Here is a 72,089-nt window from a genome sequence, read left to right on the forward strand (position 1 = left end):
TCGTGTGTTTGGAGTTTTTTTTAGGAGTGTACAAAACTTTAACAGACAATAGGCGTAAGCCCATGCTTCATTGTAACCACATATGACTTATTTGCATGTCTCTTTTGCACACTAAGGCCATCTCCAACCGAAGGCTGACCAGAGGGCTCGTTTTAGCCCTCTGGACCTCCAAGATATTAATATTTTAATGAACAATACAAGGTCATATTTTGCCTCCATCTCCAACCGAGGGCCAAAGGGCCATAAGGCTCGTTTTAGCCATGTCACAAAAAGTTGTCTCCAACCGATGGTCAAAGGGTCAAACATAATTTAATTTAATGTTGTATAATGGCTTAGGAAGTTATAGGAAAAAAATATAAAACAAATTTTGTAAAATAGAAGTTATTCGAAACAAAATAGAATTTAAAAAAAAAAAATATGAAACAAATTTTGTAAAATAAAAGTTATAGGAAGTTATCGAAAAAAATAAAATTTAAAAATAGAAGTTATAGAAATAAAATAAAACTGTAAAAAAAATTAAAAAAAAAAATTAAAATAACGGCTAGCTGACGTCAGCTTGCCGTTGCATTTGAAAATTTGGCCTAGCATTCCTATCAGATATAACCAACAGCAATATAATATATTGTTGTCGGTTATATCCGACATGAATACTCAAATTTCTGGTCCAGCCCGGGGTTGGGTGGCTAGCTGGATTGGGCCAGCTGGTTGGCCCTTTGGCCCTTTCAGATTTCATGGGGCTCATGAACTCTCTGACCTAAACCTCGATTGGAGACGGTTTTCAAGCTGTTTTCGGCCCTCTGGACCCTTCAGTTAGAGATGATCTAATTGTATGGGCTAATAAAATTTGAAAGATATCATATTTATACTTGGCTTGAAGCAAGTTTTCATCATCTACGTATTCGTACCCACATGCTTCAGAAATTTTCTCCTAACAAATTTCTCAATATATTTTTTGTACGAAAGTTGGAAACAAAGAAAAACTTTTGGCAAATCGCACTAGCAGATAGAATACATGATGATCACCATGTTGCCACAATCACTTCTTCTGACGATCCTTTTGAACGTTAATTTTGCAGCAACGTCCAATGAAATCACTTCTTATCTATATCGCATCTACTTTGTAACACGCATAAATTAATAATATTTTATGGTTTACTTTAGCTCACAAAGTCTCTTTCTCTCTCTCTAATGTCCAATGAAACCACTTCTGATCTAAGTCTCATCTATAACACACATAAATTAATAAATTTTTTTGGTTATACTTAGGCTCACAAAATCTCTCTCTCTCTCATGATCGCAAAGGTTTCACCTATTATTCTACTAGTAACTTCAACACATGCTTAGAATGAAGTATTAGCTTGTCTTAAGAAATATTACGGTTAGATCAATGATTCGAAGATTAGTATAATTAAGCAAATAATGGTTTATCCAAGTCACCTCGTGTTATTGAAGTTTTATGAAAACCACCTTCTTTACATTGGGTCAAAGTGAATACCGATGGTGCAACTCATGGATCACCAGGATTGGCTGGTACTGGCGGTATCTTTCGTGATCATTTTGGTTCATGTTGTAATTCATGCGGTAAACTTAGTTTGGGAGAAGGGTTGGCGTTCCCTTTGGATTGAGTGTGATTCATCCTTGGCTGTTCTTTTCACTTCTGCTTCTCATAATCGTGTTCCCTGGCATTTGAGGGTTCGTTGGTTGAATTGTAGAGCATTGCTCTCTTCTATGTGCATATGAGTTACACATATTTTTGCGAAGGGAATCAGGTGGCTGACTGTTTAGCAAATTTTGGAGTGGACCATCCTGGGGTTTATTGGTGGGACTCTTGTCCTTCTTGTGCTATTGTTGCGTATCATCATAATCTTTCTCTTCACCCCAATTATTGATTTTGTTCGGATGGGTTTTACCTTTTTTTTTTTTTTTTTGTTTTTCTGTAATTGGGTTTTCATGTCTCAAGCAGTTTTCTACTTCTTGTTAGGGTTTGGCTTCAAAAGTTGTTTTTAGCGGGTATTGATCTAGTTCCCCCGCTTGTATTACTTTTCGTTTTTTCTTCTTAATAAAATCTAGTAGAAAGGGGACGGGCGGGGGGTTTCTAGGTGCAACGGTCCTTTCTCCTTTAGGAGAGGGTTGATGCCTCACACACGACTATTGACGAATAGCTAATCTCGCCTAATTCGTCTCTACAAATTATTTAAAAAAAAATGGTGTGGAAGCAAAAAGTTAATCAATTTAGCATGAGAGAGAAACGGGTCGAGGGGATCCAGCTTTGTTGCTGGGTTCCTATTTTCTCTTCTTCTAATTGGTAGGGGTGGGCACTTAGAATCGAAAACCGAAACCGAAACACGAACCAAATCGAACCGAAAACGAAACCAAACCGCAACATAGAAAACGATTTGGTTTCGGTTTTGGCTTTTGAAAACCGCACCGAAGCCGAACCGCACCGCAAATATTAATAAATATTTAATTAAATGTCCATATTAGATTTCATGTTTTAATTGGTTGTTTGTTAGAATCTATACACTTAGTATGGACTCAACCACACTAGAATATCATCATTCATCACTTTCTTTCCTTCTTTAACTTGAAGGACCTTTGTTATTTTATACCATCACACACACATATATGTACAAGGGTGGACTAATCTTGCTATCAAGGGTCGAACAATGATCTAATGAAATCCACTCATTTGAAGCATGATATCACATATTCTAGTATGAAAGTTTCGCTCACGTTTAATGAATTCAAAGTTATTCAACTTGTTTTATGATAATCATTGTAAAGGACACCCCTTCACAACTGCATGCAACATGCTAATTGTTTACATAACAAATGTCTTTTTCCTATTGCTATTGGGAAATGCTTATTAATATGTTAAATTGCAAATTGTACATTTTTTCTTAAAAACCAAACCAAAACCGTTTGAAACTGCACCGAACTGAACCAAACGGTTTGGTTTCATTTCGGTTTTGGCTTCAAAACTGCACCGAACCGAACCGCAAAAAATTTCGGTTTCGGTTTCGATTTCACTCTAAACCGTATCAAACCAAACTGTGCCCACTCCTACTACTTGGGCAGCTGCCCACTTTCTCCACTCCTAATTGGTCCCTTCCCCCACTTTAATGGAAACTTTTATATATATTAAAACCATATTTTACTATTTAAACGAAGTTCTAACGTTCTTAACTTCTTCATTGTCGCTATGATTCATGAACGATTTTCGCTTATATGCTCAGGGAAATCTATTCAGAAACATTAATTGTGACCTCGAAAGGTGTACGGTTTTTAAGTGATTATTTTTTACTCAAACTTTGTAACTAAGTACACAAATTATAAAATTTAACCAAATTAAATTAAATTAAATCAAATTCACGAGAATAATATAAAATCTCGCAAATACGAAATACGTAAATTACAATTGTAAAATTCAGAAATGAGATTTCACTCTTTCACTCTATAAAAATTTCGTCCTCGAAATTTTCAGTAATCAATTACATATTGGCATATACACAGCTTTAAAGACAATTAAGTAAATTTAACGGAATTCTCTTAACTACAATACTAGCCACCGGCCTCTTGCATCGGCTTGAGGTCGGCGGTAGCCACTCCTCACCCTCCTCCTAGTCTCTCTTTCCTCTCTTTAGCCTCTGCCAACCTTTCCGCCTTTGTTCTCTTCCCGTTCCGCTCCCTCCCTCTCCCTCTGCCGGCCCCTACCCCGCGCCTCTTTCCACCCTCCATTAGCTTCCCCCACCCCCTTTTCTTCTTCCCCACCTTTTTATGCACGGTTGTTTCCATGATCTCAGGTCCCCTTTCCAGATCCGGGTCATACCATCTCAAGGTCTTCTCTTTGTTTGGGTTCGATTTGGGGTTTAGGTTTGGATTGGGGCTGCTTGGTGGGTCGGAGCCACTTCCGGTGTCTTTTCCCTGTGTTGTGAAACCCCCATCTCTGTGGGTGCACCGCCTTTTGTGCCGTCTAGGCCGCCTGTTTTGGCGGTCCCGCCGCCTTCTATCATGCTCGATGTAGTTGCACTGCCTTGGATGGTTAATCTGGCGTTGCCCTGTCTGGGCCGCCTGTTTTGGTTGTCCCGCCGCTTGCGGCTTTCCAGATCTGTAATCTCCATCGCTGTGGCTCAACGTGCAGCTCTGCTACCTTGCTTTTGACTTGCTGATAGGACTGTCCATGTGCAGTGGTTTTCTCTAAATTGTCCAATCCTTCCATCGGAATGTGCTAATTTGTGGTTCCTTTCACGGAGTTATTTTGCTTAGTTTGGTTTAGTTTATTTTAAGTTAGTTTAGATTAGTTTAGTCATATTGTTCTCACCTAGCGAGTCTTGTGGTCACACTATAACGTTGGCCGAATATGGTTTTCGCTCTGAGCGATGGGTTATGTTGTCACATCTGACTTTACGTGGTCTCACTTCCGTGATGATTTTATATGGTCTCGCCATTCGGCGGTGACCCTTTGTAGTTGGTATAAGTTGTTATATCTATCATTTTGTGATAGCTTTGTATAGTGACATGTGAAGTCTGGTACATGTGGTAGGTGTCTAGGGGTTTACTATTATTGTCTTGCTTGAGCAAATTCACCTTAAGATCATTTCTTGATCACTGAAGTATTGTACCCAATTGACATTTATGTATTGTTTCTAAAATGATTAATGAAATGCCAATCTATCTTTGCTTGTCAAAAACAAAAATTTAAATTTAACGGATATGAAACGAATTTAATAGAAATAAGGCAATGTGAAGCGAATTTTGAATATCAAGAAATAATGTGACGGCTTTTAATTTTTAAAAAAAAAAGTATGATCAAAATAGAGTTTCAAGAAACATAGCTAAGAAAAAGCTTTTTAAGTTCTACATTTTTTAACATTAACTTCTCAAGGCTGGTTACACGTATTCGCAAAGCCAGTGGCTTGGGCTAATCGGTTGTTGATGACCATTAATTGGGACCGATAACAGTTCAATTTTGTGACATGTTTTGATGGCTACACAAATGCGTGGTCCTTGTAAAACTTTGATTATGCCGTGCGTTATGCTGATCAGGTAACATACAATTGGACTTTTAGGGGGCGTTTGTTGCGCCGGACTATCTCGAACTGGATTAGCTTCAAGGACTAAGCTGGACTGGCTTAGACTAGACTAAACTGGACTAACTTAGTGAAGCGTTTGATGCAGTATTGGACTAAGAAGCTGGATAATAACAATTTCTAATATTATTTTATTTAATATATAAATTATTAATATTTTATTATGATCTTATCTTTTTCTCCATCTTTTCCTACCATTTCCATCCCACTCTTTTCCTCTTCTCTCATCGTCCCACCCTCTTCTTCTTTTTTTCCTCTCAGACCTTTCAATTCATGTCTCTTTCTCATTCCTGGTCAAACTCCTTATTGATTCCAGTCTCTATTTCTCTGTCCTCCCTCCCTCTCTAGCTATGCGTTGTTCGAACAGAACCTCACGGCTCCAATTTTCCCGACGAGTTGCAGGTTTCCCGATGCGTTTTTTGGCCAACCCTCATTAAATTGGATGAAGTTAGCACCACCAAAAAATTCATCACCATCCCTGGACCGAGATCTTAGCTTTGCATGCTCGAATTTGTCATGGATTTGAAGAAGCCCAAACAGGCCGGGACTTCCAGGCCATTTTCTGGCCACATTCGACCACATTTTGGCCTCGATTCAAGTAAAATCGTAATCTTGTCACTCCCAGCTTCAATTTGGTATATTTTATATGAAAGTTGGTTGTGAAATGGATCTGAAAGAGAGTCGGGAAGTTAATGATTGATCTATGTGGCCGGCGATGACGAGGAGTCTGTCGGGAGTGGTCGTTGAGCATGACAAGGACGAGAAATAGAGGATAGTCTTAGCTAGTCCCATGGTTATTGGGGGATCTCACTAAGACCTCTTAGTGAAGGGTTTTGCCCATGCTAGTCCCCTTTAGTCTCATTAATGTTAGTCCCAGCATGGAACAAACACAGTATTGGACTAATAGCTAGTCCAGTCCAGTCCAGTCCGAGTTAGTGAGAGCAAACAAACGCCCCCTTAGAGGACAGAGGACAACTGGACCTATAGAGGGTCATCTTATCTGATTATCACGTGGTTCCAACTAATGTTCTGTCAAATACGCAAAATGACCTTAAACAATTAAATAAATTACACATTAACCAACTGGAAAGACATCGACGTCGTCGCTGACTCCCCCAGGTCTCTCTTTCGTCCTCTCTCACTCCAATGTCGACAAAACCACGTCGAGAAACACCAACATATTTTCCGGCGAGACCAGATTAGGATTCAGATTCAATGACGTCGACATCCTTCCAATCTTCTCTCACTCCCACGCTGACAAAACCACGCCGAGAAACACCACCATATTTTCCGACGAGACCAGATTAGGATTTGGATTTGGATTCGGTTTCGGTTTTTTGCCCCCAAATTCGAAGCTTCGGCCATTTGGATCCTCATAAAATGCTATGCTTCTTCATATTTTCGCAAATTAGGAGAGCCCAGGTGACTAATCTGATCCTTGTCTTCTTATTCTTGTTGAACTAGTCTTCCAGAATCCCAACCTTTCAAATTGCAGGTTCGCTTCTTTCTCTCCCCCTCTCCCTGAGAAAGAAGAGAGGTTAGACGGAGAAAACGAGAGGGAATTACTAGCATATGGGCACACACAAAGTGTGTGAGAAATTTTTTTATTTTTGTTTTTGAAATAGAAAGAGAGAGGAAGAGAGTGATAGAGAATGTGGGAGTGGCAAATTTTATTTTTTTATTTATTTTCTTTTTATTTTTATAATTAGAGATATGTTAAGATCACATGTAGGTGAAATTTTAAAAAGAAAAAAAATAAAATTTGGTTGTGTAAAATTGCATTTATGCCCCATATTTCTTATTCATGTTTTGTTTTAATTAGAGAATTAAACTAGTAATTTCATAGAATTTTGATTAACAAAGAGTGTTTTATTAATTAGTAGAGATAAAAAAAAATGTTACAAATAAAAGATTATATTAGATTATCCGCCTTTTAAGGAAAACAAAAGATTATATTGGATTATTGTACATTTTTACTCGTTTAACATTATTTTTTTTTGTTGAAAACACTTCTACAAAAAAAATTTCAACAAAAAAAAATTTACCAAACACTCACTTGTTTTATTTTACACCAGTTTATTCACAGCACAACAAAATCAAATTTTTTAAAAAACACAACAATCCCAAATTAAACCTTATTATGTGCAACGGCAAACAGATAATGACATCCTATATATGTATGATGAAATGAGACTAGCAGCAAATAAAACATCGTCATCATCACCTAATATTATAAAACTAGCAATAATTGAGAGCTCGTTTGGATGTATTTTTAAAATAACCGAAAGCGTTTTTTATGAAAATGTTTTTAGAACTAATCCTTAGTGAAAATGCAATTAAATTCTAGAAAAGCACTTAAAGTGCTTTATGCAAGAAGCACCATTTATGTGCTTCTTTCAGGAAACACTTTAAGTGATTTTGAAACCTAAAAACATTTTCTTTAAAAACGCTTTCAATTATTTTAAAAGCATGTTCAAACTAACCCGAATCAAAGAGGCTCTCTCTCTCTCTCATGATCACAAAGGTTCCACCTAATCTTGTATGTAAGTCCATCTAAATGTGTTAAACAATACAGAGAAAGTACATGCCATCGTGTATATATGATTAAACTAGCGGCAAGTAAAGCGTCGTCACCATGTTGCCACAAGCACTTCTTCTGGTGGTTCTTTTGAGCACCAATGTTGCTTCAACGTCAAATATCATCACCACCCTACCCGGCTTTCCCGGTAACCTCCCCTTCAAACTTGAAACTGGGTAGGTACTTCTTGTTTCTTTTCAAAACTATTTTAATACGGAAGATGACTATGAAATTACATGAATTTGAATTTATTATACAAAAGGTACGTGGGAGTAGGCGACATGGAAGATGTGCAGCTATTTTATTACTTCTTTGAGTCTGAAGGGAGTCCGGAATATGACCCTCTTGTGCTTTGGCTCGCCGGAGGTCCTGGTTGTTCTGCGTTTTCTGCACTCGTATATGAAATAGGTACTTATGCAGTCCACCTTGTGCTTCTTTACAGATGATTTTGGTACTTGCTAATTTATTCACTGTCTGCATCATTTCTGAGGATATAATTCACTATTAGAGGAAATGAGAGAAATGGTTCCTGAACTATGATCGAATTGTAACTTTGGTCCCTAAACTAAAAATTCATTATTTGGTCCTTGAACTTAATAAAAGTCCTTCGTTACCAATTCCGTTAAATTTTAGTTAAACGTGGTTACATGTTAGTGAAAATTGTTAAACAAAAATTGCAGGCCTACCTCACCCAACCAACTCTCGCAGCCCACCCTTCAACTTTAATCTTTGATACACTCCCCACTAACTTCCCACTTCCAACCCCCAATCGCTAATCCCCACTCCCCAGCCGACCCCAACCTGTAGCCCACGGACTACCGCCTTCACCCGAACCCGCATCCCACAAATTCTTGAATCTTACCTGTCTAGACAGCGTGGATGGATGTCATTGTGAATTCGTTTGCAAAGGGAGATGTGTTCCAAATTTGGATTAGAAACTTTCTTTTGTTTTGGTTGTTGGGAGAGTGCTACAATGGTGTGGATGGGGTTTGGAGTAGGTGAGGCGGAAGGGAAGATGGGAGAGAGAGAGAGAGAGTTAACAGAAAATATGGAGCCCACAAAGACCAAGTCATCAAATTAACAGAAAATCTCATGGTGTTAGTATGAAGGGATTAATGCTCCACGTTCTGTTAAGTTCAAGGACTAATCTAATGAACTTTTAGTTTAAGGATCAAAGCTACAGTTTGATCATAACTCAAGGACCATTTCTCCAATTTTTTCTCACTATTATTTATATTATAATACATTGGTGAAATGAAACTAAAGTTGTATATGACGTTAATTTTTTTCTGCTTACATTTTGGTAATGGATCCCACAATCACGAAGAAACATGAACATGCGTGTTAATTTTAATCCAAGACTGAATTATAGTTTCAGGAGGGGTTGAGGGGGCATTAAATGCAGGAGGGGTTGAGGGGGCATTAAATGCAATACATCTCAATTGCAAGCAATAGTGGAGAAAGAAAATCAAACATGAGATCTCTAGTGTAAGGTTCAATGTTGTTGTTGTTGTTGTTTTTTTTTTTTTTTTTGAACAAACGATATTATCTACACTAAAGGAGTGAGTTATGCCTTACAATTGGTTAGTAATAATGTGGTTCAAATTCGCATTTGGTGAGAATCGAAGCTAAGACCTCTCACTTATAAAAGAAGAGGAATACCACTAGATCGTAGTACTGAGTTATATTTACAAGCCTCTTATGAGCCCCATATAGTTTGGGAAAATTGACATGAATGAGAATTTTACAAATTCTAAATGTCAAACTGATCAAAATCAAATAAAAATGGCATGCTGATCAAACATTGATGAAATTATGGATCAAATATCAACAACTTACCAACAAAAATTCTAAAAACAGACCATCTCAACAATTGAAATGTGTAATTTCATTATTTAATCCAATTCTTTAGAGTTTGATGGATGAATTTTATTTTCTTGTACTGTGTAGTAGACGTCTATAAGTACGAGTTTATAATTCAAAAGTTTTTACGAGGTGTCTAGTGAACATATATTACTCCCAAATTTCCAATTGAAACAATTTTGAACAATTTATGAACATTCGTAGTCTGCTGCAAGTCATTTTATTCAAAACTTAATTATTGTAACCATCTTTATTATATAACCCTTACTTTGTTGTAGGTCCACTATCCTTTGACTATGCAGATTCCATTGGCAACAAGCCAAAGTTAAAGTTGAATCCATACTCATGGACAAAGGTGCGTAACACTAATTCAATTGCCTTCGAAGTGTTTGTGTTTTCGTATGTGAGATCAATTGCTGCAGCTTTGAGTTATTCTGGATTTCATACAAATATTGTCAATAACCCAAGAATTTCAGGTTGCCAACATAATATTTGTGGATGCGCCTGTCGGCACCGGATTCTCATACGCAAAAACTTGGAGAGGATACGCTAATATGAGTGACACTTTATCAGCAGCACAAACATATGAATTTCTAAGAAAGGTGAGGATATATTTAGCTACCAACATGGTAAATGTATTCATTAATCTGTCTGAGCACATACAAGGTTTTTGGCTACATTCGTGTATTGGTGCAGTGGCTTATGGACCACCCTAAGTTCTTCAACAATCCACTCTATATTGGTGGCGATTCTTACTCGGGGATAGTTATTCCTCTTATCGTTCAAGAAATATCCGATGGTAAGCTATTTTCATCACCCCATTGGGCATAGTTCTTCCTCTTACATTCAACCTTTACTTAATTCAGTGTCGCAAGTATATATTAGCATTTCATTCATCAAGTCTTCATGCTCAATATGTGGCAGATGAACACATTGGGTATTGATCCGCAGTTGTTTTGTTTGTTTCTTATATGTAGGTAATCATGATGACAATATGCCGCCAATGAATATCAAAGTACATCTTCTTCAATTAGAATATGAATGATTGCTGTTATGTTTTAGTTAATTAATTCCTGACCATATGTTGGATGCAGGGATATGTGCTTGGCAATCCAACGACAGATCCGAAAAAAGATGAAAATTCCAGAATTTTATTTGCTTACCTAAAAGCACTTATATCAGATGAACTGTACCAGGTGAAATAGCCTCCTGTTGTTTTCAAGTTGAGATTGGACTGTGGCTACTCAGATTAATCTGAACTATATTTTAATCAAACTGTTGGATCTTAGCTCTTAAGTTATATGTATAGTTCTCAATAAAACAACAACGTCTCTCAAGTTACAAATTTTCACATTTTTGCTAGTCACTTCAAACAAATTGCAACGGAGATTATATCAATGTGGATCCATACAACACATTATGTGTGGTTGATCTTGAAATTTACAACGAGGTGGGTGGAAACACAATAAGGTTCTTGGTTTCTGCAAGTACTTCTCATTTTTATGTAATCTGGAATCATTATACTGACTTTACATTTGAATTCACAGTGCACGGAAGACATATACCTTGGACACATACTGGAATCTACGTGTACTACAGTAACTTTGCCAAAATCAAGAGGATCAATATGGAATCCGAACCATCTCAGTGATAAGGACTCTCTAAATATCCTCTTAACTTCTTCTAAACTTCTGAGGCCATGGTGTCGGGTATATATCTCTCCGTACGCACACACAAACAAACACAAGTGAACTCTAATCATATCTTCCTTGTTTTAATGTAGGACTACAATTATATCTTCTCTGAAATTTGGGCAAATGAAAGAACTGTTCAAGATGCTCTTCATGTTCAGGAGGTAATCAAAGGTTAAATTTTAAAAAATCCATTTCAGGTTCTCATGACATTTCAGGGGACTTTAATTTTCCGATTTTAAATGACAATTAGGGAAGCCTTGAAGAATGGGTGAGATGCAATAAAAGCTTAGAAGATTCAAATATAAATGATGTTTCCTCTAGTCTTGTATATCATGAGAACCTCATAAAACAAGGCTATAGAGTTCTTATTTACAGGTAATATATCTGTCCAATTTTCTTTCGTTAGGGAAGTTTTCTAACAGAATCTGACACAATGTGTTTCCGTATATATCGCATGATCGTTGCTTCGGCACTCAAAATTTCTGTTAACAGTGGTGATCATGATATGGTAGTTCCATATGTGGGTACTCTTGCTTGGATAGAGTCGCTTAACTTGACTGTTGACAGTCGTTGGAGGCCATGGTTCGTCAGTGGGCAGATTGCAGGGTTGGTGCTACATTTTCGCTTAAGACATAATCTTTGTTCCCCCGTTCATACTGAGTTTAATTATAAATTTAGATTACAATTATCGCATGCTTACCTCATATAATGTTTTTACTTTTAGATACAGTGTGCAGTACTCACACATAACTAATTACAAGTTGACATTTACGACTATAAAGGCAAGAAGCCAAGAACCTTTATGAACTTAATTTTTCATAGATACTAGAGTTTGCTAGAGCAAAAGCCGACTAAAATTTTCTCTTCATGCAGGGAGCCGGTCACACAGCTCCAGAGTACAAACCTGAAGAGTGTCTTGCTATGATTAGTAGGTGGTTTGCATATTACCCTTTGTAGTCAGTAATTCTGATGCAGTACCCGTCGATTTATAGGTCCTCATTTATTTGGAGTAGATTTATAACAATGTGTGGAATAAACAATATGTTGTAAGCTTAGTCATGAAGTGTTTAATTTGCTTTTGCACATTACCAAAGACATCTTTGCTTCACCGTTTCACATTGAATTTAAATCTTTCAGCGTACGCTCTAAACATATCATTTGGGTGCCTAGAGATATTACATTGCCAATTGTCTATAACAAATTGATTGAATTCAGAGTGATTAAGCCACATTACCTCAAACTTTAAAGAGTTCTTCCTTTTATGGCCAATATTATTACATTGAAATATGGTAGGACTAAGGTCCGAGCCAAATATTGGCAAGTTGTGTACATGAACATGTTCAAACATATTTAGCCACTCGAAATTAGCAAACGCACGGTATAACCTTTCAAAGACTACCGATTTATCTTTATGTCCATTTGTCCAACTGAAAGGAACTCCGGAAGCAGGTATAGAGACCAGATTACCACCATTGTAAAATTATTGAAATCAATCATGCACTTAGTTATTGCTCTATTCCCTCCCAAATTTTCTTCGGCGTTTAGGATATTGTTAAAATCTCCCAAGAGTAACAAAGGATTGTTATTTGGGTTCAGTGTAAGAATTTTACTCCATAACTCATATTGTAATTCTTTTTTAGGGTAAGCATACACTAAAGTAATTAGATAACTTGTATCACAAACAAGATCATGCACAATAGCCTGTATAAAACGATCAAAAGAGTAGATTATATTGATATTCAAGGCATTCGATTTCCAGAAAAAACGAAGGCCACCAGCCTTTCCAACACCTACTCCGTTAAAACTACAATAAATAAATAAAAAGCATTATAACAAGTAGAAGAGACCTTATCAAGAGTAGTCTGCGCTTCAACAATACAAAAAAGGTTTAGTTTGTTAATCCTACGCGAAAATCTAAATTATGACACGAAATCAAGTCTAAATAGACCCATGCAATTCCATAACATGCTTCTTATCAGTTAATGTCTTCAACACAAAGACTACCTGCTTCTGCAACAAACTCCTCCCTGGTCGTCTTCGTGAAGAAAGTCTACTCCTTCAGCGTCCTGCTCAGTGAAACCAATGATCGGTCCAGGTACAGCATCTATGGCTTGAACTTGGATGACCGATCTCACCTGCTAGATCTTCCTCTTCTTGAAATTGTTGGTGGCCCCCAGATATTTAGATTCAACGAAGATGCTGTTGATTTAGATTGTCTTGGTCAGGAGTTCGGCATCGATATTTATGCCTTTCCTTGGCTATATTGCTAGCTTGTTGACATACTTATCACATCTACCTTCCTTCACCAACCTCTCAAGATACCTTTTCCAAGTGAGGCAATCCTTGGTTGTGCGTCTGGAACCCCCCATGAAATGCGTAATACTTCGACTGGTCCAGCTTAGAAGTATCTCCCTTCATAGGTTGTGGCATCTTGAACCATGGCTCGCCCTTGAGTTCATAGAGGGTCTAGTTGATCGGGATTGAGAACTTGGTGAACACCTTAGGTGTTGAGCTTATTTTCGCCGAGGATCGGTCCCTACGCTTGCTTTTTGGCTTGCTTTTGTCATTGAGCTACTTCTCGCTCATCTTTTTCTAGAACTGGCTTTGAGTCTTTTCGTGGCTGTTCAGGTGGCTTCTGGGCGCGCTTGGCTTCATCCCAGAGTTCTTTTCTGCTAAAGCATAAAAGTTTGCCAAAGTAAAGTCATTGCCCATGATTAGCTCTCCAAAAAATGGGTAATCTACTGGGAGCCCTTTCCTAAAAGCTGAGCTTGCATGGTATTGTCACATCTGACGATCTTTGCCTTCTCCGCCTTAAACTTCTTAACATACGTGCAAATCGACTCTTTCGGAACCTTCTTCATGTTGAATAAGTGGTGAAACTTCTTCTTGATCGGGCGATAAGACGAATATTCTCTAGTGAAAACCAACAAAAGTTTGTGGAAGTTCCAGATTGAGCACGACAGTAGGATATGAAACCATTCTTGTGCCTCGCCCCGCAACTTTGTGGTGAAAATCTTGCACATGAGAGCGTCTTCGTTGCCGTAAAGAATCATGGTATTGCGTTAATGCTTCAAGTGCCTATATGAATCTTCATCTCATTTGAAAAGGGTGAAATGTGGTAGGCCAAACTTCTGTGGTGGCTCTGTATGCTCAATCTCATCTGTGAATGGTGACCTGCTCTTCGAATCGCATCGTCAATGGTTTCAAAACACTGGAATCTGTGCAGCTGCTATACTATGAGCCTTTGTAATTCCTCTTGGATTTGCCTTTGCTGACCTACTAGCTTGTGCTACTTTTTTGCTTGTTCTGTTCATCTGTGCCACGGTCGCAATGCATGTGGTTCGTCTCTAGCTGGTGAAGAGCTGCTCGATGTTACACTTGGCGTAGGTTGCTAGTTGAACTCGAGCTGAACTACTTTCGTGTTTCTTTCTGTCTTTTGTGCTACTACTTACTCTGGTGTTTCATAGGATGATCCCCTTAAAGGCCTAGTTGCGAATGGACGCTTCACTGAAAATGTCTGGAATGCTTGTCAAAATGCGGACTCAACCTCGAATGTACACTGACTCATAGGACAAACGGGGAATGAACGCTTCATTATACACTAAGGCAGAATAAGACGCTTTCCCGAGGGCTATGCTGAGATAGTACACTACCCGAACACTCGGTTCGTGGCGGGTTGAAAGACTGCTTGCTGGGACGCTGATGGAAAGAGTAAGGACCTTTCGACCTTGTCCTGTTTCTAGACACCTCGTGTGGGGTGCGTTGTGTCTCGATACGCTCAATGAGTTGATTCACCAAGGTCGTCTACTACACGAAGGCGCTGGTTAAGTCAACAACCTGCCGGGATAAGTGTTGTTAGCCATTTGGGATGGAATAGCTCAGATGATGGTCTAGTCGTTAGAATCCAAATCGTTTGAAATGGTCTTCGACCGGTTTAGGTCGCGAGGTAAATCGTTGAAGTGGGTCATGAGGCAGGCCAACTTGCTTAGCTGGCTAGGCCGTGAGCTGGGACTTGCTAGGCTTACGCGTGAGCCGCTGCCCATTGGCATGTGCTACGTGTTCAGCTGTCGCATGCCCCTTCTAGACTTGGGCTGCTTTTGCAGCAAGTGGGATGAGCTTCTTGCCCTGGGCCTATTAAGGCATCTGCTCTAGTTTGGGCCTCCTACCCTTGATGCTCCGCTATTGCACCATACGCATAAGCCTCGACTTGGGCTGCTGCTACTACTGCAATCGTCATTGTCGTGGGCTGCTCAGTAGTGGCTGTGGGACTATGATTTTCCAGGGTCGTAATAAGGTTATCCAAATACAATTACTTTAGAAGTCTGATCATGGACTCACCAGCTTCGGGCAGAGCTATATTAGACAAAATAGCGGTGCCATCATCACTTAACTCAAGGGCACTAGGCGAAGTCCTAGCGACTTTGCTGGATAACCATGCTTGCTCTGCAAGGCACGGGATCTTATCCAGATATAGACACAATCAAATTATATAAGTCTTGGAGTTCCTACAATCTAGGAATTGGCATGCGCCGTAAGTAATCACAACTCCTAACAGGATGCAATATTTACTTCTAGATATCTTCTAGGATTCTCCCGACTTAGAACGAGGACTCTATCCTGAAAGATTTCTCTCCCTACAATATAAATACACCCATTTAGAGTTCATCTATGGTAACACATTAAAATTCTCTTACACACTGCTTAAGTCTAAAATCATTCACTAACTTGACCGTCGGAGAGCTTTTGCCAGCACATACCCCCTCCTTCATGGCCCTAGGCTTGCTAACGGTAGTTTTACTATTTTCCAGGCTGGTCAGATTGGTACTCGATTGCCCTCACAGAGGAGCGCAAAATTGGTTCTATTAGTGGCCACAACAATGATGGTGTTCTGGAGCGGTTAGGCTTCTTATGTCGTCGTGTTAAGCCTCGATGACTGTCGTCGTGGGGCCACATCCTTATCTCCATACTTTGGTCCAAATCCTTGAACGTATAGGGTTCTGCTCATCGTGGTTTCGGAATTTTCTACCATTGTATCTTTTCTCTCGGGACTGATCAAGAAAATTTTCTAAGAAAAATTAAATGATGTTGCATATGAGAAATTCAATGTAGAAATTTCCAAAAACCAATTGAGAGATTCTTTTTCAAGTATTTCAATCAAGCTCTCAATAGAAATACCAATTTGTGGTAGCAAATTCCGCCGTCGTCGATCTTGACGAAAATGTACCTACAAAATAATCAACACATTTGATAAAAAAAATAAAAATATCTAAGCCTCATGCGTCCACAAGATGGGGAGGTTAGGCCAATGAATATCTGATGCCTAAGTTAGTTTCTTTTAAAAGAGTGAGTGTAAAGCTTACTGAAATTTGGTAGAGATAGAGGTATTTATAAATAAGAAGGGGCCGGCCATAATGTTAAGGTTTTGCCCTACACATGGTGGCATCCTATTGGCCAAAGCGTATGGAAATAATATTCCCAAGATATTAATTAAGAAATAATATCTTGGGATAATGATGGAAGTCTCCCTAATTGATTGAGATAGCGATTACTTACTTGATGGAGTCAATTTTCAATTGGGAATGCATTAAATATGCGATTTGGTGATTAATCTCTATCTTTAATGTTTTTTACTTTTCATTGCCATGAACAGGGGAGCTATGGGTAGTTGCAATCAGTTGCTTAGACTTCCAGGGATACTGAGCTGCATGTGGGGATATTTAAGAGCCCTACCCATTTAATAAGGGCAGTCTTGTCTTTCTTAAATAAAAGTCCACGCGTTGCCTCTAGGAAGCATTTTTTGTTTAAATTAATATACTCAAAGCAAATATAGGCACTCATCCAAATTTAATTCCCGTGTGCAATTTTGCAGGGAGGGGGACAAATAGCAGACAGCAGACTTCAGTTCTACACAATGTTTTGATATGATTAGTACGTGGTTACATTATTCTCTTGACAACTAGCTATTTCCTCCCTACAAATACTGACAGCAGAGTTCGCTCTCATTTCCTTGCTTCTATTAATTCCGTCCAACACTGACTAACATGGATTAAGGGGTTTTTGAATATTAGTCCTTGCAAAAGAATAGAATTTAAATAAATAAATTATAATAAAAAAAAATAATAAAAAAAACCTAACTTTAGATTATATATTCAATTTAATCCCTTAAAGTGTACTTTTATGAAAATTTATTATATGCACATGATTAGTGCTTTCAATAATAAATGACCATAAATAAGAAAATATTAAAAGAAATTAGTGACACATAAATATGTAAATACATAACTGTACAAAAATGGTTGTACCAAAATGTTTGCACCAACATATATTATAATGAATCTAAATGTATGTACCAAAATGTCAATACCGAAATGTATGTACTAAAATATATGTACCGAAATGTACGTACTAAAATGTTTGTACTAAAATGTATTATATTGAATTAATGTACTTACATATTTGTATCAATGGATATACTGAAATGCATCAAATGAATTAATGTACCTAAATGAACATTATACTAATGGTATATTCCTATTATATATATATATATATATATATATATTAGTTTACCTAATTGTAGACATCAAAATATATTTTGATAAATGAAATGTAATTAATACATTAAAAAGAGGGAAAAAAAAAAGAAGAAAGAAATAAAGCATCAATATATAATTACACAACGTTGTAATCCAAAACTCATCTTTTTTTTTAGGATTAAAATGAAGTTTTCGAATTAAAAAGTGCATCTATGGCATCCACATCACCCTTGTTTTCTCCTTTCCCATGCTCTCTTATCCCAATAGACTACCCTAAATCCGTTGGCATGGAAATCCCCGTCAGCAAATAGAAAATCTCATAAAGCGACTCCGAGCTCATTGATTCAATCAAGTTCTCCACCAAGCTTAAAAACCCGAATATGAGATTTATTAAACATTACCTCGACTAAAATCGATTGTACTTTCTGTTATGTGGCTGAACAGGAAGCACTACTTCAACTAATATTTTTTTTTTAGCCAAAAGAAACAATAATTAATCTGTTCCCTACTTCAACTCATCTTTCTCCTTCCCTTCTCTACAAATGTTATTTTAATTTCTGATTAATATTGAGGGTGTTTGAAAAAAAATTATGAGTTCTTGTTTCTAGGGCTTTATCTTCAAAGAGACTTTGTTGAGTTTGAATTTATACCAGTTTTCTAAAAGTCTCCGCCTAAGCTAGGCAGCTGATCATCACCTCAATTAATCTCTAGACATTTAAAAAAATAAGAAAGGACACCTAGACATTCCCAGGCACCACCTTGCCCGCCTAGACCTACCTAGCACTCGTCGATTGCCTAAGGCGCGACTCTCACTTAGACATAAAATAGATTTATAGCTCATTTTGTCATTTTATATTTTCAATAAGTTTTAAAAGACTTATTGGATACTTGGATGAACATTTCCTTAGGATGAAGGGAGGTTGTACAAACTTCAAATCCTTATCCTTAACCTGGTGGTAGGGATACAACTCTAAAATGGGCTTGGTCTGGGAGGAACATGAGGCTGTATAATCACCCCAAAAAAGGTGAAAATGGGAGAGAGTAGCTCTAAGGGCAAGAAGAAGGCAGTGGCAAGACTCCAGAATATGAGCTTGAGGGAGAGGTGCGTGGAGGCTAAAAGGCCAATATATGCTAAGGAAAAGATGCATGAAGTTCCTATTGCCTATCAGGAGTTCTGGGACTACATGGAAGAGATCTTTGAGGCGGAGAAAAAAGCAATGATTGTGAAAACAGAGGAAGGTTCTTAGTGCGATTGTGGATAACATTCAACAGCTGCAATGTCACCATGATACACCTACTGTGGAACTGCCGTGGTCTTGGTTTGCTCAGAGTAATTAGGGCCTTACATGGGCCAATTCAAAAGTATAGACCATCTATGATATTTCTCACTGAAACAAAAATGAACGATCATAGAATTGAAGATGTTAGATGACGTATGGTTTACTCGAGGCATTTAATGTTTCCCTAATCGAGAGAGCTGGTGGTTTAAGCATGTGGTGGGATGACTCTCTAGAGGTGGAAGTTGGTTTCTCCTCAAAACACATCATTGACGCATGAATTAGAATTGTGGGCTTGCAAAATTGTGTGTGGGTCACCTGGGTATATGGCACTTCTTATTGGGCTGATTAGAGAATGATTGTATTGTATTGTAGTTGTAACTAAATAGGTTCTCCAACCACTTCTACTTAGCTTGGGTAGCCATGACATATTGCTAGGTGTCACTCATGGTTTGTGGAAACCCTGAAGATTAACAATCACTAATCTTCATCATAGGGAGCACTGAAAGTAAGTTTCAATTCACAATCAATTAGTAAGAGTACGATCACCTACTGCCTCGCTAATTAGAACCTAATAGATCATACACAGTGTAAGGATAAGTGTGAATAAATATCAATGAGATGGATAAGCTGATGCGAGAATTAAACGCACACAAATTAAACCCTATTTGTGACAATTGTAGTAATGATGTAAGTAGGGATCGTTCTAACCGGGGATTAACTAGGGGTGCTAATCTAATTTGAATTGACTAAAAAACATAAAAACTAAACGTAAAGACTCTTAACAAGACTACTATGACTCAGAACAGCATTGAAACACTCAAACTGCCTAAAACAATCAAATTGACTCAAACAGAAACTAGAACTTGATTTGGACGAATTTGAAAGTGTTTATGACTCCAAATGCTTAAAGACACAAAATAAACAGATTTGAATGACTAAGACTCAACAAAATATGGGGGGATTGTGTTTGGACGAGATTAAATTAAATGGACAGATTATAATTAAAACAGATTGTGATGAATCAATGGATGATGGAATAGCTAAGGGGTTCTTCTCCACACATGTTACACTTGCATACAAGATGATTTTCAGTTGGTCTTTCGATAAATTATGAAACTCAACACCCCGGGTTAATTAGGTCCGCTTAAATTAACCGTCAAGTTCTCCTTTAAGTTAATGAATTGGATGGGTTTGCGCAACGCAATTCACAACATTCTCCAAAAGTCCTTTACGTGAAAAGCACAATAAAGATACAATCAAAGATCATTAAGCATCATGAAAACTATAAGTGTTGACGAGGCCTTCGTTACTATGATGAGCATGAAACTAGTGCCAAGAATTCATTTAACGCGATTGTTTATAAGCAACCTCCACTACTTGTGAATATAAGTTCATAACTATTAGGTGAAACTCACTTATATTCTAGCGTCGTATTCATGCATGAAAATTAAGCGTGCACTCTTAATAAACATAGATAAATAAGTTATCAATCAAACAGTTAAACAAATTGAATCCACAACTTATGAAATTCCAACCAAAGGTAATCAATTCATATTGCAAGCATAAACATGGTTTCGAATCACCCTCTAGCTAAAGGGGGTTTAGTTCCTCATACATACAAGACAAAGAGAATTGAAATTAAACATTGAAATCAAAGGAAAAGAAACACCTAAACATTCCAACATCTCAAACTTGAATTGTATGAACGTTTAGGCCCTCTTCTCTTCCTCTTTGTTGCGGCACAAGGTCTAAGGATAGTGTTTTGGAGGGTATTTGTATGTGGAATAGAGTGGGGAGTGGTGGAAATGGAAGCAATGGAGGAGAAAAGGTGCAGAAAATGGAAGGGGATGCACGGCAAGAATGGGCTGTTTTGTGTTGGTGTGTTGTGTGATTGTTTTGTGTTGAATGGGAATGGTGTGTATGAATACATTGCATGGTTTTATAGGGAGAGAATGGATGGGAGAGCATGTTAATGGCAGCTATGAGGGAATGATTAAAGAGGGAATGCATGTGGAATGACAACTAGGTTGGTTGGTGGAAAGCTGAAAATGCAAAGGGGAATGCTGGAAATGGGATGGAAGGCACGGCAAAGGCTTGTTTGGGTGATTATGGGTGCATGTGGCTGAAATATAGAATGGGAATGCATGTGGCTGCAAGCTAGGGTGAATGATTAAGAATGCATGTGGATTAAAGAGGGAATATGGAAGTGAATGTGCAGAAAATGATAGAATGGGAAAACATGTGGCTGCAAGGTTAAAGGGCTAGGGTTTAAGTGCATAAAATGGACCCAAAATGCTCCCCCTTGCACGGCAAAGGAAGGGAAATAGGGTTAAGCCCACAGCAAGGTTGTGTAATTGGGTTAGGGCCATTGTTTTGTGTTCTCAAGTGCCTACAAGGCCTTCAATTTCGTCCAACACTTTGGCTCCAAGCATAAGTTATCCATCCTTAGCCCAAAAGTGCTCCAAAAGGCTCCAAAATGCACTTCTTTGCTCCTTTAGCCCTTAGAAACTGAAAACATACGAAAATAACTTAAAAGACTTAAAGAACTAAGAAATAACAACGTAAATGCACAAGAACAAGCCAACTAAGTTGCCTAAATATGCTCCTATCATAAGCAATTAAATAGTTTAATTGATAACAGTCGAATATTAATTAATTATACAAAAGGTTCATATTGGGCTTTGAGTTAGTTTCAGGGTTCGAGGCCCAAAAAAATTTTGATCCATATAGCCTATTAAGCTTAAGATTGTGTAACAACTTAAACTAAATGGGGCAAACAGCCCATTGACTTTAGATGGCCCGGCAAACAAGGGAAAAGTTTTTAATTTCCATCATGCCACTCAAATTTGAGTGGGTCTAAAAGGGTATTTATAACTCAAACCTTATTAGGGTTGTAAGAAAGGAATCTTAGAGGAACAACAATCACACATTCCTCTCCTTATAGCCGGCCATGTTAGAGAGATTTCACTAGCATCAAATCTCTCCTAGGTCATTCATCTCACCTTCACATCTCCATCATTGGTGTGGTGAGTTTGGAACTTGGAGAATCTTTTAACAAGAAGCAAATGAGCCAAATACATGGAGCATATGAAGAGGAATGAAGGTCCTCACATGGGTAATAACCTTGTGAAAACAAGGAAGAGCTTCAAGGGTATGAATGCTTAAACTTTCATCTTACCTTTTATGAAAAGAGTCTTGGTTCACCACTCACTAGGCCATGAATGTCATGGGATTTAGATTTGTTTTTGAGTTCATGCTTTACTTTTAATTGTTAATATATGCATGCATTGCTCAAATGATCTCTACATAGTCAATATTTTTCCTTTAGGGCTTTGAATCGAGCTATGGCAAACCATGGATGATCTCTTTAAGCGGCGGTGTTCTCCCTCTCTGTTGTGCCCTCTTTGAAATGCCCATGATGGATCCATGGAGCATCTTTTCCTCTTGTGCTCGTGGGTGGAGACCATTTGGTTTGGTGGTCCTCTAAATTACAAAATTAATCGGGCTGGTATCTCCACCTTGGCAAATTGGTTGTCCTTCCTCATAAGCTCTAATATTGGCTCGAATGTGGAAATTAGAAGGATACTATCACATGCTACTTTACATGTTGGCATATCTGAAAGGCCAGATGTAATTACATCTTCAATCAGAAGGTCATAACACTTCAACAAGTTCTTATATCTATCTTTTCTACGGCTAGAGCATTTTTGGAGGTCTCTTGTGGACCTAGTGTGAACCCTCGGATGGAACAAATAGTGCACTCTACGTTGGTACGTTGGTCTCCTCCTTGCTCCCTTTTTACAAAATTAAACGTGGATACAAGTTGGACTACTACCATTGGTATTGGGCATGCTCGCAAGAAACAATGATGGCCTATTTGTTGCAGCAAGAAAGTTGAAGATTAAGGAGCCGAGTGTTGTAACGGCGGAGGTGTAGCAATTTTATATGGCTTGAGTTTGCCATTTCTCTAGGCATGGATATGATTACTGCTGAGTCCGACTTAAAGGAAAATATTTCTTGCTTGTTGGACTCTTCAATGATAGGCAGTTGGGAGGCCTTTCCTACCTTAGTGAAAATCATGCTGCTTGGGAAGTCTTTTCATGCTTATCGCTGGTCTTGGGTTTTAAGATCGGCCAACATGGCGGCGGACCGTTTAGTGTCGAAAAGAAATTCAGAGATGTGCAACTTCACTTGGGTTAATCGATCCCCATCTTCATTCGTTCATGCTCTAAACAATGATGGTTTATCTTGCCCTCCTCAATTCCTTGAAATCGGTAGTGAAGGAGGCAACGTTATAGCATTTGTTGCGACGTCTTATCCCTTTGTACCCCCTTCATTACCTTATTTATGTCCTTAGTTTATTTGTTGCTTACTTTCTTTGTGGGTTTCCTTTGTACTCTTGGCTTTTGTCTTGGTTATAAGAATAAAAAAAAAATTTACCCTAATATTCTATTACTAACTTCTACACATGCTTACAAGGATTCACCAACTACTAGACCAATGCTCTAATACCACTTGAAGAAATAATTTGTGAAAAACAAGTTCATTTGAGCAACATCTATGCATGCAATTAACAATTAAAAGTGGAATCATGCTTGTAGGCACTCAAATATAAAACTTTACCCATGAAATTCAAGGCCTAGTAGTTGTGGTGAACCAAGACTCAACTCAAGAACAAAGTGAGTTGAGAAATTTTATACCTTTGTTGAATCCTCTTTGCATAAGCAAAGGCTAATCACCTAAGAGAGAGGGCCTTCATTCTTTACTTCTTAGCTCCATAGATTTCTTGGAGGATGATGGTTGAATGGATTCTCCAAGTTCCCAAGAAGGGGAACCTTTAAGTTTCCACACCAATGAGGGACTTGAAGAAGAGATGAGTGACCTTGGAGGATGATTTGACACACCTGAACCGAAATGTCCACTGGGACTCCAAGTCGACCTGTGCTGGCTGACACCTGGAAGGTGACGAAGCTATAAAGTATAATGATGTGGAAAATGTGAATAAATTTGAACCTAAAAGTACGTAAAGACCAGAGTGCGTTGTGAGAAGGAATGAACCCATTTCACACGCGACTTCAGAGCTAAGTAAAGTACAGTAGTGTGGGTAAGGATCATACCCTCAGAGGTAGCCACCCATACTGAGATTCGCCAAGAATCCTTGTTGATACGAACTTTCAGTAGCTAAAACCTGGAGGGGCAAAAAAATAAAAAATGTGAGTGGGCAAAAACAAAGCTTTTTAGAACCATTTCTCTTTCCAAAAATAATAACCCCTCACCGTAAAACCTGTATAATTTTCCAGAAAATAATAATACATACGTAAATAAAAATCAGGCTTGAGAGCAATGAAAACCAAAGTGAGTGCCATGTCAAGTATCTCAGTAATAAATATGTAAGCCAAGTGATGCAAATCAATATAAAAGATATATCAGCCGGAGTCACCTAACATGACATGTACGGCTGAATCTATAACTCATAAACAATTCCTGCACACGAGTCAGAACCACATAATGTGGTCTGTACGACAGGCTATGTGTAAATAAATACGCTCAAGTGCTACAATCACATGAAGGTTGTGCAAAGTATCGCAAGTCACCTATGAGTCGATACCACCTAATATGGTTTATACGACAGGTTGGCACCTGCCTTGGATCCAAGGTGAGCATGTGGTGCGGGAGGTGAACGATCACGTGAAGGCTAAGCCCTGAACTCGGGCGGAGCACTAACACCAGGGTGTAGGATAATGAGTACCAAATGCATCCAGGCATAACCATATACATCATAATGTATTCATCTGTAACTAACCTCGGCTTCATAGCATCATGCAACATTATGCATGACAACATTAATGCATATACTAAAATATAACGCAAGTATGACATGGCATTTCAATCACATTTCATTTAAAACAATTTTTAGGAAAAACGTTACATACATATATATAGAAAATCAAAAGCCCACTCACCTGGAGTCCGCGCTACAACTCCTTAACGTAAATATCGAGATGTCTCGAACGACAGTCGCCTAAAACAAATATCAAATCACATCTTAGAATCCTTACTGATAGAACATGTAATTTACATAAAACACATCCCCCAAGGACGATCTAGAATGATTTGAGACCTATTGACCAAAAGTCAACCATGGGTCAAAGATCGATGGTAGGGTCCACAAACCTACGTAGCTCAATCTGGAAGATCCGCTCCTCAGATTTCCGATCAATAACTTTCAAAGATCCACATTATGTTTCTAAAACATCATCCTAAAATTTCATTATGATCCAACGGTTGGATCTCCGCCAATTGCAAATTTAAGTGGCGGTTAACGTTTTATTTTACAAATTTACAAATCCAGTTCGGGAAGATCTGTGCATCGGATTCTCGATCCATAAGTTCCTACGATCCTCAAATATTACGTACTAAAACATATTAAATTTTGGTGACAATCCAACAGTCAGATCGTCAATTCATATTTCTACCAAGCAACGTACCTTAATCAAACTAGATTCACAATAATCAAATCACATCATATGGATATCAAATCTAAGATCAATGTATAGATTTAACATAAAATAGCATCGGTGATCCACTGGCCACGCGCCGTTGCCGGTGGCGGTTGGCCGCCCTGACTCGTCGAAAAGTTCAACTATTTCTAAAAATTCTCAAATTTTACAGGAATGAAGATCTCAATGAGTAGAGCAACTTTCATACCTGTCACTAAGGCCAATTTGACCGGGAAAAGCTCCAATTTAGCTCGAACCATACGGAACCCTAAACTTGGGTGTGTTCGATTCAACCACCAAATTCACTCCAACGCCTCAAACATTGCTTGGGCTTTGTTCCTGAGGTTGAGGGGAGCCTAGTGGTGGTGGTAATTTGCTGGGTCAACTTCACGATCGTCGAATTTCGCCAGGGCACCCATGGGTTTCATTCTACTTGAATTCAAGCTCAAACCCAATAAAATTTAGTTGGAAATGGAAGAGGGGAAGATAAGGATTAGTTTTTGGGTGGTGGTGAGGGTTAGATCGGCGAAAAACCAACGGAAAAATGTCAAGAAGGCGGTGGTGGGGGTGATGCCCGACGGGTTACACGGGCCAACTCGTGTCTCCCCTCATTTTCTTCTCTCCTTTCCCCTCCTTGCTCATGTTTCTGATTGGTCACCTTCCTCCCTCCTTTCCTTCTTTCTCTTCTCTCCTTCTCATCCCAGCAGTCGATTTCTTTCATTCCTTCCATCCCAGCCACACACGTGGCCTCACAGATCTTTGCTCCAGAAATCTGGAGCCTTCCAAGTTAAATAAAATTACCAAAATATCCCTAACTTTAAACATTAATAACTCTTCTGTTAAAACTCCAAATCACGCCCTGTTTGCGCCCTGTGCGTCTGTAGCGATGCGTACTACAAGAATATGCCAAGAAAACGAACCTTAAGTAACATGACACGATAGTCAACAAAAGTCAACACTTTGCCTCGAAGGGCATTTTCGTAACTTCACTTATTAAAATTATAAAAATCATAATTTTTAGGAACAGGCTGTTAGAAACAAAATCATGAGGGCATGATCGGGGCCCAAAGCGAACAATATCGTGCTACGGTGGAGTCGAGCTCGGGATGTGATGGGGGCCCGGGCCAGGATGTGACATGATTGATGTATAGTCACTTCAATTTCCTTAAGAGATAACCCTTATGAATTTTGGCTATATAGTCACTTCACTTAAGTGACAAAAAGTACCAAAAAACCTTTCATTCATGATATAGCCAACCTTCTAAAGGATTTGGGATGTTTGGGCCCTTTTGAGTCTTTATTCATTAAGTTGTCATACAACTTAAGTTAATGGGCTTGACGGTTCTAAGCCCAATGGGCCTTAAGGTCCAATAATTACTCAAACGAACTTATTCGTTTGATTAATTAACATATTAATTAATCCTAGCCATAAATAATTAAATAATTAAACAAGTTAATTATCCTTACTCATCTCCATTATTTCTTCAATCTCTACCTTACACGGTGTACGATCCATTAGGTTCTTTTTAGCAAGGCAGTGGACGATTAGAACTCTTCAAATCGAATGTGAATTGAAACTTATTTTTCAATTCTCCCATTAGTGATTATACACCTTTAGGGCTTCCACAAACCATAAGTGACACCTAGTAGTATGTCATGGCTACCCAAGCTAATCACAAGAGGTGGAGAACCTATTCAATTTGGGATTACAATGCAATATGGTCTTTCTCTAATACAATACTCTTAACCACATTGCTTGGTTTGATAGTTTATTTATGTCTACTATCCAATTTGATTCTCTTACTTATATGATTACCTTGAATGTGATTTGGAATGACTTATTAAATCTCATTCATACTCTGGCCAGAGATTCTTAATCATATCATAGAGAATTCTCCCTCAAACGGTTTGAAGGTTAGAGATCCATTGTTGCACATTAACTTGCCTTGCCTCCATGACTAAGTGGCTTAACCCCAACTATGTTATGGACACCTTCTGATAGAGTGACTTTGAGATAGTCTAAGATCAAGGACCTAACCATAAGACAACTATGATGCCTCAGGTCAAATGACTACTTTGCATTATCCCAACCTTGAGTTCTCATGTGACATGAGTATAAGAACTCCTTGTTGATCGCGTTCAGTGGACTCATTCTCTATTGAGCACCTACATGTTTGTCTTGGTTTCAGTCACACTAATGACTCGAGGCCTGTCACTCTCTCTAAGAGAAGACATAGTACGTACTGATCTTAAAGGACTGTCAATGGCCAATTGGCAATCCTATGATCAGGAACGTTTAGGATATGTATACGAAAAAGAATGGTCTCATGAATCTAACTTCTTTAGATCGCATTCTCTCCAATTACATATTCCTTGGACTTATCACTTAAGCATATAACATTTATATGAGACAGTTTTAAACAATAATCTTTGCCCTTTATATTAAACTAGATTAGTTTAACATGTGAAATGTCCGTAAAGTATCATCATATGATTGGCTTTAGGGCACATTTCCAACATCAGCTTTATTAGTAGAACTTGTATTTTGGCAATTATGGCCTGAACATATGATTATGCATGTATTAGAGAGTCGTAGACCCATGAAGTGTGGTCCTTCGGGGATGAGTTGAAATAAATGTGATTCTTACCAGGGATTTTAATTTGGATTTATCCCTATTTTAGGGGAAGTTTTGCCAAATTTTCAATAGATTTTAATAGTTGATAGGTTTAGTTATGACTTCGTCACCCATCCGGGTGATGGCTAGCACGCCTCGACTTAGGTGCTACTAGATTTTCGATTCGGGGTGTCATGATTGGGGTTATGGATTCATTTAGGGTTTTGGTTGTTTTGGGATTTGTTAGCTCATAAGTGGGTTACGCTACATTTTGGTGTTATGGTTTTTTTAGTTGTTAGTTTAGTCATTTGGATTTGTCGCATTTACAGTTATGTAATCTTGAATTTCGTATCTTGTACACGTGTTTGATATATTGTTAAAATTGTTTAATAAATATCGTTATTTTTTAGAAAGAAATAAAGTAAGCTCCCAGTTTTTTTATTTTTTTTATTTTTTGCCAAGAAATAGAAAATATATAAAAATATTAGACAATTTTGGAGATTAGTTCCTAAATTTGGCCCAATTGAAGTTTTAGTCCTTGAAATAAAAAATTCATGAGTGTTAACTGTGAACTTTACATAAATTGTCACACATTATTTACTGTGAACTTTACATAAATTGTCACACATTATAGTAAATTCATAGGCCAATACTCACAGATTTATTTAGAAAACTATTATTAGCACTTCAAAAATTTCATCTACGTTCCTCACAAGTGTATTTTTATTTCTAGTATAAAAAGTTTGGAGTGCAAAATGAAAATTTTGAAATACCAATAACAATTCTTTTTATTTAATTACAATAATTCAATGAAATTAATAAAATCCTGTTAATTAAAATTGAAAAACCAATCCTGCAATTAAGTCGGATATTAATCTTGTTTACCATTTATAAACCCAAAATCATCAAATCTTGCGCACCAGGGCATGCAATCAACTAGGAAAGTGACACATGATAAAAACGGTCTCATCTTTGTGAGAAAGAGCAAAACAGAGAGATAGGAGAGAGAGGAGGGATCGGCCCGCAAATCCCAATCCCTTACAGCCATGAGAGTCCTTCATCCCACAAACCATCCATCAAAGTCGGGCACAGCCCCAGCTGAGGACGACCCTGACGCAACCCGACCCACTATGCCCGGCCTGGGCATGTCGGTGGCCGGCGGTCTACGGAAGAAGGGGCTTGGCGTGCGGCCATGGTTGCTTCTGGACTCGAGCGGGCAAGCCCAGGTGGTAGAGGTCGGCAAGCACGCCATCATGCGGCGTACAGGTCTACCCGCTCGGGACCTTCGGATCCTGGACCCGCTTCTTTCATACCCGTCTACGGTTCTGGGTCGAGAGCGAGCTATCGTGATCAACTTGGAGCACATCAAGGCCATCATCACCGCCCAGGAGGTCCTGCTGCTCAATTCCCGAGACCCTTCTGTGACTCCATTTATTGAGGAGCTTCAGCGGCGGCTTTTGCGCCACCACCAAGCCACCACCAAACCCGCAAAAACCCAGGTTCCAAAAAGTTTCAATTTTTCGCCTAATCACCGTTCTTTACGATTGTAATTGTGATTTTTTGTATTGGGTTGTGTTGTGTTGTTAATTGTGATTTTGGTATTGTTTTTAATTGTGATTTTGGTTTTGTGTTGTTAATTTTGGGTGTGTGAAGGAGGGCAATGGCGAAGAATCGAATTGGTATGGCATGGAAGAAGCAGAGGCAGATGCACAGGTGAGAGGAGCGGCTGGTGGAAATGGGGAAGGGGAGGCAACTGGGAAGCAAGGTCTGGAGGATAATCGTGATGGTTTGAAGGTCCTGCCTTTTGAGTTTGTTGCATTGGAGGCATGCCTTGAGGCTGCTTGCAGTGTCTTAGAGAATGAAGTAAGTGAATATCATTTTCCAGACTGCCTCATTCAATAATCCGTTCCATCCTTTCTAACTTGTTTTCCTTGTTTTTGTGGATTTGATAATAGGCACGGACATTGGAACAAGAAGCTCATCCAGCTTTAGATAAGCTCACTTCAAAGATTAGTACTCTCAATTTAGAACGCGTCCGCCAAATCAAGAGTCGCTTGGTTGCAATTACCGGCCGTGTTCAGAAGGTTAGCATAGCATTTGATAATCCAGACCCTTTCCTTTCATGGTAAAAAATAGGTGTCAGGCTTTTTCCGTGGATTAACCAATGCATGAACTAGATCACTTGCTTGGTGCTAAACTTGTTGTGTATTATGTTGGCCTCTAGGTGAGGGATGAACTAGAACACTTGCTTGATGATGACGAAGATATGGCGGAAATGTATCTAACTGACAAGTTGGTTCAGCAACATCTTGAAAATTCGTCCACTTCCTCCTTGGGTGAGAGAGATGACATGGATCCTGAAGCTCCACGATCAGACATGGATGACAGGCAAGGCAACTCATAATCTCATTCTCATTTTAATTTAGAGGAATGCCAGTTCTTCACTTCTTTAATTTTCCTATTGTATTGTATCAGGGGTCCAACTGAAATTTCAACGGAAGCTGGTGGGGATCCCTTGAATTTTGATGGTGATCCTCAAAACAGTGATAACCACCGGCCTCAATATCTTAGAAGGGACAGCCATGTGACCACAACTAGCTCCTCACATAGTGCTATGGGAAAGGTCCTTGATGTAGAAGAGCTTGAAATGCTTTTGGAGGCATATTTTGTGCAGATTGATGGTACACTAAACAAGCTATCCACGGTACGCAAGTACATTTTACCTCTCAATTTTGTTCAGTTCAAATATCTGTAAGTGAACATAATTTAAAATAGAGAGTGGTGACATAGAGGATGGTGATGCCAGCAGCCAGCCTAACACTTGCACTGGAGGTCAGTTCAGCGATTGCCATCTTCACAACGCCAGCCATTGCTGGTATCTGGGGGCTGCTCCCATGAGCAGTGCCCATGGCAGTGGATGGGCGCTTTCTCATTAAGGCTAGTAAAATTAAAAAGAAATACAAAAGATATGGTTAAACATATTTTAGTAATATTGGGGTTGGATAGTAGGTGGGTTAGTAAAGGTTTTCCTAAGTTGAGGTTCATCTGTTGTAATCAATTTCTTCTGAGGAGCATAAATATACATCTGTTTGTCTTATGGTCAGTGTTGTTGCATATGAGAATTGCAACCATGATCAGTGTTAGGCTTTCCCTTGGTTTAGGGAAATTCTTCACAGTTAGCTATGAAATCGCTGTTTTTCTGCAACAGTTTTAACTCCGTCGATAGTATCTCTTGATAGAGACTATGATTGAGATGCAGATAATGTGAACTCTTTTTCTCGCCTGTTTGATTACAATTTTTCCTAATGAAAGATATAGATCATGTCTTGTGAAGTTTAAGGATTAATATTTTTTTATGTAATTCATCGTTATTCATGGAATCTCTTCCTCTTATCATCAACGAATCTCTTCATGCATTATGTTCGTTTTAATATTTGTAGTGTTTCATTTTTTGTATATGTTTTTTTCTATTTTACATTGTTGTCTTTTTGCAGTTGAGGGAGTATGTTGACGACACGGAGGATTACATCAACATAATGTTGGATGACAAACAGAACCATCTCCTGCAAATGGGGGTCATGTTGACAACAGCAACCCTCGTTGTGAGTGCCTTTGTTGTTGTAGCTGGTGTCTTCGGCATGAATATCCAAATTGAGCTATTTGATAAAGACAAAGCAGGGATGCGAGAGTTCCTCTGGACTATCGGTGGCAGCACTGGCGGGACCATATTCTTATATGTGATAGCTATTGGATGGTGCAAGCATAAGCGCTTGCTGGAGTAGTGACGACAGGCTGTTTATCATCAAGAACGTACCTAAAACGGAAGTGTATGCTGTGTTTTGGTAGACGTCCTTTGGCGACACCAGCACTACTCTATGCAGCTTCTTCGTTTACTGTACGTAATGCCAATATGCACGCAATAAATATCCACATTCGCATTGTTCTTTGTTTTCGTAAGAGAATAATGTTTCAGGGTGTGGAGGAGGATCTAAATGGTTCGATCCCTCCTCCTACCTTGTGCTCCTGACCATTAACTGGAATACTAGTCGAGGAACCGATGAAGAATGGGTCGAAGTTTGAGGAATCTTAGGCGGCCTGAATTGGCAGAACTTAACTCACAATGCATCCTGTATGGCATTTTGAGTTTTACATGTAACAAACTTGAATTTGAGATTGGTCGTGTGTGACCGGAGTCCTGTCCTGCGGTGTCGGTAAATGTTCCTTTGAAGTGGCAGTTTGACATTTGCAACGGAGACTTGTTAAAAGCACAATAAGTAAAACTTCAACATGTATCAAGTAAAGCTACTACAAATTAGTTCTAACGCTACTTATCTTTCCAATAGTGACGGATGTCTTAGGTTCGAATCTCCGCATCGCGCGTATAAGTAAAATATATATTGGTGTTTTGGAGCTTGTGGGTGATACGTGACTGAATATAGATGTCTTAGTTGCACCAATCTTGTTTATTTGGATGAATGTTTTTAACAGCAGTACACATATGTTGCGTCTTCACAAGTCATCTATCTTTGTTTCCGTCCACATCGATTATTTCCGGATGAATGTATATGATTTCTTCCTTGAGTTGCACGCCAAATTTCTGATCAACCTTTTCCTTCACTAGAGCAAGGAGGTGAAGCATGTCTTGAGAGGTTGAGCCACCGCAGTTTTTGAAGAAATTTGCATGCACTTTGGATACCATTGCCCCTCCCACTCTAAAACCTTTCAACCCGGCTTTCTCAATCAACTCAGCTGCTGCAACTCCCATATCCAATGGATTGCGGAAGACCGAACCAGCAGTTTGTTCCCCAACCGGTTGAGACATTCTTCTCCTGCAAATTTAGCCACACTACACCCATAAGCGTCTGCAAATCACCTCCTTTTCCTATAAGAATTTTAAACGTGCAAGGAAAGTGATATCTCACGCCCTTGATTATTTCTAGCATTTGGATTCAATAAATCAAAGGAGAATTAGGGGACATAAATAAAAACGAGTGTGCGGAAATCATTCCCCGTTGGAAAAACCTCTCTCTCTCTAGATGAACTAGACTACCTTTCCATGTATTCATGCTGCCTTCTCTTTGCTGATCCTGAATGCTGCAGTTCAAACGTAACAGCAATGATGGCTGCCAATTCTTCCATCACTTGAAATGGAGATGACCTATACCTGAAAACGAGATCAGTCCTGCTAAACCTAAGAAACTTCCCATCCATTGTTACAAATTCAACACTACGTATAGCATTAGCAGTCTCCTGCCCGTTTGCTCCAGCATTCATATAAGTAGCTCCTCCCACAGTACCAGGAATTCCTCCAGCAAACTCGAGTCCTGTGAATCCTTCATTCGAGCATTGCACCCCTAATCGGTTAAATCGAAAGCCACTTCCAACTCTGTATATACCAGGTTCCTTCTTCTCCAAGAACTCGATCCGGTTCAATATTACACAACCATCAAAACCCACATCATCAAACAAACAGTTAGAGCCTTTACCAATGACAACGAACCTGATTGAGTGCTCACGGCAGAATCTGCATAGTTTTCAACCAAGCAAACCATTTTACTGAATTTGGTTCCAGTTTGTAATAAATTAGTTTACCTCGTTAACTCGGAAAAAATTGTCTGCAAAATTTTTTGTCTTCATGAAAAGCAAAATAGAAGATCAGATGGAATGCTAAACAGACAATGGGCCTGGTAGAAGCAAAAACCGCTTTCTGCCAACTAACAGTGCTTCTCACTACGTTTGATTGAATTTTTTTTAAGCACTTCTAGTTTGTAGAAGCGCTTTTTGGAGAAGCACTTCAAAGTGTAGCACTTGTATTTTTAGTAAAAATTCAACCTTCTTCAAATAAAATGACTACTAGGTTAAAGCGCTTATGAACAAAAGTGCTTTCTACAAAAACAATCTCAAACAGGCCCATTTCAGACAGATTAAAATGCATAAATGTATTTGCAACCCAGAATTAAAAAAAATAAAAAATAAAAAAAACCCCAGAAATCAGCTTTCAGAATTTGAGACCACAATCAAATTCAGAGGATGTATTGCATTATATAATTAGAAAAGAAATGCAGAACAACACCTGATAGCAGAAACAAGTTGGGTCTGATCGAATACTTGGATAAAATAATTGCAAGGGCCTCCAATGCCCCAAGTGCTGAGATCCTTCAACTGCTTCTTCCCCCGAATAAATTTCAACCCTTTGCAGTTGTGGGTTTGTCTTTGGTCTTTGCTGAAGCTGCTGCTTTGACTGCACAGAAAGGGAAAAGGGCCTCTGGTTCTTGGTGCATGCAGCAAGATCCCAGGAGACCTGTAGCAGGGAGGGATTGACAGGGAAGGAGAAGGGCTCATTGTTAACAGTTTTACATGCGTTCTTGGAACAACTGTTCGTTTTTTTTTTTTACTTTGCACTACTCATTAGTTGAAAACTATTCACACTATTGGGCTTTTCCAAAATAAAAGTCAATCTCAACTAGAGCCCACAACCAAAACATTGTTCTAAATTGAGCCCAACCCTAAAGAAAATTGTAACAATAGTCCCTCAACTAAAAATTCATGACCGTTGGTCCCTTAACTCATCAAAATGTGTAGTTATAGTCTTTTTCGCCAACTCTGCCAAAATGAGTTATGTTGGAAGGATCATTGCTACAATTGGGTTAAAGTTGAGGGATCATTGCTCCAATTGGGTTGAAGTTATGAGACCATTTCTCCAATTGGCTAAAGTTGATAGATCATTGCTACAATTTTACTCATTTTTTTTTCCATATTTGCCACTAGATTCAACCTCACGTGTGTGGCACGTGACTTATCTTGATGGAAGTTCTAACAGAGTTGACGAAAATGACCATAGCTGCACATTTTGAAGAGTTAAGTGATCAATAATCATGAATTTTTAGTTAAGGGACCAGTGCTCCAATTAGATTAAAGTTGAGGAATTATTACTATAATTTCCTCTCCAACGATATTTAGCCCAAGCTATCCGCTATTCATTTTCTACTTCATATCATTCCTATATTTAGTAAAATTCCAAATATTGACTTTTACAAGATTTTCTTTCTTTCAAGATTAGGTCTTTTTACATATGCCTCTTGTAACTTTGTAAGAATTAAGTTGTGACAAGATGTAGCCCTTTCATTTATGTAATTGTCTTGACAATTTGAGACTTATTCTTTCTTTTGTGTCAATAGGATGAAAATATGAGTTTAGAATTAGTTTTTCTTCTTTTCCCGTAGTTTGATCTGTTAACATATTTCCATTATTGATGGTAAATGCACAAAAAATGTCCCGGTGGTAACTGCAATCTTCTTTCATACTTTTTATAAGCTCAACTCTTATTTTTGGTGTGGAGTAAGATACTAAGATTGTACATATTAGGTTTTTATTTTTTATTTTTTTATAGTAAGGAATAAAAATTCGAATTTGAAAATATTTAGGCTTTTTAATCAAAATGGTTCCTGAGATTTGCATAGCTCCTCACTCTGGTCCCTGAGATTTGAAATCGATAAAATTGGTCCCTGAATTTATCCTTAATCAATCATTTTGGTCATTCCTTAAAAAATCTCCATAAATTAAGGATAAAATGACAAAAATATCATCAATTTTTGTTAAGTCATTTGGGCCTATTGTTTATTATATTGAGGGTAATTTTGTCATTTTGATCTTTATTTAACACAATTTTTCACCGAATGACCAAAATATTGATGGTGCACAATCTTAGGGACTATTTCTATTGATTTCAAATCTCATAGACTAAATTGAAGAGTTAGGCAAATCTCATGGACCATTTTAACTAAAAAACTACAAAAATAGGTATTGGGCAAGTACACAGTAAAGTTTACATTGGCCGAACCCCGAACATATTTGCAGTAAATCTACCACATTTGTTTCTCAACCCCTATAATTGGGTGTAATAATTAAGAACTTTTGCTAGGATGAAAAGCTTTCACTTTCTATCTGATGGACATCGATCAAGATCTCTAATTCTAAGAAGGTAGATCTCTGCATTGCTCCTATAGCTGCAGGTGCAGGTACCTTCTGACTAATTCATAATTTTTCATGCAGGACATGCAGGTCCATGGAAGAGACGATAAGAGCTGCTGAGACTCTGTCTTACTAATTGGGAACACTTGAAATTAAATGGCACTGGAGGCAGCTGGGACTCAATGTTACAACACAATAAGAAACAACAAAACCCTTCCCTTACTTCCTTTCCCCCTTTATTCTAATATGTTTGCAGCAATTGGAGGTTTTGTCTTGTAGGTGGTTGGAAGGGCAAATGGTGTTTTCCCCCATACCTTTTTTTATTCTTATCCAGTTATCTATGCTTTTCTGCAATATGATGGAATGCAGTGAGGCAAAACATGACTAGCCATCACTATATATATCTTTGACTTTAAATTGCTTTAAATTGCTGGATATTCTTTTAGAATAATAATTGAACTCGATACTTCTTATAGATAAATTATAATTTGACAAAATGCATAACTTTTCATTTTGTTGTTTTATAATCACTTATGTATATGTCAGTTTGTAATTTATAATGAAGTGAGAATAGCTCATTAACTATAAGCAGTCAATCTGCATTCTTTGTTTTATTATATGTTTCTTTCCTTTTTTTTTGGGTTTTGATTGACCATGCATGGAAGATTCCCATTACTGAAACCCCAAATTTAAAAAACCCAAAACAACATGTGGGTAGGACTTGGAATTTTGACAACTTTGACATCCTAAATTCCCAAGTTCCATTTTATCTTTATCCTCTTTCAAACTTTTGAATAGAAACAAAGTTTTTATTCCAATAGGAATTGGATTTTAGGGAATAAAGAATGCCAACGAATGACACATAATTGTCATGACATAAAGTCCAATGACAGCTTCACAGCAGACAAGCTTGGAGTGTACAAAATTACATCAACAAATAGTATTTAAAATAGTAAATAACAAATAAAAAAATGGGATCCTTCCAAATGAGATAAAGAAGCACAGATTAAACAAGATGGGGGCATGTTCCATTGGGTCAGGGAGATCTCAGGCAGGATCTCCTGGCCTTTAGAGAAAAAAATCATGGAAAAAATGCATATCAATATTCCAACATTTTAGTTTGGCCTTTCCCTCCCTCGTTTTTCTATACTCTGATTAGACTGCCCATCACCCATTACACTTTACATCATCCTGTCTGGATTTTCATATGCATTTTAAGCCCTAAATTTTTTAAGAGAGAACAGGTATATGATTATTCAGCATGCATGGATGGAGCATTTGTCTGGACACTAGGGACATCAAGGGTCTTGTCCTTATTAATGCCTAAAGTTTTTATTTTTATATTTTTCCAAGATTTTGGTTTTACGATCTGGACAGATTGATTGAAAGCTTTATCTAAAATGCAGATTTGATGAGGAAATCCCACCTAATCAAATGTGATGATGATTCAGCCATTTTATCACGTAATTTGTGTACTAGCAAAAAGAGTTAGGTGGATTCTTCATTTTTGTCCTTACTATTTGATTTAGCTGGTTTAATTAATTATTGGAAACAGCTATCTTCCTTGTTATGCTGAAAAAGTACATGAATTAGGTGGGGAATAATGGCTTTTGACAAATTTGGAAAAGAAACTCAAAATCAAATAGTAGTAGGAAGAACTCACGATATTAAACCTCAAATTTTCTCATTTAATTGTTATGAAAACAACCATTTTTTGACTTCTGGTTTTCCTTAAGTTATGGAATTAGAAAACTTGGAGACATTTTAGGCACTGCAATGGCATGGTAAAAATAGCATGAGGATACACAAAAAAGTAGAACAACGATTTTCACTCTTTGTATTTTCATGTACACTTTAATTTATTTATGATATTCAAGTCGAATAATGCAAATAAGAATCAATGAACAAAAAATAACATAAATGTACATAAAAAGAAAATGAGTGTGCATAGCTTATTTCGAAAAAATTAAGTGCTGCATTGGATACACATAGACTGCCTAAATAAAAAGGCTTAGCCCTTTTCTAAATTGTTGAAAAGGTGGTAGGGGAGGTATAGTAAGTTAAAGAGGTCACCTCATTTGCACCACCTTTCCCACCGCATTGACAAGTAAAAGAAAAATAGAAAAGAAATGAAAAAAAAAAAAGGAACATGCAAGATCCCTTTCGAGATCCAATTCCATCTAACTTTTGCAGCCTCTGTAGATCCCACCATTCCCTAGTACTAGAGCTAGCAACTATTTCAGCAGCTGCCATACAATCATGTGGCTAGTAGAAATACAAAGAGCAGCAGCTGATGAAGATTCCCTTTTCCCTTAACCTTTCCCTTATATCTCATTCCCATTCCCTAGCTACCCTGGAAACCACCTACATGTCAAGAAAGAAGCTCGTTCAGTTTAAAGAACACAAGGGAAATTAAAGAATGCAATGTATTTGTAAACTAATGCATAAATTGTAATAATTTTTTTCAAGGAAGAAGAAAACAAATGAGGACTCACTGGTTATTTCCAGATGGATTACTAGATAGTCTAGATTGTAAGAAACCAAAGTGCAGGTCTTGGTATGCAGATCTCCCCTGCAAGAAATTAATATTTTTATTAATCATTTTAAACTATAAACCCAAAAAACACAAATCTTACAATAACTAAGCAAAAAACGAAAACAAGTACCTGAAAATGTGTAGATGAGAAACCTTGTGAATAATCCAGAACACTGCTTTCAGAAGCTTGATTATTTGACACAATGAGGTTATTCTGCAAAAATTTCAAGACCCCATCAAATATGATAAAAACCCATTCACATTAATGGATACATCAGTGCATGTTGATAAAATTTAACATAATTTTGGCCACAATACTTAGATGTATTTAATACATCACCATTTTGACGGTTAGATGGTGATTGTGTAAAATACATATTATCACTTCAATTATATCTAACCGTTAGATGACGATTGTATTAAATGCATGGAAGTATTATAGTTAGTCTCTTAGTTAAATACTAATTACCTTGGAGTAGTTGAAGACAGGAGAGCTAGCAGTGTCATCTAAAAAGGATTGTTGTTGTTGTTGATCACCACACGAGCGCCTACCTTTTCCTTTGATATTATTTCTTTGCTTCCTTTTTCCTCCAGTCTTCAAATTTTCTGCATCCTTGGATATTTGAGGAGAATAAGAACACCCATTATTATTATTGTTGTTGTTTTCATCAAAGTAGACTTCATTTTCATTGAAATGTGGAGGCCCAGAAGATGCATCAGAAACCATTGATTGATCTTCTTCTTCATCATCCGGCTCCTCATCAACTTGTATATCACAAAAATCAGACTTTCTCTTTCCATTCATATCTCTGCTGCGTGAAGCACTTGGAATATGAGAAAGATAATTAGAGTGCTCCAAGTATACAGTCCAACCAGACTCACAACCGCTACTGCATTCTGAGGCAAACACATTCATTTTTCTACTCTCCCTTTCACAAACTATAATCTCAAATGGTTTCGATTCCTTTTAATATAACACGAAGAGAGAGATATATAGGTAAATAATATAGATGAATATTAACACCTCTCTCTCTCTCTAATCTCTCTTTAGTTAATTAAGTAGATATGATATATGGTATATCTAAATGGAGGACTGGTGGAATGTGTTTCTCTATATTTGGACTTCACACACCAAAAGTTATGTAAACATATAGGAGAGTGTGGAGTGAATTTAAAAAGAAAGGAAAAAGATGAATAATTTGACTTGTTTTGTCCCGACTCTGACTCACCTATTTTCCCCATTCAGCTCTTTGTGAGAATGAATCAAAAATGCCAGTTGGGAGGAGGATTATAGTGGGTGCGTGAGAGAGAGAGAGAGAGAGAGAGAGAGAGAGAGAGAGAGAGAGATTAAAATTAAAAGAGAGAAATAGCTAGAAAGAAAGAACGAAAAATATGAAATAAGAGAGGCACAATATCCCTTCACATGCTAAGACAGCTAGGCACTGTGTACCCTCTTAACATAACTGGGCACACCTTCATTTCCCCTTCCTCGACCAGTATATGGACACCTATCCCTTCATATCAGTACCAGCCATTGCCTCTCTCTCTCTCTCTCTCTCTCTCTCTCTCTCTCATCGTTGTTGGTGATGACATTAGCTTGATTGGATCGGGCATGGGAGTTTTTTAAGTATGAGATTTTTCGAGCAATCTTGTGGTCCTTGTAAAGATGTTTTAGTAGATATATAAAGCAACGCAATTATATGATCCGCATGTTATTTGAACTAATAATTTCACATACTCTTCAAGTTCAAGATACTTTCCTCCTTTCTGATATTATTAGTTAGCATATGTCTAGGGTTTACTGTGTTTAGGCAATTTGGCTTGGAATCTACAGCGCCTTAATTTCCGCTTGAAATTACCTTATATAAGCCAACTTTTTCTACCTCTATGTGATTGACTACATACAAAAGAGTTAGTAAGAGTTGGTAAGAGTTAGAAAGGGTGTTATGAAAGTAATTCTACTAAGGTTTATCGAAAGATTTCTCAACATTGGTACTATTGCAAAGATGAATAATGCTAAAAACAGTCGTTCATGTACTCATGAATAACAATATATCATAGATTTATGTGAATTTTATTGCACATGTATGTGACTCATACTTATTGATGAATGACAATCACCCATGTGTTCATAATTTTTACGATATATTCACATGTGCGTAGTTTGACTATTACTTCACTTGTAATTAGAATACATAAGATTTAGACTAGATCTAGACATAACCAAATACACAATGCAAAAGAATGCAGGACAAAAAGTAGGTGTATTTGGAAGTTATTGGTTACTCTCAAGAATCAAGCCACAATAATTAAAAAGGTTAAGCACAAATTAAAAGTTTAATAGGGCATGGCTGCATGAGTGGAAACTGTAGAAATTTCTTGGGGCAAAGCTCAGTTGAGTGGGTGTTTTTGAATCCACATGCAACCACATTCACACCTCTCTCTCTCTCTGTCCAAATTCTGCAGAGAGATTTACCCTTTACCTCTAAAAGGACTGACACGCGCATGTGAGCACGTGTGCATATGCATATGCAGAATTCCCCGCATATATACACACGTCTGCACGTTCACGCGCACTCCAACCTAAACTGCTCTTTCAAAGCTTCATTTTAAAATTGGTCACTTGTGATGACATATATTTATCTTTGGTGCTACTTCCAAAGTTCCAATTAACGTTAACTTCCTTCATTCTTCACATCTTCCCTTTCAAATTTTTTGTTTTCCTTCCTCCCATTTTTAAACAATGTGCTCTAATTGGTAATACTATTATTATTTATTTCTCAAAAAATGTTAAAGACAAAGCAAAGTATATTACGCATGTGGTGGTCAAATAGAGGGGCACAAGAATAAGTGATAAACTTATCCTTAGCTGCATAAACTTTCATCAACACGTATCTGATAATAATTGACGCATATAAGTTTGTATATAATTATCAAACTTTATATAAACGAGCTAAATGTACGAAAAGGAATGAAATGTTCGATCACTCTCTCTCTCTCTCTCGCGCATTTAACGTGATCTTGAATGTTAACACATCCTAATATATATATATATATATGTATGTATATGTATATGCATTGATAAATGATCAGAACTAATTTACGTGCGTGTTCATACACACTTAGCACTGCTCATGCATGTGAAGGATGAAAAACCTAGTGGTTCAATATAGTACATGAACCAGTAGGGCCACCGCACCTATGTATACCTGTATGGTACGAAGGTTAAACTTTAAAAAGCCATGTGCATTCCCCATTGGATCACTCAGTATTAACAGCCCATCCAAATGATTCATTATTAGGGACCTCGAATTGTTACTATCAAACCCATCCAATTTGGCAGTGTACTAGATTGTACCTTCAAAGATTAAATTTGATCTCTCTCTCTCTCTCTCTCTCTCTCTCTCTCTCTCTCGATTGATTAAAGAAAAAAATAGGTACCCATGTCGCATCCAGCTCATATGGACCATACTTTGACAAATGCTGATTGGAGGGCATAAACAAACATTGGACCATAGACTAATCTATCATTTTGACCTCATCTTCCCTCAATGAACTGCTCAATTGTTTGTTATTTGAGTAAAGTGCGGTTTCACATTTGAACTATTGTTTTAGTTAAAATTAGTTTAACTTTTTAAATTATTTGAAATTAGTCCATTAATCTCTCACTATTAGATTCGATAAAATTTCATAATTTTGCCATCAAATACAGAAACGTGACCAATTCATGATTCACTTTTAAAGGTAAAGTTGTGCCAATATTTGATGGCAAAGTGAATGAAACTTTATTGAATCCAACAATTAAGGGTGAATTGGATGATTTTGAATAGTTCAAGAGGTTAATTTATCAAAAAATAATTTAGAGGGTCATTTTTAACTGGAATAGTAGTTCGATGTTAAACAACAAGTTATCCTATTATTTTTGGTCTGATGATATGATGAGCAGTAAACCTACTTAATTAGCACATAAACACACTTAGATGAGCAATTAATCTAATTGGATGAGCATTTGGTCCTCAAATGTAATGCTTGCCATCTTCATGGAGTAAACATGACATTTGTGTCATGTTTTTCATGTTCGTGTCGTTTTCGTGTCATACCCGATATCTTAATGGGTCATGTTGTGTAACATCCGTTAAAGTAAATGGGTAATATGACTTGACCCAAAATCGACCCGTTAATATTATCAAGTAATATGACCCAACCCGTTAAAGAAAATATACTTTAAATCAATAAATAATGAAAATAAAAAACATAATTTGACCCAAAAAAAAAAAAAAACATAATACTAAATTAGTATATGCATATAATATTATCACATAAATATTACTGCAAAACATAAAAATATAAAAAATATAAAAAATACATTTGTCATTTAAGTATTACAATTACATACTCCAAAATAAGAGTCTAATGAAAAACATTAGTACATTACTATAAAATACCAAATGTTTAAGGATATGCCATGTTAAGGGAGTTGCATTTCAAAGTTGAGAAACCTTGCATGTTTATATATACTTTCACATTTTTTAGACTTGTACATTAATGATTATGTATTTTATTTATTTTGAACTCCCTTAAAAATACTATTCATGAGGGTTTGTATAGTTTTAAAAATTCAAACGATAATGTACCCATATGCATAGTATAGAGGATGCGATCACGAGCCTTTGGTTATCTTTTCACATTTTTCACACTTGTAAATGAATTAGTATAATTTTTTTAATGTGTTTGGTATTTTTGAATTACTTGATACTTTTATTTTTAATGTGTGTTATAATTTTTTAATCTTACTCTTTGCCTATAGTATACTATAAAAATAAATAAATAAATAAAACTTACATTTTTTTAAATTTATATAGAATAATACATATTTAATATACAACATATACATATACGCTAAGAGTATTGTATTTTATAGTAAGTTTTTTAGTAGTTTAAAAAATCAAAACCCATTATTTTCTTATCGTTTACGTGTTGTGTTAACAAGTCGTGTAAGAAATTGCCAAGTCTAGCATGGAGGAATGACTTTGAACTAGTTATTGTAATGTTAAATTTGTGATTCATAGTTGTAAGGATGAATTTTATTTTGCACCCTCAAGTTCAAGTGCAATTGCAATCTCATACGACAAGTTTAAAATATTGCAATGTCTTACAAAAACTTACAAATTTATTACAATGTCATATATCTGTTAATCAATATATTAATTTGACCATTAAATGATGATAAGTCAACTGTAGGTACCAAATATTTTTTTCCACCCTTCTATTTTCTCTGGTCTCAAAGTCAAGACAAAATAAGAGATGACATTCGAGAAATCTAGCATAGAAAATCTATTCCAAAGGGTGGGCGTGGAGAGAGATCTACTCCGATGTTCCACTTCTATTTGAGATACTTACCAAATTTAAGATCAACACAAAAACCTAAGACAAAAATTTCAAAAACTTTCAAAATTTTTTTTTTTTTTTATATAACTTATAGGTGATTAGCCTCAGATTTGTGATAATGATTGATGATGGCTGTTTATTTTAGGATAAGACATGCAATGATATAGACAAAAGGAAGCGAGAAAGCTTTTGGTATAAGAGAGAACATTTTAGGGGGAGAGAGAGAGAGAGAGAGAGAGAGAGAGAGAGAGAGAGAGAGAGAGAGAGAGAGAGAAGATGGTTGCTCATTTGCAGCTTATTGAAATATTTTTATGGCTTATTCAAAAGCGAATGGATTGATGGTGGGTGTGGCAGGCGAGTGGTGCAACGGCGTCAGCAGTTCGATGCAGGTCTGGGACGGAAATGACAATGATTTTTTGGGTTTCAATCTGTGGTGGATCCATGAAAAATTATTTGGAGGGTCACATGTAAAAGTTCACGTACATTTTTTAGATATATAATGCCCTTAAAAATTAAACCATACTTCCATAATAACCTTAAAAATTAAACCATAATTTCATCATTCATAATTTATAGAATAAATAACAATACAAGTTATAACTGTCCAAAACGTATTTTTATATTTTGAAAATGTTGCATTATAACTTCATTACTAATAGAAGAAAAAATGTTGTTCTTAATATAAACCAAAATGGGTCACCAAGTTACTTGGTTTTGACTATGAAATACATTACAAGAAAGGATGTGATAACCAAGTTGCTGATGCATTATCTAGAATGCTTCCTAATGTTGGTAATTCTAATAATTCAGGTGCACTCAATGCCATTTCCTACCCTTACTTTTCTTAGTTGGATGACTTAAGAAGGCACATTGAGAAAAGCACTTGGATAATTGCTAAGTCTTAGTAGGCGGTACAATCTAAGTCTGATGATGCTCCTATTGGCATTTTGAGGTTCAGTATTGATAATAGTTTCTTAAAGTACAAAAACAGAATTATTTTGAGTCCATCGAGTTCTTTGAGGGATAAGGTTTTTTGCTGAGTTTCACGCAAGTCCTAAGCTACTCATGAAGGTTTTTTAAAGACCTACAAGAGGATTTCCAGGTCATTTTATTAAGACGGTATGAAGAAAGACATCAATAATAGATGGGCTAGTTGTGCTATATGTCAGCAAAATAAATATGAGACTTTGTCTCCACCTAGACTCTTGCAGCCACTACCAATTCTAGCTAAAGTATGGCATGATATTTCAATGGACTTTACCATTAGTCTTCCACCATGCAGAGACAAAACTATGACTTGGGTAGTTGTGGATATGCACATTTCACTGCATTAAATCATCCATATACAGCTTCTTTAGTTGCTCAACTTTTTGTTGACAACATATTCAAACTACATGGTATGCCACAATCTATAATGAGTGACAGAGATTCGGTGTTCATGAGTAAATTCTGGAAAGAGTTTTTTCAATTGCAAGGTTTGAGCTTTGTTTTACCATCCTCAAATAGGTTTCTGGAAAGAGTTGGAAACTTACTACATATAGTAGTTTATAACAAAAGATAAACAGTCAATGAAATTGTATTTGGTATTCTGTTTCTACTTTCCCTCTATACAATCTCTGAAGACGTAGCTAGGTCTTAACATAAATTATTACCTAATCATATGAAGTATCACCTTCTATTCAAAGATCAAATACATGAAAATTTTAAAGAGCATTTTGTGGAGGATATACCACTCCATGCTGCAGACCTTGATGAAGTTTGATTAGAGGTATCGTCTAGCTGGAAGATGTTAAAGCAAGCGCTTCTTGGCAGGTAACCCATGTGTTCAAAGACGAAGACAACATAATTTTTTGACTTTTATAACCGGATTTGCTTTCTTTTACCCTTTTCTTTTATTGTGTTTACTTTCCATGGTTATCTTATTTTATGAGTCTTGTTTGCTAGTATGTCTTTTATTGGTTTTTTGTTTGACTTTTATTTTTGAAACATTGAAGTCATGTTTGGTATAACTTGGAAGAAGGGGTAAAACAGATTGCTTTGCTCGAGTTTTTTTTCAATTTCCATCACCTATCACTAATAATGTTGTTGTTCAAATATTTTAAATTGTGTTTCATTCTTTTCATATTAAAATAAAAATAAAGAAAATTGAAAAAAAAAATTGGAAAAAGTTTGAAAAACAAAAAGTGTTGATTTTGTTGTTTGTTTGTGTCTTAGGTACTTCCAACACAATGATGAGGATTGGGTTTCTAATTGCATGACTGTTAAAGAATGTTGCAAACATGGGTGGAGGTTTAATATTCTCTTTGGTTAATCTTAGTTGTAATTGTCATTTGCGAATTCACATGTAATCAAAAGGAAAAAGAAAAAAAAATCTGTTTTTGTAACATGCTTGAAAGAAGACACTCAAAACAATTTTACAACCCTGTGAGACTTGTGCTTATGCTTTGTTTGGAGAGTGTTGGGGGGCTTTTCTGTCAAAGGCTATGATGGGCTTGTGTAGTAAAGAGACGTGTCAAAACCTTCATGTTCCCTATTCTGAGTTAGCGAAGACTAGGCCCAAAGCATCTCGAAGGAAAAGCAAGTCCTAGGGAATGCTTTATTCTTTTTCCAGCAGCTCTTGGATGCTTGGTCTAATGTTATGTTGAGTACTTTCAGCGATGAAGTGCTTCTAGTGCTGATGAGATGTTTCCCTTGGTGCTGATGAAGTATTTCCTTAGACGCTAATGATGAATGATGTGGAAGCTGAAAGCCTACTAGTTTGGCATGAGAGAGGTTGTTCTTGGCTGTATGGTATCGAAATAGCTAATTTAGGGGTTTTAATGGTTTTGGTGGTTTTGTAGGAGTTTAGGAAGATTATTGGAAGGCTCAAGATGAAAGCAATGCTTTTCTCTAAAGAACTACGATTTCTTGCACTTCGAGGAAGCTTGCTCTACGTGGTGCATTCTTGCCATAGTTGTTCTTTTTCCCTTGCATGGGTTTCCCTTCTTTACAACGTACTGATGCTTTGTACTTATAGAAGCAGGGATCCTTCTAGGCCCTAGCTGGAGAATCTCTTAGTTACTTCTCTAAGCTTTAAAGGGATCTCATTTTGTGGCTTAGTCTTCCCCTTCCTTTCTACCTAACTCTTATACTATTTCCTTTTTGGTGTAAGGTAATTGCATTGTTGAAACTTGCATTCTACTTTTTCTCGAGGAGTGGCTTTCCTAGGTATACTCATTGGTCATGATATTAGAGAAGCTTCACGACATGATGTTCGGCCTCCACCTCAAGAAAGATAAAGGCATCTTAGGGCAATTTGCCAAAGTAAGAGAGATAGTGCATGCCTTCAAGCTCAAGCGTAAGGAGTTGGAGCATGAGAGGTCCAAGTTGAAGAAAATGTGCCATAAGAGTTCAAAGGAGATGGCGAACTGTCTTCAACTTGCGGTAGATCAAATGTAGGTTGATGCTTCCAGTGTTCATTTGGAAAGGTAACCAGTTGTGGTTAGTCTTTTGTTTTTCCTAAATATGCATGTCACTTAGCTGGTTGCTTGTTCGACCTTCACTTTCCTTTTCTTGGCAAAGCATGATCTTTTACTGCATCTTTCTTTCCGAAGGCCTAATTATTCCTTTAGACAATGGGTATGGGGCTTTCTATGCTTTGTCTCACTTTTATTTCTCTGTTTGCTTCAGCTTTGAATTCTGATGTTGAACTTGGCATGATGCTTGGTATATTTTGTCTTGCAATGACATTGGTATTTACTTTGCATGTGTGGGGATTTGTTGAGTAAAATCCTATTAGGCTTTGAGATACGTGCTTGAGCTTCTGCTTATTTCCAATGGCTGATTATGGCACTTTGCATTTTGCCAGTGAGTTTCCCTGGGGAAGGTAAGTATGCTTAGGCCAGTTTCCTAAGGGAAACAGAGCGTGCTAGGAAGGCTTGACTTGCTTGGCATCTATTAGCTTGATTGTTTTAAAAGTTTTCCTTGCTAGGCTTGATTTTGCATTAGCTTGATTGTTTTAAAAGTGTTTTAAAAGTTTTCCTTGCTTGGCATTGATTTGCATTGTTAGACTCGGCATTGATTTTCCATTATTAGGCTTGGTATTGATCTTGCATTATTAGGCTTGGCGGAGCATGATCTTTTACTACATCTTTCTTTCCGAAGGGCTAGTTATTCCCTTAGACAATGGGTATGGGGCTTTCTGCGCTTTGTCTCACTTTTATTTCTCCGTTTGCTTCAGCTTTGAATTCTGATGTTGAACCTAGCATGATGCTTGGTATATTTTGTCTTGCAATGACATTGGTATTTACTTTGCATGTGTGGGGATTTGTTAAGTAAAATCTTGTCAGGCTTTGAGATACATGCTTGAGCTTCTGCTTGTTTCCAATGGCTGATTATGGCACATTGCATTCTGCTAGTAAGTTTCCCTTGGGAAGGTGGGTATGCTTAGGCTAGTTTCCTAAGGGAAACAGAGCGTGCTAGGAAGGCTTGACTTGCTTGGCATCGATTAGCTAGCTTCATTGTTTTAAAAGTTTTCCTTGCTTGGCTTGATTTTGCTTTGTTAGGCTTGACATTGATTTGCATTGTTAGACTTGGCATTGATGATCTTGCATTGTTAGGCTTGGCATTGATTTGCATTGTTAGGCTTGACATGTTGTAATTTTTGTGTTGGCTTGATGCGTGGGGTTCTGGCTTTTTTTGGATGCTTGATGCAATAGTAGTTCCATGTAGGGAATTATACTGGGCTAGTGCTAGTCGAAAACTAATATTTCGGCGGCTGGGAATAGAAGTTGTTTTGCTTGGAACATTTTAGGATGTGCAATGGGATTTCCTTCATGAGAATTAGATAGATGATGGTGATGGCAAGCAATTCGGATGAGTATGCAGTGGTTGGAAGGGCAAAATATAAAGAACTTTGGATAGAGGATAATGGTATATGGAATCACCAAGGCAATGGAGGTAAGCATGATGGCTCAGGGATATGTTAATGAGGTAAGTAGGAATTTGGAGTAGAATGTTGGATGGTAGGCTTGGTGGTCTGTGGAAAGTAGCAATGCAAGTATTAATTCTAATGCAAGGGTTAATGGCATTTCCCAGGCACTTTCCAAGGGTGAGGTAGCTGGTGGAAAAGGCAGTCTAGGCCCTTTTTGAGGCTAAGGCTCCTAGTGGAAAAGGCGATCCAGACCGTTTCTGAGGCTGAGGCTGAGGCTGCTGGTGGAAAAGGTGATCCAGATCCTTTCCAAGGCTGAAGCTTCTGATAAGTGCATTATTTTTTATTATTTCATATCATTTATCCCTATGTTTTGTTAATGAATTGGTCTTAAAAGAACTTTATTACTTTCATTTTCTCAGTTTAAGCCAATCTGCACATGCAGGACGTTTTTGGTGATAATTCGACTTTCCGGAGGCGTTTTGATGCAAGACCAATTGGAGAAGGAAGCTAAAAGGTTGAAGATCATTGTATCTGAATTTCGTAATTTTCCATTAAGCCAAACGTTCCAGTTTTCAAAGTTAATCCCACAAAAGTTGTTTTCTCATCAGAACTGCGCAGCCGTAGGAGAATGATGATTTGAAGGCTTTCCCGATTTTTCCTAGTAGAATGCGATATATTCTTGGAAAGATAAGAGATAAAGCTACATTTATATTTTTACAGAATTTTCTAGAAGAGAAATCGACCTCAAATTTGGCGTGCAAGTCAGATGACGTGTTTCCCAAGCCAAGAAGGATTCTTTCCTAGTTTCTTTCATTGATTATTTAAGAATTTCTTTTATTTTAGGAGAGTTTCTACCAGACTTTTTAGGGTTTTACTAGAATAAATATAGTGCCTAGGCTATCTCAAAGGGGGGCTTAAGACAAAAAATTCGTCTAAAGTGTAGGAGGGAAGCTGAGCATGCTTTTACCATTCTTTTTCGGGTTTTATCTTCTTCCATGACTTCTTTTATGATTTTTATTATGACTATGTGTAACTAAACTGCTTTTCTAAGGTTTATGATGAAATCATGACATGATTATTTCCGAAATATCTTGTTGATTATTGTTCAATTACATGCCATGTTTAATTCTTAATCTTTGTGATTAATTTATTCTAGTTTTGGATGTTCTTCTGACTGGCCATCATTGTGAACTTGTTTCTAGATAATTAGATAAATCTAAGAGGAAGACCAATCAATTAGATTTATTGGAACTAAGATTAAGAAGAGTAGAAAAAACTAGTGAGGATGACCAATATCAAACTAGTGCTACTTGGTTGACATGATTCTTCAGCGCTTAATAGGTTTTTATGTGTTTAACTGTATGCCTAACCAATAGGATATAGTTGTCACGTATAGACACACAAGGTGATGCCTGATCACAGATTAATTTATATTTAAAAAAAAACAACCTTAAATATTGGTATGGTAATTGGATAGTATTCGGCTTGAAGAAAATGGAATATGATTGTAATTGGTGGATTCATGACTTTAGGCTTTCATCATATTAATTTGTTTAAACTTTCATTCGTTGTGTTTTCATTCTTCATATTCCTAGTTTGATTATAAGTTGGAGTTTTAATTATTTTTCGTAATCAATTAATCAGTCATTTGTTTCCTAATTAAGTTAAGTTTCACGAAATTAGTTGGTTGAATTGGTATTAAAAGCAATCCCTATGAGATCGATCTTGTATTTGCATATATTTCTACAATTGATTCGTGCGCTTGCGAGTTTAATTTGGTTTAAATTAATCTATTATTTAGGCTAGTTTAAATATAAATCAACTTCTGATTGGAAAGGACGATTTAGACCTTTTCCAGGGCTGAGACTGTTGGTGAAAAAGGTGATCCGAACCCTTTTTTGAGGCCACTAATGGAAAAGACAGTGGCGATGTAGAGGACATGTTCGTCGATGATGTGGGTTTGCATGCTACGTTCTACATTCCTCGGTTGCAATAAGAAATGAAGGTGCTAGTGTTTCCTCCGGTGGGCTGGAAGTTGCCCTTGAAAATTTAGGCAGCAGTCCTATAGAGGTAATTGTCTTCCATTGTGATTTTCTTCTCCTCTACCTTCCTTCAGTTTGCATGATTAACGATTTTCCTTTGCTAGTGGTTGCCAACATCGCGAGTGTCAATGTCTTTCCAAGTTCAGACAAGTCGTTAGCTACGCATCAAGATTTTAAGTTGGCAATGATGTAAGGCATTAGATATCCAGCCCCCATGTGCATGTTATCAGGAATGGTTCAAGTCGTTGCTAGCTTTTAGACCTGGCATTCGTGTCGTGTTTCTCGTGTTCATGTCGTTTTCATGTCATACCCGATAGCTTAACGAGTCATGTCATGTAATACCGGCTAAAGTAAACGGGTAATATGACCCGACCTGAAATCAACCCATTACTATTATTAGGTAATATGATCCGACCTATTACCCATTAAGAAAAATATATTTTAAATCAATAAAAATGAAAATGAAAAACATAATTTGACGCAAAAAAATGTAAGACATAATACTAAATTAGTATATACATACTAAATTTTGGAGTTGATCCCTTCATGAAAGTTGTAAAGTTTTTCATTACAAGTGATTACATTTTTCACACTTCTACAATAATTATTATTAAATTTGCACTCAAATAAAAAACACTATTCATGAGATTTGGAGGGTTTTAAAAATCTAAACGATCATGTAACTATCGTCTAAGCGTTGAGGATGCAATTATGAACGTTTATTATGCTTTCACATCTTTCAGACTAGACATTACTAATTACAAATTTTATTTATTTTGAACTCCTTTAAAAATACTATTCATGAGATAATGGGATGATGAGTCAATTGAATTAAGAAAATGGGATGATTTCCTAAGATATGCATTAAGTAGTAGGTAGAGTCAATTGAAGTAACTAGTGTTTTTCGAGAAGATAACCAATATGCTTGTGTAGTGTTCCATAACAAGTTAACAAAATATAAGCAAACATAAACATAATAGTTTAAGATAGCATGATAAGGCAGTTAATTAATCTTAGATGTGATGAGAGAAAATCTTATCTTACTCATCCAACTTGGATGGTGGAAAGTAGTAGGCAGAGGCTTTAGTAGCACTGGCCTAGACTATAGCGATAACGTGCAGAGCGTCGAGCATGGGCAATGGCATGGTGGTGTCTATGTCTCAAAAAGAAACTCGAAGCATGTGAACGAAAATGATAAGGGAAATGAGGATGATGTTGTCCTCGAATTTTGTTGTGGAAAGGTGAATTGAGCATGATAAATCCTTTTTTTTTCTTTATAGTCGTGGAGCCCCCGAGTTGGTGGATATGCAACCGAATCTGGGAACTTACTTTAGAGTTTTTTGGCAGCTAAGTGCCATGATTTCTGAGCCACTAAAAGGCCTTGTCACGAAATTCGTTTTGCTTAAGGCTTTCAATTCACTTTTGCAGCCTCTGCATCAAAAGCCTATGAAGGCAAGGAGCCCCCAAGTTACTAGATCTCGCAGTTTATCATTGGCAAGGTGTTTTCCACCACTACAATAATCCATATTTTTCATTCCTAAGCCCATGTAGGCTCTTATGTAAAACTTTATTTGCTTGATAATGAGCTTTTACCAGATGCAAAAAAAGAATAATAAGCAATCCTTGTGTATTGTTATTTTGACAAAGAAGTGACCAAAATGAAACTGAGGAGAGGAAGTTCCTATCTTTAGTTTCTTTTGCAGCTTGTGTATCCGAAATTTATGGTAGGGAGCCACTGCAAGAGTAATGCCCTAATCCCCAGTGAAGTCGCCATTTATGTTGGCGGCTTTTGTGCCAAAGGTTATGATGGGCTTGTGTTGTAAAGAGACAAGTCAAAACCTTCATGTCCCTCGTTTCTGAGTTAGCGAGGACTAGGCCTAAAACACCCCGAAGGAAAAGCAAGTCCTAGGGAATACTTTGTTCCTCATCAAGCAACTCTTGGATGTTTGGTCTGGTGTTATGTTGAGTGTTTCCAGCGCTGAAGTGTTTCTAATGCTGATGAGATGCTTCCCTTGGTGCTGATGGAATGTTTCCCTCGACACTGATAAGGTGTTTCCCTGGGCGCTAACATAGTACTTCCCTAGGCGCTGATGGAGTGTTTCCCTAAACGTTGATCAGTGCTTCGTGCCCTGATCCTAGTGGCTTTGAAAAGTATTTGTTAAACTAACAAATACTAAGAACGACTAAGTAATTATAATAAATTATGACTGGATAAATGATGCATGGTGTATAAGCCAAAAGCCCACTAGTTTGGCATGAAACAGAGGTTCTTCTTGGCTGTATGGTATCAAAATAGCTAATCTAGGGTTTCTAATGGTTTTGGTGGTTTTGCAGGAGTTTAGGAAGATTATTGGAAGGCTCAGGATGAAAGTAAGGCTTTTCTCTAAAGAACTACAATTTCCTGCACTTAGAGAAAGCTTGCTCTATGTGGTGCATCCTTGCCATTATTGTTCTTCTTCCCTCACGTGGTTCTCCTCCCTTTATAGCATACTAATGCTTTGTATTTATAGAAGCAAGGATCCTTCTAGGCTCCAGCTGGAGAATCTCTTGGTTTCTTCTTTAGGCTTTAAATGGATCTTCTTTTGTGGCTTGGTCTTTCCCTTCTTTCCTCCCTAACTTTCCTATTATTTCCCTTTTGGTATAAGGTAGATGAACTGTTGAAACCTACATTCTGCTTCTTCCCGAGACACGGCTTTCCCAGGCCAGCCTTCCGTAGGTAGCGCGCCTCATGGCGTTCGTATGTTGGTTGTCTGTGCAAGCTAGAAAAGGGAAAGTTAGCATTAAATGCCCGACTTGTTAGGCTTAGAGTGCATTTAATGTTGGAATCTTGTTTTGTCCTAACTAAGAGGGTTGGCTTGCTAGGGAAAGAGGCAAAGGGTATGAGTTGGGATCCTTGGGCCCTCAAGCAACCCAAAGTATTCTATAACCCTAATTCCACGTAACCCCAGTGAACTTCCATAACCATCCACACCACGAATCAGTCAGCAAGCCTCATTAAGTGGCTTGGGCTCATTTAAGCATTGCATATGCATGACGTGACTCGTATCATAATATTATTGTATTAATAATATAAGCTTGGCATGATAAATATGCTTAATTTGCATGGGCTTGGCATTCAATAAACTATTATTTTATTGGTGTGGCATGATTGTAAATTTGCATGCTCTTCATTTCTTACTTTATGCATGGGTTTAAGTTTGCCTTGTGACAGTTCCACAACGATTGGGCTTTGAGACATGATTAGGCTTGTAGGTGACATTTTTGGGCCCCAACAGAGAGTTATAATTTGTGAACTTTCTTGTTTTCTAAAGTCATTTCATGATCTCATTATTTCTTTGTTTGGTTGCTACTTATAATGCTTTTTCATCTTTTTAGGTCTAAATACTAGAACTCATGCCTATTCCATTCAAAGAATTTAATTGATCACATAACAATTATAAACAAGATGAAGATGTCTAGTTATCACTAAAGCCAAATAACCTTATCCCTTGTATATGTATTGTAGGTTTAACCCTTCGATCCTTATTTAGCCTATTTTGCTTTGTTAACTAACATTATCCCTACTTAGCCTAGTATAGGAATATCCATATGCTTCATCTTAAAAAATAGTAACGCATTACTTATTGAGAATTCATTGATGTACGATTTGCAGAAGCATAAGTGTGGGGAGGGGTTTATTTTGTTCTCTTGTATCTTGTGAATTTATGTTTCTGTTCTATTCAAAAGAGAAAAATAAATCGAGAAAAAAAAAAAACAAAAGAATTCATAAATTGTTCAAGCTTTAGTTGTTTTTACTTAGTATTTGAATTGTAAGTTGTTGATGGTTGAAGGAGGGTTCATAATCTAAAATCTTTCTCTATAGTTTGTATGAATCTCTTCTTTATGTTTATAGTTGGGTACTGTGATTAAGCGCAAATGCTATGTTGTTGATTTCAGTACTTTGCTCACTATCTTTTTGGGAACTTTTATTTATTCTTAATATATTTTGTGAGCACCTTAGCCCTATTACAACCCTTAGACCTTTATCTTGATTGTTATGTGTTTCAATATGTGGAGTCTAAAATTGGAATGAGCATATGAGATCCTTGGTTCTTGTTTCTAAGTAGTGGCATTAATTTGTCCAATTTAATGAGCTTAGAAAAATCTTATAGTTAATTAGTGTTCTTCACATTTAATTTAGGTCATTGTCATTCACAGTTTATAGAAGAAATAATTAGAGACCAATTTGTATGCATATGTTTCAGGAGAAGAATCTTTTAGCTAGCCTTTCACCCATTATCACTCAGCACTTAATTTGCTTGCTGTTGTTTCTTTTGTTCAACTGATAATTTTAATTTTAGTTTAGTTCAGTTCAATTCATTCAAAGAAACGATGCTAGATACCTAGCTATACCTAATAGAAGTGGTACAAATGTATTAAAAGGGATGATGGTGATTACAATATGTAATGAGGATATGAGAATTATAATCATCTTCATCTTGAAGTACATATATGGAGTAGCTAGATCTAGTAAACGAGCAAGGCCTCTGCACAATTCCCTTTTGTATGTGTTCGACACCATTTATTCAATCAAGTGGTGGATAGAGATAAATTTACTGGGTATTTTGGTGAAGATGGTAGGGATGATATTGTAGCACCAGGAACTTGGCCTGCTTATACTAGGTTTTTGGTCACTTCCATGTGGGAAGTCTGCATCAACAAAGGGGCCATAAGAATATGAACAACTAAGAACTTGTACCTGAGCACGACATAAACTGTGTAGAATAATACCGAATCAGATAGCTAGTGATTCCCACAAGATCTAAACTGTTTAACTTTTTACAGTAGTAGAAGCGTGATTATAAAGTGCCTTATCTTGAATGCATCCAATTTTTGGACGAATCATCATCTTTCCTTTGCCTAAAAAAAAATCATTATCTTTGTATATGTACTTCTTTTGAATTTCAGTTAATCAAATCTCTGAAAGAGTGACTTGGAAGAACCCTATTGTTAATTAGCACTAGTTCGTACTTCGCAGACCGCCTTTGCGTGACAAGTTGACTAAATTGGACGGGAGTTTTAATGGTGTTTGGTGGGTCTTCATGCATTTTATATTGGGATAAGCATAGACTCAGAAGTGGATCGCGGTAAATGTGACTTGATATCAAACCGCACCCATGCTAGCCATGTTAAATACTCAAAAGCACGGTAGTAGTTCTGTCCAGGTTTTCCGGCCGAGAAATGTTAGTATGTTGACCTATATATAAGGCCTCTTTCCTGTTTTTACAAGTCCAATATACTTGTAATGCAGTACAAGTTAGCCTCTAGGTCTTCGGCCTGGCCCTATGTACCCAATCAAAGCTTCATTTTCGCACGGCCCATGCAATCAGTCAATCTCCATTAGCACTGAACAAGTTGATGAAAGATGTTGGCCAATTTTTTCACTAGTTGCTTATAAGGTAAGCATGCAAACCAATTACGCAATCCCTTTTAAGGCCTGAAGTTTCCTTCAATCATTAAGGACATTTGTACATCCGTGTTAGAAGAAATAGGAAGTGCTTAGTTAAGCTAGCTTGAGAGAAACTTATATGGAGGAGCTGAGTGAAAATTGTTTCCATGAAGCCAGCTACCTAGACCAAGAAGGTCAATTAAGAATATAGGGTGCCCGTGGACCGTGGTTCAAGAACTTGCTTGGCGAGGATGCAAACATTTGCCTGAGAGATTCAAAAGGGTGCATCCTGAACACGATTAAGCCATCTCCAACTGATCTGGCTAGAGGCTCCTAGGGCCGAAAATAACCCTAAATGATAGAAAAACCGTCTCCAACCGAAGGCTAGGCCAAAGGGCTCATGGGTCCCACCGGTTGGCCCAAACTAACTAGCCAGCCAGCCAACCCCGACTAGTCCAAAGGTTTGAATCCCAATGGCTAGTTGCTAACGTCAGCTAGCCGTTATATTTGAATTTTTTTTTCACATTTTTTATAAAAAAAAATTAAAAATTCTATTTTTTTTTTCCTATAATTACCTAAGCCATTAAACAACATTAAATAACATTAAGTAACATTAAACAGCATAAAACTTATACAACATTTAAAAAAAAATATATTTAACAACATGAAACTTAAACAACATTAAAAAAACATTTAACAACATAAAACTTGAACGCCTACTCTATGCTTTTTTTGACCCAAAGATGTGCAACAAGATCCTGTTGTAGGTACTTGTTTGTGGCATGTATAATCCTATGCCGCCTCTTGTACTCATTTAAACAGATATTACCAGTTCTTAGATTCAAAGGCAAATTAGGCCCATCATTATTTTTGCACGAGCCCTTCTTGACCTATTTGTATCCTTTTGGTCGTCATCAAAATTTCCATCAATATACCCACCTCGCTCATCCTTCACAATCATGTTGTGTAATATGATGCAAGGCATCATGATGGAGTTCAAATTTTCTCGACTCCACCCTCTTGCCGGTTCCTTAATGATCTTCTACCATGCTTGTAGAATACCGAAAGCTCTGTCAACATCTTTCCGGTATGCCACTTGGTGTAAAGTGAACCACCTTTCGGCCTCATTCGCAAGGTTTACAATCACTTGGACAAGTGTGGCCCACTTTGGGTAGATGCCATCTGCCAAGTAATATCCCATGTTGTATTGGCGTCTGTTGACGTAGTAGTCAAGTTGAGGTGATTTACCCTCCGTCAAGTTATTGAAGAGGGGTGAACGTCCAAGAACTGTAATATCATTTTGGGATCCTGGGACTCCAAAGAAAGCATGTCAGATCCATATGTCAAATGACGCAACCTCCTCTAACACAATTGTTGGCTTTCTCGATCTTCCGCTAAAGCCTCATTTCCATCCGGTGGGACAATACTTCCATTGCCAATGCATGCAATCTAATGACCCTATCATGCCCGAAAAGCCACGGTCTTGAGCTTTGCGAAGAAGTTGCTCTAGGTCTACTTGATTTGGTTGACAGAAGTACTCCTCTTTGTAAAGCTGAACAACTTTTTGATAGAATTCAACAAGATTATTAAGGCATGTAGACTCAGACATATGATATGTATCACCCGTCACATTAGCTAGGGAGACATAGGCCAGCATTCAGAGTGCAATAGTAACATTCTGATGAGGTGAGAAACCAAGGCAACCTGCTCTGTCCAGTTTCTGTCGAAAATATGGATTGACATGTTAGACATCATGAAGTAAAAGCTCAAAGATATAACGCCTCATCCAGAAGCAATGTCTGAAATCCTCTTTGTTGTACACCGAGTTGGGGTTGAAGTAGTTGTTCATCAGATTCTCATGCACCATCTATCTATTTCATGGCTTGTAACCATGACCAGCATTAGAGCCACCCCATTGAGGTTGTTCTTCAGTTGCCTCATAAGTTATGAACCTAGCCATAGCTGCCATATATGATGTATTGCACCATGCTTCATCTTCTTCAGTGGACTCCTCATCTTCTCATCTCATCTGCACCCATTTATCTTCCAATTCGAAATTGGATGAGGACCCCCAGTTGGAATCCGAAGAGGATCCAAAGTTGAAATTCATTGCAAACTTGAATTGAAGAAGATTGAATTGAAAGAGATATTGGAAAGGGCAAAGCTGAAGGTGTGTGAATCATAGGCCAATATCCACCTTACTTATGGACATTGGAAGCTGAAGATAAGAATGTAGTATTCCTCTTCCTTTGCAGGAAAGACAAGATGAGTTTATTTCCTGTTCATCTACTAATGGTGAATTCACTGTAAAGTCTACAACTTGGTTGCAAGTTAAGCACCAAAGAGTACACCCTTTAGTTGTGTGGTTGAACAAAATGTGGAAAGTGTTAATACCACAAAAGATAAAAATGTTTTGTTGGCTTCTCTTACATGGGAGGCTCCAAACATGCGTGAGATTGGATAAATTCGTCCCTAGTACTAATCCTATTTGTCCTTTTTGTAATACTGATGAAGAAGATCAATGACATCTTTTTGTTAGATGCAGATATGCTCAAGAAGTTTGGCAAATATCCTCTGGTGCTAATCCTGTTGGTGCCGGGTTGAATTTAGTTGATTGGTTATCTGAATTGAAAGCTAATGATGAGTCAGAGTTGTTTGATCTTAGTAGGGATCTCCTTATTTGTTGGCAACTATGGAATGATAGAAAAAATTTGATTTTTCGTAATTGTAAGGTCCACCTTACCAAAGTTCCAAAGGTGGTCGCTACAGTTGGTATTGAGTACTAAAACACTAATAGAAGCTCAAGATCAATTCGTAATTATGATGTTGTTCATAGATGTTCTTGGATTATTAAATGGAAAGCCCCTCGTGCTCCATGGCTCAAAATTAACTTTGATGGTTCGATGGTGGGATTTCAAGCGGCTACAGATTTTGCCATAAAAGCTCATAATGGGTCTCTTATTGTTGCCAGGACTCACAGTCTTGGAGAGAATACTATATCTGTTGCTAAAGCTCTTGCTTTACATGATGCGCTAAAGTTTGCAAAAGTCAAAGGTTTCAAGGATGTCTGTGTTTAAGATGATTCCAATCTCGTTATTGATTCTATTTTGAACAAGTGCAGAACGCCTTGGCGATTGAAGACTATTATAGAGGACATCAAATAACTTGCATGATAATTTTCTTCTATGTTTTGGACTCATGTCTTTCAGGAGACGAATTTTCTTGCTGATGTCATTTCTAGCGTAGGGCACTCTATTCATGATACTTTTATTTGGGATAGGACTTTGTCCACTACTGCTAGAAATGCTTTTCTCTTCGATTGTAATAGAAATGGTTGTAATCGTGATTTCTGTCTTTGAATGAATTTATTTTTCCATAAATAAAAAAATAAAAAATAAAAATTTAGCAAAGTGATTCAAGCATTTAGTGATGTAGAACAAATAAAATTCTTGATCAACTGATGGAGTGCTAGGTAAAATCCCTACATGGCTACACATGAATAAAAATTACTGAGAATAACCGGTATAAACCTGCCACAAAAACGGTAGATGCAGAATACCAATACCTGAAAACACAAAAGTCATCACCAAAAGGCGATATCACATCACCCCGCTAAAGCGCCACAAACTACACATAATTAAACTTATCTAAGCTAATTAATCTAGACCGAGAAAGAATGAATACACCGATCAGCTTCATTGAATGTGAAACCGGCAACTTCATCACTTATAGAGAGATCTGCAGCTACCATAGACCGACAGATCTGACCAAATACGGCTTTACGGAGTCGATTGGATCAGATACGGCTGCTCAGCCGCGGGAACCACCATGGGAACAGACTGGAAGTGCGGATCCAGTCCACCCACAACCCAACACGCTTAAGGCAAGGAAGAACCTGGGTCTAGCTCCAAATGAAGGTGATAATACCTTGAAAAGGGCAAAGACGCCATCCACGCCACAGAGGACGGGTAGCCAAAAATCAAGAGGAAGCGGGTGAGCGGAGGGGCGCCGGAGGGGGGGAGTGGTGGGTGGCGTGAGGCCGGAGAATGGAGAGAAGGAAAAGAGCGTGGTGGATGGAAATGGGAGGCGCTTGGGGGTGCGGGGACAAAAAGATGGGGCAAGGGGGGTGCGGGGACAGAAGGAGTAGGTGAGGGAAAGGGCTGCCATCGACCCCAAGCCGGAGAAAGGGTTCGGCGGCGATGACGGGGCACGATCTAAGGTTTTTTTATGGAGGGTTTGGGGGTTTCGAGGAGAGAACGGGGGTTTGATGTTCTTAAACGGTTGCGTTCAGTTGAATAATTTGACAACTGTAGAAGAAGAGATGTAGCTGATTCCAAAAGCGATATTGCCGATTATATACACCATTCGAAGAGACACTTCAATCTCTATACATAATCCTAGTATATTAGTAATAGTTTCTGATTAAATCTTCAATGTTCTATAGCTTGTTTATCTGTTTGAATGTTTCATGCAAACATTTCCATCCGAAATGGTATATTTGCAATTTCTCTTTACACACGTGTGGACAAATAATGTCAGAAAAATAACGCAATAGTATATATACTAGTAAGATCAAATTTTCAAATTAAAATTATATATGGCTAAGTACGTAGGCATGCTTTATCTGTGCGGTTTGGTTTTTATTTTGTGGCTAACAGAGGCAAAACCAGGCCAAACAAATGCAAAAACAAAGAAAAACATATGGATTCAAGTGGAGATCAAGAAAGTGGATCTAGTTAGAACATTCTGGTGGTGTAGCTTTAGACAGTAGCACAATAACCTTACTCTTCACGAATGACAAGTCAAATGAAGAAATTCACATATTTGTAAAGATTATTTGTTAAATCTTGGAGTTTAATCTCCAGAGAATATGTAAATTTCTTCATTTACTTGTCTTTCAAATTCAACCAAAGTTAAAATTATTTTGCTACCATCTAAAATTCCGGCTCCTCAATGTTCTAATTAGGCATTTTCTTGATCTCCACTGCAATACTTTTCCTTTTTGCATTTGCTTTGGCCTGCTTTTGCATCTGTAGAGCCAACTTCCTCTGGTATTTTTGCTTTGGCCTTTTGGCTGGCAAATATCGTTTCAATGAGATGCATTTGAATTCTAAAATCACGCAAAGGGCTTGAGGTTACCTCTGAATATGTCATACTAGTTGTGTGTTCTAACAAGGCCGATGGCATGCACATGTTACTCTATTATTAATTATCATCTAGTTGATCATCATTAGTCATGTACATATAGTATGATGATCACTTCAGTTTAAATTGTTTCTTGGTCGATTTAATGATTATCTTTTTAGGATTAAGAAAGTTAAGAAATATGTTACATTTTAGCTAGTGATATTGTTTGGACCCGATTTTACACTATTTGGCCAGTGCAATCAAAGTCATTCGATGAATTAATCAGATTTTAATTTTTTTTTTCTTCTAAATATTACTATTGAACTACCGTAATAATTATCTTGTAGAAATATTAAAATAAGCTGAGAGATGAAATTATTGGATGAGTTGCACACTTTCAATGCCTGTTGGTGGTCATTTTGGGGAGGGTGAGCCCAAGAAGATGAATAATATTGGAAAGATTGGAGTTGGGATTTTTTTATACTGGCTGGGTTTGCATGCAGCAAATTGGCAATGATCATGAACCAAGGGTATATTGATGAGAATGGACTAGCGTGTGCTAATAGGATGCTCTCATATTCAGAGAGAAAAATAAAGTTCCAATTATTTGTTTTGGGGCATGTGTTGGTGTTTGAAGGCAGATACCACGAAATGGTATTGGATGGAATAGGTCAAGTGGGATGATATTCCAATTAAATTGCAATTTACTTTGCATGCATGGTTGCACCTGGACAAACGGGGTGGAAAATGAGAATTTTTAGTTGGAATAGGAAGAATAGTTTGAAGCATGCAAAATATAAGATTATATTTGGCCGCCAAGCAGATGTGGGGGATTGTCATTAGGCTGCGATGAGTTGGAATAAAGCTAAAATACTTCGTGGCTTCAGCAATTCGAGTTCTATAAATACGAAGATCCATATAACAATAAAGGAACTTCAACTCCACGAATCAGCCGTCGTCATGTTTCTGCTGGACTGCTTCTACGGGTTGTGGTAGAAGGAGGCTAAGATTTTATTTCTGGGTTTGGATGGCGATTGGGATGATCTGAGGACTGGGTTGCTTTGGACGGAGAAAAAAGATGGGGAGGGAGAGAATAGAAAAATGGAGAACTGTTATAAAAAAAAAAAAAGGGAGTAAACTAATAATATAATATTAATATATAGATTAAATAATATAATATTAGGGTTTGTTAATTATTCTGCCTCACTCTGCACCAAACGATTCACTAAGTCAGTCAAGCTTAGTTTAGTTTAAGCCAGTCCAGCTTAGTCCGTGAAGCTAATCCAGTCCCCAATACTCTGGTGCAACAAACGCACCCTAAGGGACTAGGAAGTCCTAGGGCTATCTTGCAATTTTTTATCTTCATTTCTATGTATAAGATAAAGCATAACCTTGTTTTACTTCTGGTAAGTTTAGTTGCAATCTTGGAGTTCCTAGATATGAGATTCTCTTATTCTAGGTATAATGATGTAGCTTCTTCTACTTGTTCATTACTTGAAGTTCACATTTGGGTGGATGAGATTAATCTAGTTTGACATTTTCGAGCACAGTAACTGAATCTAATAGTCAGGATTTATGCTTTTAAGCTAAGGGTTGTTGGCTTGAACTTCTATTCCATTGTTTGTCTCTTTTCTTAAGCTCTGCTCTTAAATATTAATCGGATTAAGTGACTATATGGTCGATGCAGTTTGAGATAAATAAATAAAAATACAATCAATCTACACGATATCTTAGGCGTTAAAAAAAATAAAGTTTTAGATTTGTGAAAGGCCTCCTGTGAAGTAAGATCATGGCTTCGTCACTGCCTTCAAGTTGGATTACCAATAATGTGCTGACAATCGGCAGCATTTTCAGTTTGAATTAACAGTCATCAAGCGATCTAGAAATATCTTCAGTTTGGAGTAACAACACTACTTTGAGTTTGGCTTAGCGAGTCCTTGGTCTTCTCATGGAAAAAGGTCATCTCATTGAAACATGTCATCTCATCAACCTTTCGCATGAAGTGATGTGTTACCGAGTTACTCAGTGTTTAACACATTGAAAGCCTTTAACTTCGCAGAAACTAGCAACCTTGTCTTCAGTTTCTAGGACCCAAGGCCGAGAGATGTTCCTTCCTTGCCATCAGTTTGATTCAAACGTTAATTAGCAGTGCATTCGACACTATCACCACAACCATTTTACTCGACCGAGTTCGGTCGTGAGTTAGTATTCGTAGTGTGCTCTAACTGACTTAACATGCGCACCACGTAGATTTTGTATTAGTGAGGTTCACATATTTTCCAAAGAAACAGGCACATCATATATTGCTAATATTTTGGTTGGTGATGATGCATAACTTGGCGGGATGAAGTCAAGCCATCTGGCATTGGTGCCATGTAGCATCAAAGCCCCTCATTTCTAAAGGTGGTACTACTACCAGTACATGCAAATTCAAAAATCAAATCAACCAACCAGCCGACGTATTTCCCAAGAATCCTGCAATGCTAGTTATTATTCCTAATATGGTAAATTACATTTTACCCCTCAGGTTTGAATGAAATTACAACCTCATATAACATCTAAAACATTTCAATCTCTGTTGTAAAATCGATGGTGTGTGCAGTGGAATAAAAGAAACAAGACACAAAATTTACGAGGTTCTTGTACAGCCAGTGTGACTGGAGTACATTCTCGGGGCAGCAGTAATGCTTTCATATATAATCTGAAATCATAAGATTACAAATCTCTATTCTCTCATCTCTTCTTCCTCTCTCTAACGTGAGCCTTGTGACTTTTCTCTCATTTCTCTGCACTGTCGTGCTTCTGTCTTCTGTATTTATAAGAAGCATGATCAAAGTATCTACATCTTTTTGTAGTGGGATAAAATAATGGAAGACCACTATTATTCCACATATAGTTGAGTGGACATCCACTTATTCACAACATTCCTCCTTGGATGGCCACAAGTCTTCGATTGACTTGTTAAAATCTTGATCGGTTTTGGATGCTACCCATGATGAGTATCTCCCCTTGATTTCAAATCATTTAAGTTGATAGTTGATCATTCTGCTTCAGTCTCTTAGCGAGAAGAGTTGCCAAAAGAGGTGCTTTACTTGTTAACTTTCCACAGTCTTGTTCTTGAACTGGGATGAAGAGTCTTCTGATTTCCTTCAAAGGTCTGAATTTACTCCTTTTATCTGGAGCTAAATTTGATTTAAGGGTGATGGACACTTGATCTTGAATCGGACTTGTGATTTCTTAAAAACCTTTGAGGCTTGATCTTGAATCAAATTACACTATGAAGAGGTTCAAGTGGCAAGTGATCTTCGGCTTTCTCGGGGATGAATCCGCACGTGTTTGTTGCGCTTGTCTCCACATGCTTCAATGTATCATTTTCACTTGCTTTATATGTTCCCCTTGCAGAAGTGGTATCTTTCCTAGTTTTTCCCCATACAGGTTTGGCATCTTCTCTTACAGTATTTGGTCACTAATGTAGGAGTGGAATGCAACCCTTGCATTTGGATGGTTCATCACTTCTTGGTGACTCATCCATGTGTGGCAGCTTCAGTGTAAATAGCCAACATCATATCAAAAGTTGAAGATGAGTGCTCGAGAGCAATGCAAGGTAAGCAACCAGGCAAAGGTTCCAGGCAATTAGTTCCAAATCATGAGCTTGATTCCATGTGGCGACTGATTGCTCTCTTTCTCCTTATCCTACAGGTGAGAACAAGGACAAAGGAAAGGACAGGGAGATTGCATGATATGAGATACTCTTGCTCTTGTCCCTGATGATATGAGATAATCTTGCTCTAGTGTGACTGGTTTTGAAGAGGTATTCTCGGAAATGAAGAAAACTGAGTATTTGGAGATGCTTTGTTGAAGATGCATTCTCGGAGATGAGGAAGAGTTAGGTATTCTTGCAAGTCTGCCTTGTTCTGGAGAACGAAGGTTAACATATATAGAGATTTTCCAATAGCAAATAGTGGTGTTGTGCCTTTACTCTTGTCAGCAACTGTGGTGTAATTAGAATGGTAAGATTTACGCGCTTTCAACTTTTTCAGAGATCTTTGACAAAGTTGTACGTGATATTCGAAAAAGCTGAGATTGCGTTTGAAAAATGCCAACGAACTTTATTCAGGAAAATTTGCCTTTTGAAATTTGGAGAACGATGCCTCTTCGATCTCTGAATAAGTGGCTCTGTTGCCTCTTCTTTTATAGAGACATCAATTGTGTTCAAGAGTATGCTCAGAAAGTTGCTGCCTGTAGAAATTTTCCTCTTCTTGCACTTCTGAGATTTTATTTGACCTCATTTTTCCTTCATCATTTCTGAAAATAGCTTGCCCATCTAACATTTGCTTAGATTTGAGTCTTAAGAGTGATACAAACGAGCAGCGTCAGGATAATATATGGCGTCCGTCCTTCTTATCTTCTAATGGTCCTCTTACTGTTGGGGACTCTGTGATGAAGAATAACATAACCGCTACTGTGATATCTAGGAATCTTCTCACTCCAAAGGATAACAGAATCCTTATAAAACGGTCTGATGAGTCGGCCGTTCAAGACTCATTGGCTCTCAGTGTTCAATGTACGGGCTCTGTATCCAATATGGGCCAACGCCTACTTGCTCGAACTCGCCAAGTTGAATCATTGATGGTTGAGCTGGCAAGTCTTAAACAAGAGATTAGAGAGCTCAAGCAGGAGAATAGAGTGTTACACATACTTGCAAATAATTACTCGACAAGCATGAAAAGAAAACTCGACCAACTACAGGAATCAGAAAGTCGGATTCAAAGTGATCACCAAAGGTTCCGGAAGCAACTGATGTCTTCCCCTTCTGGTGTTTTGCCAAGTACTGAGGTGTCACATGATCAATCTCCAGTGCCTCCCCCTTCTGGGGTATTGTCGAGTACTGAGGCTTCACATGAGCAACCTTTGTGAAGGCTTCATCCTGTTTGTTTGTTTTAATTTATGTGTATGCACATATCTGTAATTTCTTACAGATATTAATAGATAGGTTTTATTTCATTCAATGTATTGTGCCAAATACAATAAAGCATATACTTCACTAAGATGTCGTACTTCTGGACCAAATATCAATTTATCTTTACCCTCATGAAGATAAATGATCATTCTTAATGTCTAAATCATTTGAGTATTCAACTCATAATCTTCAATTTATATGATTCTTTAATATCATAAACATTATGGATAAGATTCGGGTTGACATATTGATCGATTTGCAGTTCAAGACAATATTTCTCTCAACAATTTTATACTTTTTCTAGACTCTTCAAGTGTTTCAATTTAATATCATCAACTCTTGCAAGAGATTTTAGTATGTTGCAACAATATCATAATGAAAGTACTCACTAAGGCAATTTATTGAGTACATATTTTATGTTTTACCCCTTGGGGCTTACTTCAAATAATTTGAATCCTTCATGGATTTTCTACACTTCATGACACATTTTCCTTTGGAATTTATATAGAGCAATGTGCTTCCATGTATATTTGAGGGATTTACTTATGGAGATATGATGTAGGCGACTCATAACCCTTCGTATATAATTCTCCATTCATATGAACTTGTTTATAACCTTGCGTCTTATCATGTAAGTGTATTTCACGGTATTACAAATGTCCATATATAACCTTCTAGGTTCAACATCTTTTAGCTATTTGTATTGTATTCAAGTATATAGGTCTATTTTTCTACGTTCTTACAAAATTGTAATGGAATTGCCTTTCTCCATTTTGGCCAATAATTTTGTTGACAGAAAAGGAACGGGACTCAATATCAAAATAGCTCATTGATGAATTTAGTAGCTACTTGTAAAACCCAAAATTACCATTGGTTGTCATCAATCATTGATTCCATATTCTCATGTGCATGCACATGCATAAAAGCTTTTCATTTCTTTGGATATCCATTGCCTCTTCAAGGGCATTACACTATCTCTTCCATGATAGTCATAATTTAGAGAATGCGGATCATAACCTCCTCTTGAGCGTTATAGAACTTGGATAGTAATCTCCACTTCCGGGAGTTGAGTCATTGGAGCCTATATGTCTATCATGCTTCATGCATGAGACATCAACATTCCTATGTCCGCGGATTGTCCTTTCTGGGACATATATCCATGCAGCGACTGTCATGCTTCTGGCATGCAATAGTTATGCTTCGGGAATGCAATAATTCAGTAGTGCCATATTCTTCTTCTTTCAAATGACTAAACCTTTTGAGTCTGAAGGTCTGCCACGCTTCAAGCGCTCAACAGATAAATCATTTACTGCCTCATTATATTGTCCAACAAGGACATTAATTCTTATAGGCACATTTGCAGCAAGTATATGTGATTTCATGACTTTCGTTGCATCATTAAATGTATCTGGCATTTGATTTACATATTGTTGCATCATTCAATTATTCTCGCTTCATTTTTATATTGATTGCTTCATGAATCAAAATAAGACAAATTTTCTTCGTTCTTCTGGAACAGTCTTTTCTCATCATTCTTCTGGAATGATATTTTCTCATCGTTCTTCTAGAACGAAGTTATTTTCTCCCCCTAACGGCGAGAAAATTGTCTTATCAAAATGATAGTCCGCAAACCACACGGTAAACATATCCCCAATCAAGGTTCCAAATGTTGAATGATAGATGGTAAATCAAATTCAACATAAATTCCCAGTTTGAATTAATGCCTTATTTTAGTACATTGTGGCAGTACAACAGGCACATGTATAACACAACCAAAAACTTGTAAATATGTAATATTTGGCTGGTGCCCAAACACGAGTTGTACTGAGAAATATTGATGGTTGGCAACAAATCTCAACCGAATTAATATTGCATCATGTAAAATGACATGTCCCCACGTAGAAGCTTGGCAATTTCATTTTCATGAGCAGAGCGCGGGTAATCAATTTCATTCGCTTAATAAATGCTTTTACTAAAGCATTTTTGGGTATAGACATGAGGAACATGGCGTTCAACATCAATGCCCAATGATATGCAATAATCATCAAGACTTTGAGATGTAAACTCTCCAGCAAATATGCATTATATCATCATTTACATACACTAATGAACTTCTGGTCCTTATTTAATAGCCTATGGATTGAAACTCTTATGCCCTTTATTACAATTAAGTTGTGGCACTTCGGCTATTCAAACTTAAGGCACCCATCAAGGAACTTCATGTCCGATCTTGAGGATCTAGGGACTTCATGTCTGATCTTTTTGCATGATGGACTTCAAGTCCAATCATTTTATGTGACGAGGATCAAGAAACTTCAGGTTCTGATTTGATCAAGGAACTTCGGGTCCAGTATGTACTCATCATAACAAAAAGAAGTACAATAAATAAATTAAAGCAATAGGCGGTAATTCCAACCATGGTAAATAAATTGCTTTTAAGTAAATAAAGCTTATGACAAGGGCTTTGATTCAGCACCATTCACATAAATATCAAAGCTTTAAAGCAAAGGGTAATAATTCTACCCACTGTAAATAAATTGATTTAAATAAATAGAACTTATGACATGGGCTTTAATCGAGCACCATTCACATAAATATGCCAAAACAGAAAATGCAATGATTAAGTCCTCATCTTTTGCTTTTTCATTTTCTTGGTCTACCACTTCTTTTGTTTCATTCTTTTTATTTTTGTTTTTATTTCACAACTCTAAGTCTTTTTAGTTACTCAGGAAGTAGTAGTAATAATAAGTTCCAATTGGTGTTCCTCCTCGATGAGTTTCGAAAAAATCGAAACGGTTCCCATAAGTTCAGGAGACAAGAGTGTTAACTACTTATAAGAAGATCAAACCGTTAGATTTAGCTCAAATTTTAGTATGATATGGATAAGAGGATACCGAACAACTTTCATGAAGAAATAGTTTTCTGAGCTACCGAAATGGAGTTTTGGTACTCATAAGGTGCCTGTCTAATTTTTCGCGGAAATTGGAAACTAGTTTGGTATTTCAGGCATCTGCAATGATTGCACCGTTGAAATTTTCTGAAAATTTGATATGTTGTAGGTATTGGGCGGACGAGCAACTTTGAAGAAGAAATTATTTCAATCCGATGTCTGCAAGCTAGAGTTCCGAGGCTGCTTACATGGTTGTCAGATTCTTTACGAATTTTGAGTCTGTACTCTTTTGCTTCTGCAAAGGATGATATACAGTTATACAACAACATATATATATATATATATATATATATATATATATATATATATATATATATATTGCTTTAGTAAAATCAGTTGTACAAAGATTTTAAGATGAAATGAAAAGATTTTCTTATCTGTGAGATTCCAGGAGACAGAGGTGAACAGGATTTGTGGCGTTGTGCTTTCCACTGACACGAAGGCTTTTCGTGCTGATAACGTGTTGTAAAATTGATGGTGTGTGTAGTGGAATAAAAGAAACAAGACACAAAATTTACGAGGTTCTTCTACAGTCAGTGTGATTGGAGTACGTTCTCGGGGCAACAGTAGTGCTTTCATATATAATATGAAATCATAAGATTACAAATCTCTATTCTCTCTTCTCTTCTTCCTCTCTCTGCCATGAGTCTTGTGGCTTTTCTCTCATTTCTTTGCATTGCCATGCCTCTATCTTCTGTATTTATAAGAAGCATGATTAAAGCATCTACATCTTTTTGTAGTGGAATAAACTAGTGGAGGACAACTATTATTCCACATATAGTTGAGTGAACATCCACTTATTCACAACAATCTCATATATTTAGTATTTTTTTTTTCAATTTCGTACAACCGTTAAAAAATTTGTTAAGTTAACCGTTAAGTGATGACGTGGCAAATATAATGTCCTTATTTGTGCTAACGTGACTACCACATTTGTGCCATGTTGCTAAACATTTAATAAAAAAATTTAAAATATTAACATAATTAATTAAAGAAAAGCAAAAAAAAAAAACAGAAACCCCATTCGTCTTCCCCACCTGAGCACCTCTTCATCCCCTCCACCCCCTCCACGGCTCTACCCCGTTCCCCCAGAAGTAACAGAACCCCCCTTCGTCTTCCCCACCCGAGAACCCAAGCTAGTTTTGCGCCACCGAGTCGCTTTTGTAGGCTCTTCGGACAGCCCCAATTTGTAGGTGTAGAGAGGAGCCCGACGTTCTTTCTAGGAAATTAAGATGAAGCCCGCACAACCAGCCGTCCCAATTTTGATCTCATGCACCTGCAAATCCTGATCCATCTTATCTTCTTTGTTTCCCCAATTTTGAAATCTTAAGACACGTGTGAACGACGCTATGAGCTTAGGCATCGTCGTCGTTGTCGTCTGCTCTTGAACATGCTTAACCTGACGAAAACCCCGTCGCACACCAACTGCTTCATCAGCACCGGGACTGCGGAAGTCGCCATGCCGTCAGCTGAAAAATGCATAACTAGCAGCCTCCCCAGCTACTTCATCTACATCATGAGATTGTACGGCACTGAGATCCACCTTGTCGTCGTCCATGTTCCTTAAGATCCTGATGTCCCCCACCACGTGCCGAACGGCCTTTACGATTTTTCTGGTGCCGGTTTCCCCCTTCATCCGGATCATCTCGCCGCCCTCGCGGATCCTACGGAACACCTCGTCGAGATTCCGACATCCACAGACGAACAGGACTTGAAAATTGTGCTTGTTAATGAGGGAAGGAGGTGGGCTCGGGTGGGGAAGATGAAGGGGAATTTGGAATTTTGGGTTAGATGGAGGTGTAGAATTAATGGGGGAAGGGGTGGGTGATGGGGGATGGGAGAATGGGGTTTTTTGTTTTTTTGTTTTTTGTTTGCTTTTCTTTAATTAATTATTTTAAAATTTTAAAATTTTTATTAAATGTTTAGCCATGTGGTACAAATGTGGCAGCCACGTCAGCACAAATAGGAACCTCATATTTGCCACGTCATCACTTAACGGTTAACTTAACAGATTTTTTAACGATTGTATGAAATTAAAAAATAAATAATACTAAATATATGAGATTGAAATGTTTTGAAGATGTTGTATGAGGTTTTAATTGCACTCAAACCTGAAGAGGTAAAATGTAATTTATTCTTCCTAATATCAAGCAAAAAAAGAAGGTGCTGCTGGTACACACCTTCCTAGGGCAACGCCAATATTCTTTCCTAGTATTGCCACCAAATGATGCTACAGTCACCACAGCATCATGTTTTGCTATTTGAAGTGGGTTGTCAACTGGAAACATTTTCCATATCATAGGAGATTACAAGCAATCATGCACCAGTTTAATCCTCATCGATTTCCTTCCCGTTTAATAACTAACAGTTTAACATACTAACGCTATCATTTATTAAAAAAAAAAAAAAATTGTAGAAGATTTGTTGGATGCTTTTTAATTTATATATTCCTTCATTTTACAATTTATGTTTCCCATATAAATATTGTATTTTTTTGGGTTAATATCAGTTTACTACCGTAAAGTTTTTTGGTTTTCAACATTTGATACATGAAGTGTTAAGTTTTTCGTCAGAACCTCCATTAACTAATGATGTGGAAACCACGTGAATAGTGACTGC

The 72,089-nt window shown here is 37.4% G+C and overlaps 4 protein-coding genes across 4 annotated transcripts; 2 read left to right on the forward strand and 2 right to left on the reverse strand.

Annotated features, from left to right (window-relative positions):
• The first annotated feature begins 7,586 nt into the window (after positions 1–7,586).
• Positions 7,587–12,296, forward strand: LOC137726077 (serine carboxypeptidase-like 1). The gene is made up of 14 exons (XM_068464940.1): positions 7,587–7,844; positions 7,931–8,076; positions 9,810–9,886; positions 10,008–10,133; positions 10,228–10,330; positions 10,509–10,546; positions 10,626–10,727; positions 10,895–10,981; positions 11,079–11,240; positions 11,315–11,386; positions 11,476–11,600; positions 11,718–11,831; positions 11,950–12,007; positions 12,099–12,296. Exons 1-14 carry the CDS (start codon positions 7,726–7,728, stop codon positions 12,180–12,182), a joined length of 1,413 nt encoding a protein of 470 aa, XP_068321041.1. The 5' UTR covers positions 7,587–7,725; the 3' UTR covers positions 12,183–12,296.
• A 16,785-nt stretch (positions 12,297–29,081) lies between these two features.
• LOC137725164 (magnesium transporter MRS2-3-like) lies at positions 29,082–32,483 on the forward strand. Its single transcript, XM_068463756.1, has 6 exons — positions 29,082–29,655; positions 29,810–30,019; positions 30,112–30,240; positions 30,381–30,544; positions 30,632–30,860; positions 31,651–32,483. The coding sequence occupies exons 1-6, from the start codon at positions 29,203–29,205 to the stop codon at positions 31,936–31,938; spliced, it is 1,473 nt and encodes a 490-aa protein (XP_068319857.1). The 5' UTR covers positions 29,082–29,202; the 3' UTR covers positions 31,939–32,483.
• Positions 32,484–32,604: 121 nt separating this feature from the next.
• On the reverse strand, positions 32,605–34,518 carry LOC137725166 (uncharacterized). Its single transcript, XM_068463757.1, has 3 exons — positions 34,230–34,518; positions 33,207–33,680; positions 32,605–32,985 (listed from the first exon to the last, which is right to left on the reverse strand). The coding sequence occupies exons 1-3, from the start codon at positions 34,496–34,498 to the stop codon at positions 32,673–32,675; spliced, it is 1,056 nt and encodes a 351-aa protein (XP_068319858.1). The 5' UTR covers positions 34,499–34,518; the 3' UTR covers positions 32,605–32,672.
• Positions 34,519–38,475: 3,957 nt separating this feature from the next.
• Positions 38,476–39,579, reverse strand: LOC137724911 (protein SOB FIVE-LIKE 5-like). Its single transcript, XM_068463557.1, has 4 exons — positions 39,133–39,579; positions 38,794–38,877; positions 38,623–38,699; positions 38,476–38,491 (listed from the first exon to the last, which is right to left on the reverse strand). The coding sequence occupies exons 1-4, from the start codon at positions 39,577–39,579 to the stop codon at positions 38,476–38,478; spliced, it is 624 nt and encodes a 207-aa protein (XP_068319658.1).
• Positions 39,580–72,089: the final 32,510 nt, after the last annotated feature.

The sequence above is a fragment of the Pyrus communis genome, chromosome 2, assembly GCF_963583255.1.
Source record: "Pyrus communis chromosome 2, drPyrComm1.1, whole genome shotgun sequence".
NCBI classification, from domain to species: Eukaryota; Viridiplantae; Streptophyta; class Magnoliopsida; order Rosales; family Rosaceae; genus Pyrus; species Pyrus communis.

Coding starts and splice junctions, on each gene's coding strand:
- LOC137726077 (XM_068464940.1), top strand. CDS start 7,726: ATGTTGCCACAAGCACTTCTTCTGGTGGTTCTTTTGAGCACCAATGTT. Junction 10,331..10,508: donor CGTTCAAGAAATATCCGATG/GTAAGCTATTTT, acceptor TCTTATATGTAG/GTAATCATGATGACAATATG. Junction 12,008..12,098: donor TGACATTTACGACTATAAAG/GCAAGAAGCCAA, acceptor CTCTTCATGCAG/GGAGCCGGTCACACAGCTCC.
- LOC137725164 (XM_068463756.1), top strand. CDS start 29,203: ATGAGAGTCCTTCATCCCACAAACCATCCATCAAAGTCGGGCACAGCC. Junction 30,241..30,380: donor TTACCGGCCGTGTTCAGAAG/GTTAGCATAGCA, acceptor GTTGGCCTCTAG/GTGAGGGATGAACTAGAACA. Junction 30,861..31,650: donor CACTAAACAAGCTATCCACG/GTACGCAAGTAC, acceptor GTCTTTTTGCAG/TTGAGGGAGTATGTTGACGA.
- LOC137725166 (XM_068463757.1), bottom strand. CDS start 34,498: ATGAGCCCTTCTCCTTCCCTGTCAATCCCTCCCTGCTACAGGTCTCCT. Junction 33,681..34,229: donor CAACTTGTTTCTGCTATCAG/GTGTTGTTCTGC, acceptor AAAACTATGCAG/ATTCTGCCGTGAGCACTCAA. Junction 32,986..33,206: donor CAGCATGAATACATGGAAAG/GTAGTCTAGTTC, acceptor CTAAATTTGCAG/GAGAAGAATGTCTCAACCGG.
- LOC137724911 (XM_068463557.1), bottom strand. CDS start 39,579: ATGAATGTGTTTGCCTCAGAATGCAGTAGCGGTTGTGAGTCTGGTTGG. Junction 38,878..39,132: donor CTGTCTTCAACTACTCCAAG/GTAATTAGTATT, acceptor AAATTTTTGCAG/AATAACCTCATTGTGTCAAA. Junction 38,700..38,793: donor TCTCATCTACACATTTTCAG/GTACTTGTTTTC, acceptor AATTTCTTGCAG/GGGAGATCTGCATACCAAGA.